The sequence below is a fragment of the Bombina bombina genome, chromosome 7 (genome assembly GCF_027579735.1).
Source record: "Bombina bombina isolate aBomBom1 chromosome 7, aBomBom1.pri, whole genome shotgun sequence".
NCBI lineage: Eukaryota > Metazoa > Chordata > Amphibia > Anura > Bombinatoridae > Bombina > Bombina bombina.
Genome location: NC_069505.1, coordinates 35966652 through 36038740, shown reverse-complemented (window position 1 = coordinate 36038740; position 72089 = coordinate 35966652). Strand labels below are relative to the sequence as shown.

Sequence of the window (72089 nt, the reverse complement as noted above, 5' to 3'; positions counted from 1 at the left end):
AGTTTGGAAACCATCTCCAATCTGGAATAAATCCAAGCCAGCCAGAAAGGCAAAGCCTGCTTCTAAGTCCACATGAAGGTGCGGCCCTCATTCCAGCTCAGCTGGTAGGGGGCAGGTTACGTTTTTTCAAAGAAATTTGGATCAATTCTGTTCACAATCTTTGGATTCAGAACATTGTTTCAGAAGGGTACAGAATTGGTTTCAAGATGAGACCTCCTGCAAAGAGATTTTTTCTTTCCCGTGTCCCAGTAAATCCAGTAAAAGCTCAAGCATTTCTGAATTGTGTTTCAGATCTAGAGTTAACTGGAGTAATTATGCCAGTTCCAGTTCAGGAACAGGGGATGGGGTTTTATTCAAATCTCTTCATTGTACCAAAGAAGGAGAATTCCTTCAGACCAGTTCTGGATCTAAAAATATTGAATCGTTATGTAAGGATACCAACGTTCAAGATGGTAACTGTAAGGACTATTTTGCCTTTTGTTCAGCAAGGGAATTATATGTCCACAATAGATTTACAGGATGCATATCTGCATATTCCGATTCATCCAGATCATTATCGGTTCCTGAGATTCTCTTTTCTGGACAAGCATTACCAGTTTGTGGCTCTGCCGTTTGGCCTTGCTACAGCTCCAAGAATTTTTACAAAGGTTCTCGGTGCCCTTCTGTCTGTAATCAGAGAACAGGGTATTGTGGTATTTCCTTATTTGGACGATATCTTGGTACTTGTTCAGTCTTTACATTTAGCAGAATTTCATACGAATCGACTTGTGTTGTTTCTTCAAGATCATGGTTGGAGGATCAATTTACCAAAAAGTTCATTGATTCCTCAGACAAGGGTAACCTTTCTGGGTTTCCAAATAGATTCAGTGTCCATGACTCTGTCTTTAACAGACAAGAGGCGTCTGAAACTGATGGCAGCTTGTCGAAACCTTCAGTCACAATCATTCCCTTCGGTAGCCTTATGCATGGAAATTCTAGGTCTTATGACTGCTGCATCGGACGCGATCCCCTTTGCTCGTTTTCAAATGCGACCTCTTCAGCTTTGTATGCTGAATCAATGGTGCAAGGATTACACAAAGATATCTCAATTAATATCTTTAAAACCGATTGTTCGACACTCTCTAACGTGGTGGACAGATCACCATCGTTTAATTCAGGGGGCTTCTTTTGTGCTTCCGACCTGGACTGTAATTTCAACAGATGCAAGTCTCACAGGTTGGGGAGCTGTGTGGGGATCTCTGACGGCACAAGGAGTTTGGGAATCTCAGGAGGTGAGATTACCGATCAATATTTTGGAACTCCGTGCAATTTTCAGAGCTCTTCAGTTTTGGCCTCTTCTGAAGAGAGAATCGTTCATTTGTTTTCAGACAGACAATGTCACAACTGTGGCATACATCAATCATCAAGGAGGAACTCACAGTCCTCTGGCTATGAAAGAAGTATCTCGAATTTTGGTTTGGGCGGAATCCAGCTCCTGTCTAATCTCTGCGGTTCATATCCCAGGTGTAGACAATTGGGAAGCGGATTATCTCAGTCGCCAAACGTTGCATCCGGGCGAATGGTCTCTTCACCCAGAGGTATTTCTTCAGATCGTTCAAATGTGGGAACTTCCAGAAATAGATTTGATGGCGTCCCATCTAAACAAGAAACTTCCCAGGTATCTGTCCAGATCCCGGGATCCTCAGGCGGAGGCAGTGGATGCATTATCACTTCCTTGGAAGTATCATCCTGCCTATATCTTTCCGCCCCTAGTTCTTCTTCCAAGAGTAATCTCCAAGATTCTGAAGGAATGCTCGTTTGTTCTGCTGGTAGCTCCGGCATGGCCTCACAGGTTTTGGTATGCGGATCTTGTCCGGATGGCCTCTTGCCAACCGTGGACTCTTCTGTTAAGACCAGACCTTCTGTCACAAGGTCCTTTTTTCCATCAGGATCTGAAATCCTTAAATTTAAAGGTATGGAGATTGAACGCTTGATTCTTCGTCAAAGAGGTTTCTCTGACGCTGTGATTAATACTATGTTACAGGCTCGTAAATCTGTATCTAGAGAGATATATTATAGAGTCTGGAAGACTTATATTTCTTGGTGTATTTCTCATCATTTTTCTTGGCATTCTTTCAGAATTCCGAGAATTTTACAGTTTCTTCAGGATGGTTTAGATAAAGGTTTGTCCGCAAGTTCCTTGAAAGGACAAATCTCTGCTCTTTCTGTTCTTTTTCACAGAAAGATTGCTATTCTTCCTGATATTCATTGTTTTGTACAAGCTTTGGTTCGTATAAAACCTGTCATTAAGTCAATTTCTCCTCCTTGGAGTTTGAATTTGGTTCTGGGGGCTCTTCAAGCTCCTCCGTTTGAACCTATGCATTCATTGGACATTAAATTACTTTCTTGGAAAGTTTTGTTCCTTTTGGCCATCTCTTCTGCCAGAAGAGTTTCTGAATTATCTGCTCTTTCTTGTGAGTCTCCTTTTCTGATTTTTCATCAGGATAAGGCGGTGTTGCGAACTTCTTTTGAATTTTTACCTAAAGTTGTGAATTCCAACAACATTAGTAGAGAAATTGTGGTTCCTTCATTATGTCCTAATCCTAAGAATTCTAAGGAGAAATCGTTGCATTCTTTGGATGTTGTTAGAGCTTTGAAATATTATGTTGAAGCTACTAAATCTTTCAGAAAGACTTCTAGTCTATTTGTTATCTTTTCCGGTTCTAGAAAAGGCCAGAAAGCTTCTGCCATTTCTTTGGCATCTTGGTTGAAATCTTTAATTCATCTTGCCTATGTTGAGTCGGGTAAAACTCCGCCTCAGAGAATTACAGCTCATTCTACTAGGTCAGTTTCTACTTCCTGGGCGTTTAGGAATGAAGCTTCGGTTGATCAGATTTGCAAAGCAGCAACTTGGTCCTCTTTGCATACTTTTACTAAATTCTACCATTTTGATGTATTTTCTTCTTCTGAAGCAGTTTTTGGTAGAAAAGTACTTCAGGCAGCGGTTTCAGTTTGAATCTTCTGCTTATGTTTTTCGTTAAACTTTATTTTGGGTGTGGATTATTTTCAGCAGGAATTGGCTGTCTTTATTTTATCCCTCCCTCTCTAGTGACTCTTGTGTGGAAAGATCCACATCTTGGGTAATCATTATCCCATACGTCACTAGCTCATGGACTCTTGCTAAATACATGAAAGAAAACATAATTTATGTAAGAACTTACCTGATAAATTCATTTCTTTCATATTAGCAAGAGTCCATGAGGCCCGCCCTTTTTTTGTGGTGGTTATGATTTTGTATAAAGCACAATTATTCCAATTCCTTATTTTATATGCTTTCGCACTTTTTTATCACCCCACTTCTTGGCTATTCGTTAAACTGAATTGTGGGTGTGGTGAGGGGTGTATTTATAGGCATTTTGAGGTTTGGGAAACTTTGCCCCTCCTGGTAGGAATGTATATCCCATACGTCACTAGCTCATGGACTCTTGCTAATATGAAAGAAATGAATTTATCAGGTAAGTTCTTACATAAATTATGTTTTTAATCAACTTTCCAATTTACTTCTGTTATAAAATTTGCTTTGTTCTCTTGGCATTGTTTATTGAAGAGTAAAACTAGGTAGGCTCATTAGAGCTCAGTAGTGTGCACGTGTCTTCAGTACTCTATAGCAGCAGTGTTTTGTAACATTATTTGTAGCTTTGTTATACAATGTTGCAAGACACTCTTGCCATATAGTACTAAAGAGACGTGAACACTCCTGAGCCTTCCTAGTTTTACTCTTCAGTAAAAGATACCAAGAAAATGAAGCAAATTTGATAACCTAAATTGGAAAGTTGTTTAAATTTGCTGCTCTATCTGTATCATTAAAGTTTAATTTTGTCCAAAAAAACTACCATGACTCAGATAGAGCATGTAATTTTAAACAACTTTCCAATTTACTTTAATCACCAATTTTGCTTTGTACTTTTGTTATTCTTAGTTGAAAGCTAAACCTTGAAGGCTGCCTCTAATCTAAATGCATTTTGACAGTTTTTCACCACTAGAGGGTGTTAGTTCATGTGTGTCATATGGATAACATTGAGTTCATGCACGTGAATTTACTAAGGAGTGAGCACTGACTGGCTAAAATGCAAGTCTGTCAAAAGAACTGAGATAAGGGGACAGTCTGTAGAGGCTTAGATACAAGGTAATCACAGAGGTAAAAAGTGCATTAATATAACTGTGCTAGTTGTGCAAAACTGAGGAATGGGTAATAAAGGGATTATCTATCTTTTCAAACAACAAAAATTCTGGTGTTGACTGTCCCTTTAAGGATCAGCGCAGTAGGCAGGAAAATAGTGGCATGTGAATCAGGTAAGTAACCGTTCTGGGGTAAAAATAAGGACTTGAAAAGGGGAAACTGCCCCGCTGCAATAGGAGCAGCGTAACATGTAGCGCTAAAGCTGAACTCTCCTATCCATATGAACAAGGCGTGAGCAGATGCAGTGGTAACAAACTTATCAGAAAAGGCTGCTTTATTTGTCTATGCATTGTGTGAACTGAGCAGACACACAGCCCCTCTCACTACATTATCTAGAGTGCACAAAAACCATTGTCTTCCTGTTTCTGTCTCAGACATGAGGCAAGTCTCAACGTTTATACAAACTGGTTGTCTGATTCATTGTAACTACTTTCAATGTTACTCCTTTATAATAATAATAATTCTGTAAGAGTGTATAATTTAGTTGCATAATAACAACCCCGTGGTTATTCATATGATTATCCTCAGATTGTGACATAAAGCTGCATAGTAAATACACACTCAACTAGCAAAATAGTTTTAACCTTATGGGCATTAGAGGTATGTTTTTATTAATGCTCAGTATATACTGTATCTGTAATTAAGTGCTGCCTTACAAAAGGTTTGGGGTGTCGCACAATAAATGTTTATATATGCACAGTATATATTAGTAATTAAGGGCCGCACATTACAAAAGTTCAGCATACACAATAAATGTTTATATATGCTCAGTATATATCAGTAATTAGGCGTCACGTTACAAAATTATATATGCACACTATTAATCAGCAATTATGTGCTGCAATACAAAAGGTCTGCACACTCTATAAATGTTTATATATGCACAGTATATATCAGTTACTAAGTGCTGCATTGTAAAAGGTCTGCACACTCTATAACTGTTTATATATATATATATATACAGTATATATCAGTAATTAAGTGCTGCAATACATAAGGTCTGCACACACAATAAATGTTTATATATGCACAGTATATATCAGTAATTAAGTGCTACATTACATACGGTCTGCACACACAATAAATATTTATATATGCACAGTATATATCAGTAATTAAGTGCTGTATTACAAAAGGTCTGCACCCAATAAATATTTATATATGCACAGTATATATCAGTAATTAAGTGCTGTATTACATAAGGTCTGCACACACAATAAATGTTTATATATGCACAGTATATATCAGTAATTAAGTGCTGTATTACATAAGGTCTGCACACACAATAAATGTTTATATATGCACAGTACATATCATTAATTAAGTGCTGCATTACAAAAAGTCTGCACACACAATAAATGTTTATATGTCCACAGTATATATCAATAATTAAGTGCTACATTACATAAGGTCTGTACACACAATAAATGTTTATATATGTAAAGTATATATCAGTAATTAAGTGCTGCATTACATAAGGTCTGCACACACAATAAATGTTTATATATGCACAGTATATATCAGAAATTAAGTGCAGCATTACATAAGGTCTGCACACACAATAAATGTTTATATATGCACAGTATATATCAGTAATTAAGTGCTGCATTACAAAGGGTCTGAACAGATAATATCTGCTTATATATGCACAGTATATATCAGTAATTAGTGCTGCATTACATACGGTCTGCACACACAATAAATGTTTATATATGCACAGTATATATCAGTAATTAAGTGCTGTATTACATAAGGTCTGTACACACAATAAATGTTTATATATGTAAAGTATATATCAGTAATTAAGTGCTGCATTACATAAGGTCTGCACACACAATAAATGTTTATATATGCACAGTATATATCAGAAATTAAGTGCAGCATTACATAAGGTCTGCACACACAATAAATGTTTACATATGCACAGTATATATAAGTAATTAGGCGTTACATTACAAAATGTCTGCACACACAATAAATGTTTATATATGCACAGTATATATCAGTAATTAAGTGCTGCATTACAAAGGGTCTGAACAGATAATAAGGGCCAGATCCCAAGTGGCGTGCTAACAGTTATGCTCAATCGAAAAGGGGTTTATCACAGGTGTTTTCGAGCATAAGATTTTCCGCTCATATTACAAGTTGAAAGTAAACGTGAACGCTTGAGTGCAATCACAATTTACACTAGAATGATTAACGCGTCCTCAGGGCTCTTGTTAACTTTTTTGGAAAAAACATTATCTAATAAAAATATTCAAAAACATATTGCAGAAAAAAAGATATGAGGTCTCAGGTGTTAGAAAATAAAAGGCAGCAAAAGGCTTTAACATAGAGATACATACAGATACCTGTCTAAATATATATATATAAATGTTTATATGTGTGTACTTATGTATATTTATGTTTATATATGTGTACTTATGTATATTTATGTTTATATATGTACATATGTATTTATATCTATATGTTTACATATAAATACATATCTACACATATAGACATACAGTATATAAAGTGCATTGGAGCCCTTTGCAGTTAAGTAGATTGAAAACATAAAAAAACATATTTATGCAATATTCATATTTAATAAAGTATTATGCTGTGTATTTACTGTAAATATTTCACATTCCAATGTTCTGCACATGGCAGAATATGTTCTAAGTATTTATAAATAGATATTTCTATATATAATCTGTATATATACCTATACTGTATATATATATATATATATATATATATATATATATATATATATATATATATATATACACACACACACACACATACATACTTATTAAATCACTCAGCCGCCCCCATTATGTCCGTCCTCACTAGACCGCTCAGCCCCCCTTCACGTACATCCTCACTAGACCGCTCTGCCCCCCTTACGTACATCCTCACTAGACCGCTCTGCCCCCTTATGTACATCCTCACTAGACCACTCTGCCCCCTTACGTACATCCTCACTAGACAGCTCTGCCCCCCTTACGTACATCCTCACTAGACCGCTCTGCCCCCCTTTAGGTACATCCTCACTAGACCGCTCTGCCCCCCTTTACATATGTGTTCACTAGACCGTTCAGTCCCCCTTTGCATACGTGTTCACTAGACCGCTCTGCCCCCCTTTACGTACGTGTTCACTAGACCGTTTATTCCCCCTTACGTACATCCTCACTAGACCGCTCAGTCCCCCTCACGTACGTCCCCACTAGACCGCTCAGTCCCCCTTACGTACGTCCCCACTAAACCGCTCAGTCCCCCTTACGTACATCCCCACTAGACCGCTCTGCCCCCCTTTACATACCTCCTCACTAGACCGCTCATTGCCACCTTATGTACATCCTCACTTGACCACTTGACCGCTGTGCCCCCCTTTACATACATCCTCACTAGACCACTGTGCCCCCCTTTACGTACATCCTCACTAGACCGCTCTGACCCCCTTTACGTGCATTCTCACTAGACCGCTCAGTCCCCCTTAGTACATCCTCACTAGACCGCTGTGCCCCCCTTAGTACATCCTCACTAGTCTGCTCACCCCCCCTACATACATCCTCACTAGACCGCTCTGCCCCCCTTACGTACATCTTCACTAGATCGCTCTGCCCCCCTTATGTACATCCTCACTAGACCGCTCTGCCCCCCTTACGTACATCCTCACTACAGGGCCGTCTTTAATATTGACTGGACCCTGGGCAACAATGTTCTTGCCCCGCCCCATGCAATTTCGCTCTCCACCCCAACATCCCGAAAAACAACTAAATCAATTTATTTTATTTTTTTTTAAAAATTATTAGCCCAGCAGTGGATCATCCACTGCTGGGCTAATCTTTTTGTAAAAAAATGAAATAAATTGCAATATGCGAAACTGGACCTAAGCAGTGTTAATAAGTAAATAAATATATAAATTCCTCCACTGTGGATTCATTTAATATGCTTTTGAATGTGATTCTGGTGTGAGGTTAGCTGGTTAAAGAGATTTAGGGCAGCCAACAGGATCAAAGCAAGGTAAAGACTAAGGAGGAAGCATGGAGGTGTAGACAAATATAAGATTACTGACTGGAACAGCAGAACTACTATGGGAAGCTGTAAAATCTGAGAGAGAAAACAAAAACTATAAAAATAAATCTTACATTAATGTGTGAAGTATCATTTATACATCAGCCACACACATGCCCCTTCTTTGCTAGAAACAAGTTCCCTCTTACCCTGTACTAGACAATGCTGCATGGGGAGGGGCATGTGTGCACTCACTTATTCTTCCCACTGACACCTTTCTACAAAGCACTGTTCCCCTAACAAACTTCAGTTAGTTAATCTTAGGGCCACAGCAGAAAGAGCAGGGCTAAGGGGACCAGCAGACTGGATGCTGTCTGCCCAAGGCTGCATGGATACAGTGTGAGACAAGTCACACAGCCTCAAGACTGAAGAGAACAGTGTTTGCAGCTGCACAGATGCTCAAATACTCACGTCCTTGCCGCTCCAGCTTTATGCTGCATGCGCCTACAGTCAGCCCTACCCAGAAACAATCCCCACCATCAGAGCAGTTACCTGGTAACAGTGGTAACCCCAGCAGGGCCTTTTCTGATGCAGTGGGAATGGCTGGATGCCGAGTTAGGGCTTAGCATTCAGTGCTGAACAGTGCACATCTAAAACAGCACATGGCAATAGCTTGACATGTCACATGATACCGGCACGGTCTGGCACAGTTTCTCACAAATAAATATAAGAAGAGAACTTTTGACTGTGACAGTATTAGGACTGACTGTGTGTGTTTCCCATGTCAAATCAGCAGTCTGGTATGAACCAAAAAAAAAAAAAAATTTTTTTAAAGAACTCTTGGGCCCCTCAACAAAGACTGGGCCCTGGGCAGATGCCCCTTTTGCCCTCTGTTAAAGATGGCCCTGCCTCACTAGACCGCTCTGCCCCCCTTTACGTATTTGTTCACTAGACCGTTCAGTCCCCTTTACATACGTGTTCACTAGACGGCTCTGCCCCCTTTACGTACGTGTTCACTAGACAGCTCTGCCCCCCTTTATGTACGTGTTCACTAGACGGCTCTGCCCCCCTTTATGTACATGTTCACTAGACCGTTCAGTCCCCCTTTACATACGCATTCACTAGACCGCTCTGCCCCCCTTTATGTACGTGTTCACTAGACCGTTCAGTCCCCCTTTACATACGCATTCACTAGACCGCTCTGCCCCCCTTTATGTTTGTGTTCACTAGACCGTTCAGTCCCCCTATACATACGTGTTCACTAGACCTCTCTGCCCCCCTTTACGTATGTGTTCACTAGACCGTTCAGTCCCCCTTACATATGTCCTCACTAGACCGCTCTGTCCCCCTTATGTATGTTCCCACTAGACCACTCAGTCCCCCTTACGTGCGTCCCCACTAAACCGCTCAGTCCCCCTTACGTACATCCCCACTAGACCGCTCTGCCCCCCTTTACGTACCTCCTCATTAGATTGCTCAGCCCCACCTTATGTACAGTCTCACTAGACCGCTGTGCCCCCTTTACATATGTCCTTACTAGACCGCTCTGATCCCCTTTACGTGCATCCTCACTAGACCGCTCAGCCCCCCTTAGTACATCCTCACTAGACTGCTGTGCCCCCCTTTACGTGCATCCTCACTAGACCGCTCTGACCTCCTTTACGTGCATCCTCACTAGACCGCTCTGCCCCCCTTAGTACATCCTCACTAGACCGCTTAGTCCCTCTTACGTGCATCTTCACTAGACTGTTCTGCCCCCCTTACATACAACCTCACTAGACCGCTCAGTCGCCCTTACGTACATCCCCACTATATATGTTTATATGTGTACTTATGTATATTTATGTTTATATATGTACATATGTATTTATATGTATATGTTTACATATAAATACATATCTACACATATAGACATACAGTATATAAAGTGCATTGGAGATTGAAAACATGAAAAAACATATTTATGCAATATTCATATTTAATAAAGTATTATGCTGTGTATTTACTGTAAATATTTCACATTCCAATGTTCTGCACATGGCAGAATATGTTCTAAGTATTTATAAATAGATATTTCTATATATAATCTGTATATACCTATAAATATATATATATATATATATACACACACATACATACATCTTTATTAAACCACTCAGCCTCCCCCATTATGTCCATCCTCACTAGACCGCTCAGCCCCCCTTTACGTACATCCTCACTAGACTGCTCACCCCCCCTTACATACATCCTCACTAGACCGCTCTGCCCCCTTTACGTACATCCTCACTAGACCGCTTTGCCCCCCTTATGTAATCCTCACTAGACCGCTCACCCCCCCCCTTACGTACATCCTCACTAGACCGCTCTGCCCCCCTTACGTACATCCTCACTAGACCGCTCTGCCCCCCTTACGTACATTCTCACTAGACCGCTCTGCCCCCCTTACCTACATCCTCACTAGACCGCTCTGCCCCCCTTACGTACATCCTCACTAGACCGCTCAGCCCCCCTTTACGTACATCCTCACTAGACCGCTTTGCCCCCCTTACGTATATCCTCACTAGACCGCTCAGCCCCCCTTTACGTACATCCTCACTAGACCGCTATGCCCCCCTTGGTACATCCTCACTAGACCGCTCAGTCCCCCTTTATGTACATCTTTACTAGACCGTTCTGCCCCCCTTACATACAACCTCACTAGACCGCTCAGTTGCCCTTACATACATCCCCACTAGACCGCTCAGCCGCCCCTTACGTACAACCTCACTAGACTGTTCTGCCCCCCCCTTACGTGCATCATAACTAGAACGCTCTGACCTCCTTTACGTGCATCCTCACTAGACCACTCTGCCCCCCTTAGTACATTCTCACTAGACCGCTCAGTCCCTCTTACGCGCATCCTCACTAGACCACTCAGCCCCCCCTTATGTACATCCTCACTAGACCGCTCAGTCCCCCCTTATGTACATCCTCACTAGACCGTTCTGCCCCCCTTACATACAACCTCACTAGACCGCTCAGTCGCCCTTACGTACATCCCCACTAGACTGCTCAGCCTCCCCTTACATACATCCTAACTAGACCACTCAGTCGCCCTTACGTACATCCCCACTAGACGGATCAGCCGCCCCTTACGTACATCCACACTAGACCACTCAGTCTAGTAAGCAGCGGTTTTCTCAATATCGTGTTGGATCCCTTTTGAATATATCACCACATTGCAGCAGTTTTGATCATCAGGGCCTCTGCACTTACCCCATGTTACTCCTTATTTCTTTACTTAGACTGTAAGCTCTGTATTGCCCTCCCCTCTGTCTCTAGCTCCCCACTCCTTTTCTCTGTCCCTCTCTGTCTCTATCCCTCTCTGTTCTCTTCTGTCTCTATCTCTCTCTGTTCCCTTCTGTCTCTATCTCTCTCTGTTCCCTTCTGTCTCTATCTCTCTCTGTTCCCCTCTTTCTCTATCTCTCTCTGTCCCCTTCTGTCTCCCTCTATCTCTGTCCCCATCTGTCTCTATCTCTCTCTGTTCCCCTCTTTCTCTATCCCTCTCTGTCCCCTTCTGACTCTATCCCTCTCTGTCCCCTTCTGTCTCTATCCCTCTCTGTCCCCTTCTGTCTCTATCCCTCTCTGTCCCCTTCTGTCTCTATCCCTCTCTGTTCCCTTCTGTCTCTATCCCGCTCTGCCCCTTCTGTCCCTATCCCTCTCTGTTCCCTTCTGTCTCTATCCCTCTCTGTTCCCTTCTGACTCTATCCCTCTCTGTCCCCTTCTGTCTCTATCCCTCTCTGTCCCCTTCTGTCTCTATCCCTCTCTGTCCCCTTCTGTCTCTATCCCTCTCTGTTCCCTTCTGTCTCTATCCCTCTCTGTTCCCTTCTGACTCTATCCCTCTCTGTCCCCTTCTGTCTCTATCCCTCTCTGTCCCCTTCTGTCTCTATCTCTCTCTGCCCCTTCTGTCTCTATCCCTCTCTGTCCCCTTCTGTCTCTATCCCTCTATGTCCCCTTCTGTCTCTATCCCTCTCTGTCCCCTTCTGTCTCTATCCCTCTATGTCCCCTTCTGTCTCTATCCCTCTCTGTCCCCTTCTGTCTCTATCTCTCTCTGTCCCCTTCTGTCTCTATCTCTTTCTGTCCCCTTCTGTCTCTATCCCTCTCTGTCCCCTTCTGTCTCTATCCCTCTCTGTTCCCTTCTGTCTCTATCCCGCTCTGCCCCTTCTGTCCCTATCCCTCTCTGTTCCCTTCTGTCTCTATCCCTCTCTGTTCCCTTCTGTCTCTATCCCTCTCTGTTCCCTTCTGACTCTATCCCTCTCTGTCCCCTTCTGTCTCTATCTCTCTCTGCCCCTTCTGTCTCTATCCCTCTCTGTCCCCTTCTGTCTCTATCCCTCTATGTCCCCTTCTGTCTCTATCCCTCTCTGTCCCCTTCTGTCTCTATCTCTCTCTGTCCCCTTCTGTCTCTATCTCTTTCTGTCCCCTTCTGTCTCTATCCCTCTCTGTCCCCTTCTTTCTCCATCCCTCTCTGTCTCTATCCCTCTCTGTCTCTATCCCTCTGTCTCCATCCCTCTCTGTCCCCTTCTTTCTCCATCCCTCTCTGTCCCCTTCTGTTTCTATCGCTCTCTGTCCCCTTCTGTCTCTATCCCTTTATGTCCCCTTCTGTCTCTATCACTTTCTGTCTCTATCCCTCTCTGTCCCTATCCCTCTCTGTACCCTTCTGTCTCTATCCCTCTCTGTCCCCTTCTGTCTCTATCCCTTTCTGTCTCTATCCCTCTCTGTGTCTATCCCTATCTGTCTCTATCCCTCTCTGTCCCCTTCTGTCTCTATCCCTCTCTGTTCCCTTCTGTCTCTATCCCGCTCTGCCCCTTCTGTCTCTATCCCTCTCCGTTCCCTTCTGTCTCTATCCCTCTCTGTTCCCTTCTGACTCTATCCCTCTCTGTCCCCTTCTGTCTCTATCCCTCTCTGTCCCCTTCTGTCTCTATCTCTCTCTGCCCCCTTCTGTCTCTATCCCTCTCTGTCCCCTTCTGTCTCTATCCCTCTCTGTCCCCTTCTGTCTCTATCCCTCTCTGTCTCTATCCCTCTCTGTCCCCTTCTGTCTCTATCTCTCTCTGTCCCCTTCTGTCTCTATCCCTTTCTGTCCCCTTCTGTCTCTATCCCTTTCTGTCCCCTTCTGTCTCTATCCCTCTCTGTCCCCTTCTTTCTCCATCCCTCTCTGTCTCTATCCCTCTCTGTCTCCATCCCTCTCTGTCCCCTTCTGTTTCTATCGCTCTCTGTCCCCTTCTGTCTCTATCACTTTCTGTCTCTATCCCTCTCTGTCCCCTTCTGTCTCTATCCCTATCTGTCTCTATCCCTCTCTGTCTCCTTCTGTCTCTATCCCTCTCTGTCTCCTTCTGTCTCTATCCCTCTCTGTCCCCTTCTTTCTCTATCCCTCTCTGTCCCCTTCTTTCTCTATCCCTCTCTGTCCCCTTCTGTCTCTATCCCTCTCTGTCCCCTTCTGTCTCTATCCCTCTCTGTCCCCTTCTGTCTCTATCCCTCTCTGTCCCCTTCTGTCTCTATCCCTCTCTGTCGCCCTCTGTCTCTCCCTCTCTGTCCCTATATCTCTGTCTACCTTTCTTTATTTCCTCCGACCTCACTTACTCTTTATCTCTCCCCCTCCCCTCATTACAAAAGTGGCCTCTACAGCTAGCACCGACTGTAGACAGAGGATGACATTTCATTTGGGGGGGACAACACGTGACTTTATTGTTCTAGTGACCTCACTGCTAGGGGAGGGACGACAGGCATCACGCGGTTGCCATGGAAACTGCAGCAGCAGCCATGAACTTGATAGAGGAGCAGTCGCATCCGCACGTGTCTCCATGACAACTGTCAGTCATTTGTCTGGAACACGCCCATTCGCGTGGAATCAGCTTATGAGTACAAACCTGGAGGTGAGTGGGCGGGGCACAGAGTCTATGTAAGGAGGGCGGCGGCTGAGCGGATCTCACTAAGTGCGTGACTAGTGGAAGCTGCGGATCTTGTGTGTTACTTACTGACCGAATCATGAAGACAAAGTTCCCGGTTGTGACCGAAGTGCCCGGCACACTGGGTCTGCTCCTCAGTACTGCCGGGGGCCTGGTCACCGCCCAGCGAGAGGAGGAGGCGGGGAGCTGCCGGGTGGTCCCGGAGGGAGAGCCGGATCCCCGCACCCGGCGCAAGGCTTATCGCTGGTGTAGGGAGTTCCTGCCCGGGGCCTGGCGGTCGCTGCCCGAGGAGCGCTTCTCTATCAGCATTATACGGTAGGTTACCCGTTATACTCTTCTGCCTTCAGGTGCCAGTGTCCATATACCCTGTGGCCTCGGGTGCCAGTGTCCATATACCCTGTGGCCTCGGGTGCCAGTGTCCATATACCCTGTGCCCTCGGGTGCCAGTGTCCATCTACCCTGTGGCCTCGGGTGCCAGTGTCCATCTACCCTGTGGCCTCGGGTGCCAGTGTCCATCTACCCTGTGGCCTCGGGTGCCAGTGTCCATCTACCCTGTGGCCTCGGGTGCCAGTGTCCATCTACCCTGTGGCCTCGGGTGCCAGTGTCCATCTACCCTGTGGCCTCGGGTGCCAGTGTCCATCTACCCTGTGGCCTCGGGTGCCAGTGTCCATCTACCCTGTGGCCTCGGGTGCCAGTGTCCATCTGCCCCGTGCCGGCGTCCTTGTGCCCCCAGGGGCCAACATTCTTCTACCCTGTGCTCACAGGGGCCAGCATCACTGTGCCAGTGTCCTTTTGCCCTCAGGGGCCAGCATCATTGTGCCCTCAGGGGCCAGTGCCCACAGGAGCCAGTATTCTTATGCCCTTTGCCCACGGGGGCCAATGTCATTATACCCTGTCTCCAGAGGTGCCAGCGTAACTGTGCCCACAGGGGCCAGCGCAGCCAATGTCATACCCTGTGCTAGTGTCATTATTCCCTGTGGCCAGTGGTGCCAGTGACATTATACGCTGTGCCAGTGTCATACCCTGTGCCAGTGTCATTATTCCCTGTGGCCAGTGGTGCCAGTGTCATTATACCCTGTTCCAGTGTCATTATATGCTGTGCCAGTGTCATGCCCTGTGGCCAGTGGTGCCAGTGTCATTCTACCCTGTGCCAGTGTCATGCCCTGTGGCCACGGGTGCCAGTGTCATGCCCTGTGGCCACGGGTGCCAGTGTCATGCCCTGTGGCCACGGGTGCCAGTGTCATGCCCTGTGGCCACGGGTGCCAGTGTCATGCCCTGTGGCCACGGGTGCCAGTGTCATGCCCTGTGGCCACGGGTGCCAGTGTCATGCCCTGTGGCCACGGGTGCCAGTGTCATGCCCTGTGGCCACGGGTGCCAGTGTCATGCCCTGTGGCCACGGGTGCCAGTGTCATGCCCTGTGGCCACGGGTGCCAGTGTCATGCCCTGTGGCCACGGGTGCCAGTGGCGTTATACCCTGAGCTCAGAGGTGCCAGTGTCACTAACCCCGGTGCCCAGAGTTGCTAGTAGCAGCGTACCCCATTCCCAGGGGTGCCAATGTTATTTTGTCCCTGTGCCTAGAGTTGTAAGTTACAGCATGCCTCTGCTCAGAGGTGTCTGGACAGAGTTATTAAAATGATGTAACAAATGAAACAGCGTTGCCTGTGACATTACTCTGACCCCTGTACCCAGAGGGACCAGTAACTTAATTTGCTCACTGACATACATGCATCCAGGTACAGCAATGCATATCTTTTTCATACACATAAGCTCACATTCATAAATAGGCACAAATTGCACCCATCGGGTATACTCAGTAGCTGCCATTACTGTCCTTGGCACCTATTTTGCCATTTCTCCTTTACAGAGTCAGTTTAGTGTGTCATATTTTCTGTCATCTGCAGTTGGGGGACATCAGGGCTGTCACATGTAGGTGACACACAGTTCCTTGGTTACATGAGGGTAGATAGCAAAGTGAGTGACTCGATTGTACAATGTGATTAGAAGCCACTTGCACAAGTCTGCCTGGTAACTGATTTTTCAAACTAATTAGCTCAGCTTCAAATTGAAACCATAGTTTAGCAAAAACAAAACGGTTCTCTAAATTCTTAGGACGTCTATATATGGGAAATTCCCCCATCTTGTCGCTCTGCAGTCACGTGACTCGGATCTCTGCCAGCAGGGACATAGTCATACCAGGCTGTAGCACCTGGATCATAGTGAAAACAGCTCCTCCTCTTACCTGATTGGCACACAGCTGGGACCTGATTAATGTGCCACGTCTGCAGGCTGAAGACTGAGGGACAGCTGGCACACTAGTATTGGTGTTCACAATCTTTGTGCCAATACATGTGCCCCACTGTAGCTGAGACTTAAGGGAGGGCTGGCACACCAGTGTTGGCTTCAGTGTCTGTGTCTCTGTGTAACTGAGCCTGAAGAGGGCCGGCACACAAGTATTGGCACAAGTATCTTAGTTCATACACGTGCCTCCTTGTGTAACAGATCTAAGGGTACCCTAGCACACCAGTATTGGCTTCATTGTGAAGCTGCAGTGTTAAGCTAATAACGTTGTTACTGTCTTTAGCAGTGTATTTATATCAACTCCTTTTCTACCAGAGCGCACTGCAGCTCATGACTTAAAGGGACATAAAACAAGTTGGGATAGAGACAAAATATATTATGTACTTTAATTACTTAAAGGGACAGTATACACTCTTTTTCATACAACTGCATGTAATAGACACTACTATTAAAGGGATAGTATACACTCATTTTCATATAACTGCATGTAATAGTCACTACTATGAAGAATAAGATGCACAGATACCGATATAAAAATCTAGTATTAAACTGTTTAAAAACTTACTTAGAAGCTGTCAGTTTGGCTCTGTTGAAAAGGTAGCTGGAAAGCCCACTGCAAGTGGGAAATAAAACACTCCCCCCCCCCTCCCCCTTCTTTTGCATATGAAAAGACCCTTAACACAAACAGGAGCAAGCTGGAGAAGGTAGCTGACGGTATTCACATAAAACTTTGGGGCTTGGTTAAGAGTCTGAAAGTCAGAGCAATGTTATTTAAAAATAAGCAAAAAAAGCTATTTATGTAGCTTTACACTTTTTTAGTGTTCAGTTTGTGACTTGCTTTTCTTTAGGGATTTACATTGATACCTAATGAACACAACTTAGCACTGTACAGGAGCTGTAGTTATACATGTGATCGGGTCCCGGGGGCCCCTGTAAGCTCTGCAGTATGTAACAGAACAGGCTTTATCTCCTAAAAACCTGAAGTTGTTTAACCCCTTTGCTACCGCACATTTTGCCAAAGTACTGGGGCATTTTCAGCATTTTGCTATTGCTCCGTTTAAGCAGAAATGAAGCTTTGGTTTATTTACCTATGAAATCTAGAACCCATGCTATTGATCTATACCCATTTTGGTTTATAAACTTTCCCACTGAAATTTACTCACAGCTACTACAGTCATATAGCAAATGTTTATAAAAGCTTCTCTGGCAAATATACATGGCTTTGGTTTTTGCTATTTAGATGACCGATAATTGCAGCTGTGCACCACACTTGAAATTCCTGGCAGTGAAGGGGTTAATCACGTACCTTGTAAGGTTAAATGGACAGTGTACACAGTTTTTTTTTTTGTTTTAAAATATAGATAATCCTTTTATTACCCCCCCCCCCAGTTTTGCATAACCAGCAGTTATATTAATACACTTTTTACCTCTGTGATTACCTTGTTTCTAAGCCTTTGCAGATTGCCCCCTTATTTCAGTTCTTTTGACAGACTTGCATTTAGCCAATCAGTGGCGTCTCATTTGTAACTCCACGGGCGTGGTCACAATGTTATCTGTATGGCACACATGAACTAACGCCCTCTAACTGTGAAAAACTGCCAAATGCATTGAAATAAGGGGCGGCCTCAAGGGCTTAGAAATTAGCATATGAGCCTGACTAGGTTTAGCTTTCAACAAAAAATACCAAGAGAACAAAGCAAATTTGATGATAAAAGTGAATTGGAAATATGTTTAAAATTGCATGTCCTATCTGAATCATGAAAGTTTAATTTTCACTAGACTGTCCCTTTAATTTTTGTAGCAGAGTAGAGAGATTACCCTTGCACCTGACACCTCCCACCCTGTAATCCCACCCCAACAGCTCTCTTCCCTCCCTCATTCTCCACTGGTTACCACTATCGTAGGGACTGTTACAGTCTGCCTCTAAGCAGTTTAAGGCTTTAATTTTTTTTCTGTAGTGTAGTGATCCCTCCCCAACCCTCTCACCTCCCTGGTTTCTCCCACTAGTGGTGGCCATCTTAGATACTGACAGCTGTTTGTGTATTTTTTCTGCAGTGTAGTGATCGCTCCCTAACCTACCATGATCCCTCCCACTAGTGGCGACCATCTTAGGTATTGGCAGCTGTGGATTTTTTCTGTAGTGTAGTGCTGCTTCCTATCTCCACCCTCCCTGTGATTGTAAGATAGGGCCCACCCTTTTCCTGTAGTATAGCTTCCCATCCCTCCCTGCTGCATAGGGCTCCTCCCACTCCCTTCCTGAGGTTGAGTGACCCCCCCCCCCACTGTAAATATAATGTGGTTTGATATATTAGACTTATGGGATTTCCATAACACTGACCTGACAGAAGCGATTACGGAATCAGTGCTCCTGTGTAGGATCCCGTTATTTTATGGTCCCAAGTATAGGCGTCCTCTCTTTTGCATTCAGTTCCAGACAGGACTTAATATTCTTCTATATTTCTGTTTTCTCCTGACAGAGGGGGGCTTAGCAATATGCTCTTCCATTGCTCCTTGCCAGAAGACATCAAATCTGTGGCCAATGAGCCGCGCAGTGTCCTGCTGCGTTTATACGGCGCCATATTGCAGGTGGGTGAACAGGCAAAGCCCCTGCTGTAGATGAGTGGTGGTAATTTAAAGTAGGTCGGCTTTATACAACTTAGGTTTTTGTCTAATAAACCCTTTCATTGCCACCATCCAGCAGCACATATGGTAATTGTCTAGAGTGTTAGCTGCAGGTATATAATAGATCAAGTCACGGATCAGCATAAGTCACCTTTAAAGTGCTAACTTGCTTTTTTATTATAATAATGACGCTCCTTATATTGGCTGCAACCAAGCAGCATAGTAACTTGTTATTGTGCAGGTCCTTACACCGTTCATGCTCCCTGTAACTCCTGCTATTGCACCATATAACCACTCCCTATTACTCCTCCTATTGCACCATATAACTGCTCCCTATAACTCCTCCTATTGCACCATATAACTGCTCCCTATTACTCCTCCTATTGCACCATATAACTGCTCCCTGTAACTCCTCCTATTGCACCATATAACTGCTCCCTATAACTCCTCCTATTGCACCATATAACTGCTCCCTATAACTCCTCCTATTGCACCATATAACTGCTCCCTATAACTCCTATTGCACCATATAACTGCTCCCTATAACTCCTCCTATTACACAATATAACTGCTCCCTATAACTCCTCCTATTGCACCATATAACTGCTCCCTATAACTCCTCCTATTGCACCATATAACTGCTCCCTATAACTCCTCCTATTGTACCATATAACTGCTCCTTATAACTCCTCCTATTGCACCATATAACTGCTCCCTATAACTCCTCCTATTGCACCATATAACTGCTCCCTATAACTCCTCCTATTACACCATATAACTGCTCCCTATAACTCCTCCTATTGCACCATATAACTGCTCCCTATAACTCCTCCTATTACACAATATAACTGCTCCCTATAACTCCTCCTATTGCACCATATAACTGCTCCCTATAACTCCTCCTATTGCACCATATAACTGCTCCCTATAACTCCTCCTATTGCACCATATAACTGCTCCCTATAACTCCTCCTATTGTACCATGTAACTGCTCCCTATAACTCCTCCTTTTGCACCATATAACTGCTCCCTATAACTCCTCCTATTGCACCATATAACTGCTCCCTATAACTCATCCTATTGCACCATCTAACTGATCTATAACTCCTCCTATTGTACCAAATAACTGCTCCCTATAACTCCTCCTATTGTACCAAATAACTGCTCCCTATAACTCCTCCTATTGTACCAAATAACTGCTCCCTATAACTCCTCCTATTGTACCAAATAACTGCTCCCTATAACTCCTCCTATTGCACCATATAACTGCTCCCTATAACTCCTCCTATTGTACCATATAACTGCTCCCTATAACTCCTCCTATTGCACCATATAACTGCTCCCTATAACTCCTCCTATTGTACCATATAACTGCTCCCTATAACTCCTCCTATTGTACCATATAACTGCTCCCTATAACTCCTCCTATTGTACCATATAACTGCACCCTATAACTCTCCTATTGTACCATATAACTGCTTCCTATAACTCCTCCTATTGCACAATATAACCGCTCCCTATAACTCCTCCTATTGCACCATATAACTGCTTCATATAACTCCTCCTATTGCACCATATAAATGCTCCCTATAACTCCTCCTATTGTACCATATAACTGCTCCCTATTACTCCTCCTATTGCACCATATAACCGCTCCCTATAACTCCTCCTATTGCACCATATAACCGCTCCCTATAACTCCTCCTATTGCACCATATAACCGCTCCCTATAACTCCTCCTATTGCACCATATAACCGCTCCCTATAACTCCTCCTATTGTACCATATAACTGCTCCCTATAACTCCTCCTATTGCACCATATAACCACTCCCTATAACTCCTCCTATTGCACCATATAACCACTCCCTATAACTCCTCCTACTGCACCATATAACCACTCCCTATAACTCCTCCTATTGCACCATATAACCGCTCCCTATAACTCCTCCTATTGTACCATATAACTGCTCCCTATAACTCCTCCTATTGCACCATATAACTGCTCCCTATAACTCCTCCTATTACACCATATAACTGCACCCTATAACTCTCCTATTACACCATATAACTGCACCCTATAACTCTCCTATTACACCATATAACTGCACCCTATAACTCTCCTATTGCACCATATAACTGCTCCCTATAACTCTCCTATTACACCATATAACTGCACCCTATAACTCCTCCTATTACACCATATAACTGCTCCCTATAACTCTACTATTACACCATATAACTGCACCCTATAACTCCTCCTATTACACCATATAACTGCACCCTATAACTCTCCTATTACACCATATAACTGCACCCTATAACTCTCCTATTACACCATATAACTGCACCCTATAACTCTCCTATTACACCATATAACTGCTCCCTATAACTCTACTATTACACCATATAACTGCTCCTTATAACTCCTCCTATTGCACCATATAACTGCTCCCTATAACTCCTCCTATTACACCATATAACTGCACCCTATAACTCTTCCTATTGCACCATAACTGCTCCCTATAACTCCTCCTATTGCACCATATAACTGCTCCCTATAACTCCTCCTATTGTACCATATAACTGCTCCCTATAACTCCTCCTATTGTACCATATAACTGCTCCCTATAACTCCTCCTATTACACCATATAACTGCACCCTATAACTCTTCCTATTGCACCATAACTGCTCCCTATAACTCCTCCTATTGCACCATATAACTGCTCCCTATAACTCCTCCTATTGCACCATATAACTGCTCCCTATAACTCCTCCTATTGCACCATATAACTGCTCCCTATAACTCCTCCTATTGCACCATATAACTGCCCCATATAACTCCTCCTATTGCACCATTTAACTGCTCCCTATAACTCCTCCTATTGCACCATATAACTGCTCCCTATAACTCCTCCTATTGCACCATATAACTGTTCCCTATAACTCCTCCTGTTGCACCATATAACTGCTCCCTATAACTCCTCCTATTGCACCATATAACTGCTCCCTATAACTCCTCCTATTGCACCATATAACTGCCCCATATAACTCCTCCTATTGCACCATTTAACTGCTCCCTATAACTCCTCCTATTGCACCATATAACTGCTCCCTATAACTCCTCCTATTGCACCATATAACTGCTCCCTATAACTCCTCCTATTGCACCATATAACTGCTCCCTATAAATCCTCCTATTGCACCATATAACCGCTCCCTATAACTCCTCCTATTGCACCATATAACTTCTCCCTATACATAAATATTGTCATTCTCTCAAACCAGGATGAGTGCAGTGCTGCACATTAATGTGTGCCGCACGATAGATAAATAACCATTTGTTGCATGGTTGCCTTTTTATCCATGAGCGGCTCAGTGTGTTGTGAATGTTGTATTACGGTTTATGACGCAGAGTGGATTGTGCAGACACCTCACTATGCTCCTCCCAGCAGCAGAAAGAAGCCGCATATCAGTCACACAGCTCAGTCAGGGACTTTGTACCTTGTCATGCCAGGGAAAGTACCCAACTGATAACACCAGATAATCTACTGTCAGCTACTGTAGCTTCTCACACTAGTGGCAGCCCAGCCTAGTGTACTATATATATTATATAACCCTAGGGCCGGTGGTAGAACGAGTGCACCACTAACTTGGCTGCTATTTAAAACACCCTGTTTGTGCCCTCAATACGTTGTGGCTCCTACAGTTTAGTAAAATATGAGGCTTTACCCTGAATTCTGAGCCATCTATAATGGTGAATAATGTATTGGGCATCTGATCTCCCCCCATGAATAGTGTGCAAGATTCACTTTAAAGGTAAAAGCGCATAGTTATTGCTGATCCGTCCGATTTAGACGTAGGGCTCTGCTTTCTTCATATAGATTTCTGTACAGATTTAGTTTTTTACTCTGTTGCTGTGATTACAGTGACGCTCATTTCAGGCTGTTATATATATTCTTTGTGTAATGTTAACCATGCACATTCAATTTTATTATGGCTTAAGAAAAAAGATTTTATATATATTCAGTATTTACAAAAACATGAATAATGATAATGAGCACTATGGCTGCCATCAATTTTGTGCTTGGAACATGACGGCCATATTGGCTATGGGGGACGAGACCTGGGGAAAATATGCCTGGTCTGTTAAATGTTAGAGGGCTATGGGCTCTGTAATTTGTTTAATCTCTAGTTTATAGTAGGTAAATATGTATTGAATGGGAGAAATGAGGTGTAGGGATGATTGGCAATCATTTTCAGTAATTTAGAGATGCTATTTTTAGTGAGTAGTTAATGTATTGATAAATCTAATTATAATCTTCCATTTTGATTTCCATAAGGGAGAACCAGGTCTGGCGGCCATTTTGTTTCATTGTCAATTTATGAGAGCCATTTTCTGGTTCTCTGCAAACCAAAAGTATTGATTATTTTTAATGTTAATGACTTATTTTCTATATCACTCCTAAAGTTAGTGGGTATTTATATACTATATATTCAGCATGTTACCATGTGTACAGTAACCTAATAAATATGTAGCATAATGTCTTCCTCAGGTCTCAGGGTGGGTGTACGTGGGAGGCGGTGGGTGGTCATGTACCTTTTTAGTTGTATATGCATGTGTTCTCTGCTGCAGGCGTTCCCATGCGATCGTGCCTTGCACACTCTGGTTTCCAGGTGACAGACACGATTTACGGTATAGTATACGACTTCCGAAGTTGAAGCATTCTGTAAAGCTTTAAATATCTTTATTCTCTAAAGTCTTTGTTTATTTTGCATGAATACAGAGTCTTATAATCTGTTTTATTGTCGGATGTTTCGGACAAAGGTGAACTAAAGAGGTTATAAGAACAAAGCAAATATTGAAACGACAAATAAGATACTGACAGGCTCCCAGAAAATAATCTTCAGATAAGATAAGAAATAAGTATAGTACATAGAAACGGTCTGCTGCAAGAGTTGATATACACCAAATTTAAAATAATAAAAAGCAATACAATCAAATATAATTAAACTTGATGTCCATTTATTCACATATAGTACAAACCCTAATGGATAATATATGTGCATACCAAAAAATGGGACAATGTCTAGTTGTTTAAAACTTTAAACTCCAAGGGGATGAAAGTGAGGCGATACGTTCCAAGTGAAAGACAAGTGCAGTGTATCCAATGGGATTAGGCTATTCAGTGCAGTGTATCCAATGGGATTAGGCTATTCAGTGCAGTGTATCCAATAGGATAATTAGGATATTCAGTGTAGTGTATACAATATATAGTAATTATCCTATTGGATAACTGCACCGAATATCCTAATCCCATTGGATACACTGCATTTGTCTTTCACTTGGAACGTATTGCCTCACTTTCATCCCCTTGGATTTTGAGATGTTGACTGTCATATATATTTCTGGACTTTTTCTTTTCTTTTTTCTTGGACTATTTTTTGGCCGATGTATTCAACTTTTATATGTGCATATATTATGGTTTATACTATGTTTTCTGTATGTGAATAAATGGACATTAAGTTTTATTATATTTGATTGTATTGCTGTTTGTTTGACTGGTGTATGCAAACTAAAGAGGTGGCATGATTATTATGGGGGCCTTAATCAGACCAATTTTTTTCTTTTTACATTTTGGATGCCCTTTTAAAGAATCATTCGATATCCTTCTCCCGTACTAGCCGGCACATGTAAAACAGCTAGCGAAGTAGATCACATGACAAATTAGTTATTTTCTTATGGACATTGTCTATAGGTCGCCAACAGTGTATGAGAAGAGTGCCGCTATAGATTCTGTTGAGATGACGCTTTGGCCACTTAGATAAGTCTACTTTGTATAATATATTTGTTTCCATACAGCCCTTTCCCTTTTTCATGACTCAATAACATTTGGTCTTCACCTCTTTTTAATTTACTGTGCCCTTAATTACATTTTGCATTCCTTAGTTCATTTTTGTCCATCTGACTTATATGGTAACAGGTATTGATGTAATCAGAAACCAGATTTTTCTCAAGCTTTGACATTATCCATTATACATGTTCACAATAACAGCTATTAATGTCTCATAGTGTGGGAGTAATCTCTGGCTAAGACACCAAAATATTTCAAGACAAAAAAATGTAATCCCCCTCAAAATAAATGCTACAGAATAGGTTTTACAGGGGAGCCATCAATCTTGTTTAATAAAGTAAATATAGGACAAAGTTGGATGTCTGGCCAATTTATAAGTGCCGCAAGTCAAAGTAAGTGCTGAGCTCAGTACTGTTACTCTTCAGACTCATATACAGAGTTTAATGATTGACCCTTGGTATAATTTGGGTGATGCTCGCAGTCCCTTTTAACAGGCTCTCTTGAATCTGGTTTCTGATCTATTATTGGTTGATTTAATGGTTTAGATAGTTGGGTATAAAGTGTTTTATGTTCATCAGTATTGTTCTCCTCACCTTCATATGTTCCCATACAGGGTATGTGGTAAGCTCATTAATGAAGGTATGTGGCCCCTGAAGGTACATTCTCATCTCAATAGGCTTCTGTTTAAAAGTATATTTTTGTACATGTTCACCACAATAAATGTTATTTGTGTATGGTTGTGAATATGTCCTTGAGGCTGTGATTTATAATAACAATTCTATAATAAGCAAAAGTAACTGATGGGAGTGGTTATTGGTTAGTTCTTTAAGGAAGTCATGATAACTCCTAGAATATTTGTCTGGAACCACATTTGGTATTTATCTCATATGTCTATGCATTCAATCTTACTAATCCCAGCAATTTGTATTTAGCCAAACCCCAACCAAATAATCCCACCTGCCATTGTGTATCCTAGGCAATTTTTATTTAGCCACACCCAAGCATATAGTCCCACCTGCCATTGTGTATCCTAGACAATTTGTATTTTGCCACACCCCAATCATATAGTCCCACCTGCCATTGTGTTTTCCCTGGCAATTTGTATTTTGCCACGCCCCAAGCATATAGTCCCATCTGCCATTGTGTATACCAGGCAATTTGTATTTTGCCACACCCCAAGCATATAGTCCCTCCTGCCATTGTGTATATCAGGCAATTTGTATTTTGCCACGCCCCAAGCATATAGTCCCTCCTGCCATTGTGTATACCAGGCAATTTGTATTTTTCCACGCCCCAAGCATATAGTCCCTCCTGCCATTGTGTAGCCTAGGCAATTTGTATTTAGCCACACCCCAAGCATATAGACCCTCCTGCCATTGTGTAGCCTAGGCAATTTGTATTTAGCCACACCCCAAGCATATAGTCCCTCCTGCCATTGTGTAGCCTAGGCAATATGTATTTAGCCACACCCCAAGCATATAGTCCCTCCTGCCATTGTGTATCCTAGGCAATTTGTATTTAGCCACACCCCAAGCATATAGTCCCTCCTGCCATTGTGTATCCTAGGCAATTTGTATTTAGCCACACCCCAAGCATATAGTCCCTCCTGCCATTGTGTATCCTAGGCATTTTGTATTTAGCCACACCCCAAACATATAGTCCCACCTGTCATTGTGTATACCAGGCAATTTGTATAATCCCATGTGTTTTTGTGTATCCCAGAAAACTTGTATTTAGGGGTGCCCAAAGTGTAAAATCCAATGTGACGTGTATGCCAGGTAACTTGTATTTAGTCACGCCCTAGTATGTAATACCACGTGGCACAGTGTGTCCCAGGCAACTTGTATGTAACCACGCCGTAGTATATAATACCATGTGGCACAGTGTGTCCCAGGCAACTTGTATGTAGCCACGCCGTAGTATATAATACCATGTGGCACAGTGTCCCAGGCAACTAGTATGTAGCCACGCCCATGTAATATAATAACACGTGACACTGCATTCCCAGGTGTGTTTGTCCCATGCATACAGATCTGTGTAAAACTTCCACTATTTGTAAAAACATGTCTGTAAACGTTCTCTGGCTTGTCTGCCTTAGCCAATAATGTGTTTAGTACAACATAATATACAGAATATTAGATTAACTGAATGTGAGTTTGGTTTATTTGTTATACACTGCTAATTACTGCTGCTCGTTAAGCTGTATCAGGATACAAACCCGTTTAATAAAGCCTCTTTGCTCTCAATAGATGTCGTGTAACAAAGGAGACACACAGGAGACGCAGAGAGAGAGTTTCTTTCAGGTAAGTTTCATTTGATCGACCATTAATGCCCCAGCGCTTAGTAAATTATTCATTTGTTTTCTTCCCACAGTATTTCTAATCTTGTAGATTTCTGCAGCTGATGTTAGTGCTCCGGGCGTGTGGGTTGTGGCCAGGATGCAGTTTTGCGCGTAACAAAGGCTGAGATTACGGACTATTTAGCTTGCTGCTCTTGTGTTGTGGGGGACGTGCTGATGCCTGCTTAGGGCGCAAGTGCAGAGATGCATAAGCCACAGCTCACACCGTTGTGACAATTGGTTCCGCTGGCTGCAATAAAGGGACATCTCAACCAGAATGTTTGCCATAGTTGTAATTAAAATGTGCTATATACAGGTAATTAATGTTAGTGTTTATAGGAACACGTGCACACGGCTACTGTCAGGTGTGAGTAAGCAGGGGCTCTTGTGTTCTCTCCTATGTGCACATTCGCTTATTTGTGATGGCACAAGATCAGCATAGTGCAGGCAGCGTACAGGCGGTCTTATGAGCCATGTGAGGAGCTTAAAGGGACAGTCTAGTATAAATTAAACTTTCATTATTCAGATAGGACTTTTAATTTCAATTGACTTTCCAATTTACTTTTATCATCAAATTTGCTTTTTTCTCTTGGTATTTTTAGTTTAAACTAAACATAGGTAGGCTCATATGCTAATTTCTAAGCCTTTGAGGGCTGCCTCTTATCACATGCTTTTTAAATCTCTTTTCAACACAAAGAGACAGAAAGTAAATGTGGGCCATATAGATAACACTGTGTTCAGGCACAGGGGGTTATTTAAGATCTAGCACAAAACAATGCTAAATTTAAGACAATAAATAATAAACAGTCAGTCATGTGATCAGGGGGCTGGAAGAAGGTTCCTAGATACAAGGTAATCACAAAGGTAAAAAGTACATTAATATAACAGTGTTGGTTGTGCAAAACTGGGAAATGGGTAATAAAGGGATTATATCTATCTTTTAAAACAATAACAATTCTATGGTTGACTGTCCCTTTAAAGGGACATAAAACCCCAAAATGTTCTTTCATGATTTAGATAGAACATACAATTTTAAACAACTTTCCAGTTTACTTCCATTATCAAATTTGCTTCATTCTTTTGGTATCATTTGTTGAAGGAGCAGCAATTCACGACTGGTTTTTAACTGAACACATGGGTGAGCCAATGTGTGTGTGTGTGTGTATATATGCTGCCACCAATCAGCAGCTAGAACCTAGGTTCTTTGATGTTCCTGAGCTTCTCTAGATAAACCTTTCAGCAAAGGATAAGAGAAGGAAGAAAATTAAATAGAAGTATATTGGAACGTTGTTTACAATCACAGGCTTTCTGAATCATGAAAGAGAAAATTTGGGTTTCATGTACCTTTAAGGGGGCACTATATGATCTGCTACCCCAACGTCTTCCTCATATGCTGACCTGCAGTTTTATAGGTAAAGGGATAAGAATGTGCTAATGTATTAGCCATTCAAACCTGCGTTTAATCCCAACAAATGGTTAAAAGTAAAACCCCTAAAATCCTGCTCTGGACATGAGTAGGACACGGCTGGATGAATTATGGATACGTGCGTATGCTGTTCCTCATTGGCTCACGGGCTGTAATGTGCTGCTCTAATTCATTCGCTTTCTGCCCTACATTGTCCCATCCACTTGATCTGCCCACAAGACCCGCTCCTATCTCACCCAGATGCCCATTCAGCGCTTGCCCTGCTCCTGGTGTATTGGCTGTCCGAGGTCAGCTCTGTATCTCATCTAGTGACTGAGATGGAAATCCCAGCAAACTAATGCAAGACTAACATGAGCTGCCCTATTAATGGATTTTATTTTACCCTATACTGTCTCAGGTTGCCAGACTTATCTAGGTGTGACACATTGGCACTTCTCTTATTGGCTGATACTGTGCCAGTAATTTAGTACATGCCCACAGACTGGCATCTCCCTGTGTAATTGCGGTGGGGGTCTGATATTTAGGGTCCCCCTGTGCACCTTGTAACTTAGTGCTTTATTGCTGGCTGCTTTTCCTACACTACATGCTGATCATTTTAATAGTTAATCTTTTCTGAGGCAGCTGCCACTGAGAACTAATGTCTCTCCTTTGGGAACGGTTTTCTGCAGGGCGCAGAAGCAATGGTTATGGAGGGTGTCATGTTTGCCATTCTTGCTGAGAGATCGCTCGGTCCCAAGCTGTACGGGATCTTCCCACAAGGTCGTCTAGAGCAATTTGTTCCGGTAAGTGCTGCCCTGAGCTGGAGTGTGGGTGGAAATGGCTTGAGCTGTAGGAATGGGCAGAATGTCTGATTATGTAACGGCTACTTATTCACAGGGTTGGCACCCAGCCCTGGTATAGCTGCCAACAGTAATAGAAAAAACGGGCAAGTTATTTCTGTGCAGGGTAAATGGGAAGTAATAACAGTGACATATAACTGACATATATCTGGTAGGTATGCTGGCCCTGGGGCCCAGTTGCTGACCTTATTGCATTTAAAGCCAGATATAATTTAAAACCCTCCCTTTTCTCAAACCTCAGTCATATTAACAGGCAGGGTTATGTGCCAGGGTGATGCTCATTATCATTCCGGAGTAAATGAACTCTGTACCCAGATCTGTCAGCTGCTGTAGCCACACTGCACTGTACTCCGGTTTAACTGACCCACATACAATTAGCAATAAAATTTAAAAAAAACTTAATTTTAATTCTGTATTTTTTGGTTGGTTCTCAATGCCAGAGAAGATGTCGTCATTGGTCCATCAGTGTAGTAGTCTCTCATACACAGAAGTGACCTCATTATACCAGAAATAGTTACTCAGTGAGTTAGGTCTCTTGTACACAGAAGTGACCTCATTGCACCAGATATAAAAGGTTACTCGGTGAGTTAGGTCTCTTGTACATAGAAGTGACCTCATTGCACCAGATATAAAAGGTTACTCAGTGAGTTGGGTCTCTTGTACACAGAAGTGACCTCATTGCACCAGATATAAAGGGTTACTCAGTGAGTTAGGTCTCTCATACAGAAGTGACCTCATTACACCAGATGTAAAGGGTTACTCAGTGAGTTAGGTCTCTTGTACACAGAAGTGACCTCATTGCACCAGATATAAAGGGTTACTCAGTGAGTTAGGTCTCTCATACAGAAGTGACCTCATTACACCAGATGTAAAGGGTTACTCAGTGAGTTAGGTCTCTTGTACACAGAAGTGACCTCATTGCACCAGATATAAAGGGTTACTCGGTGAGTTAGGTCTCTTGTACACAGAAGTCGCCTCATTACACCAGATATAAAGTGTTACTCAGTGAGTTAGGTCTCTTGTACACAGAAGTGGCCTCATTACACCATATATAAAGTGTTACTCAGTGAGTTAGGTCTCTTGTACACAGAAGTGACCTCATTGCACCAGATATAAAGGGTTACTCAGTGAGTTAGGTCTCTCATACAGAAGTGACCTCATTACACCAGATGTAAAGGGTTACTCAGTGAGTTAGGTCTCTTGTACAAAGAAGTGACCTCATTGCACCAGATATAAAGGGTTACTCGGTGAGTTAGGTCTCTTGTACACAGAAGTCACCTCATTACACCAGATATAAAGTGTTACTCAGTGAGTTAGGTCTCTTGTACACAGAAGTGGCCTCATTACACCATATATAAAGTGTTACTCAGTGAGTTAGGTTTGTTGTACACAGAAGTGACCTCATTACACCAGATGTGTACAAGAGACCTAAATCACTGAGTAACCCTTTATAAGTGACCTTATCTGGAATGCTTGTGGCTTTTATAGGAAAGCAAATTAATCTTTCCTGTTCCTCAGAGCCGTAAGCTGGAGACAGAGGAGCTGAGTTTGCCAGACATGTCTGCTGAGATAGCTGAGAAGATGGCGCGCTTCCATGGCATGGTCATGCCATTCAATAAGGAACCCAAATGGCTCTTTGGCACCATGGAGAAGTATGTAGCTCCCTCTTCCTCATATTTGTAGTTGCGGCTCTAGCAGCTCTCTGTTACAGATGTTTGTGAGGTTTTATCTGCAGCTGCCTGCAGGGGTGGTAGTTACATAGAGCTATAGAACTATAATATGTAGCTCAGGTAAGGTTTAGCGAGCAGCTGCCTGGGGGGCATATAGAACTATAATATATCTCAGGTAAGGTTTAGTGAGCAGCTGCCTGGGGGGCATATAGAACTATAATATATCTCAGGTAAGGTTTAGTGAGCAGCTGCCTGGGGGGCATATAGAACTATAATATATCTCGGGTAAGGTTTAGTGAGCATCAGCTTGGGGTGTAGTTATATAGAACTATAATATATCTCAGGTAAGGTTTAGTGAGCATCAGCTTGGGGTGTAGTTATATAGAACTATAATATATCTCAGGTAAGGTTTAGTGAGCATCAGCCTGGGGTGTAGTTATATAGAACTATAATATATCTCAGGTAAGGTTTAGTGAGCATCAGCCTGGGGTGTAGTTATATAGAACTATAATATATCTCAGGTAAGGTTTAGTGAGCATCAGCTTGGGGTGTAGTTATATAGAACTATAATATATCTCAGGTAAGGTTTAGTGAGGATCAGCGTGGGGTGTAGTTATATAGAACTATAATATATCTCAGGTAAGGTTTAGTAAGCATCAGCCTGGGGTGTAGTTATATAGAACTATAATATATCTCAGGTAAGGTTTAGTGAGCATCAGCCTGGGGTGTAGTTGTATAGAACTATAATATATCTCAGGTAAGGTTTAGTAAGCATCAGCCTGGGGTGTAGTTATATAGAACTATAATATATCTCAGGTAAGGTTTAGTGAGCATCAGCCTGGGGTGTAGTTATGTAGAACTATAATATATCTCAGGTAAGGTTTAGTGAGGATCAGCCTGGGGTGTAGTTATATAGAACTATAATATATCTCAGGTAAGGTTTAGTGAGGATCAGCCTGGGGTGTAGTTATATAGAACTATAATATATCTCAGGTAAGGTTTAGCGAGCAGCTGCCTGGGGTGTAGTTATGTAGAACTATAATATATCTCAGGTAAGGTTTAGTGAGGATCAGCCTGGGTGTAGTTATATAGAACTATAATATATCTCGGGTAAGGTTTAGTGAGCATCAGCTTGGGGTGTAGTTATATAGAACTATAATATATCTCAGGTAAGGTTTAGTAAGCATCAGCCTGGGGTGTAGTTATATAGAACTATAATATATCTCAGGTAAGGTTTAGTGAGGATCAGCCTGGGGTGTAGTTATGTAGAACTATAATATATCTCAGGTAAGGTTTAGTGAGGATCAGCCTGGGTGTAGTTATATAGAACTATAATATATCTCGGGTAAGGTTTAGTGAGCATCAGCTTGGGGTGTAGTTATATAGAACTATAATATATCTCGGGTAAGGTTTAGTGAGGATCAGCCTGGGGTGTAGTTATATAGAACTATAATATATCTCAGGTAAGGTTTAGTGAGGATCAGCCTGGGGTGTAGTTATATAGAACTATAATATATCTCAGGTAAGGTTTAGTGAGCATCAGCCTGGGGTGTAGTTATATAGAACTATAATATATCTCAGGTAAGGTTTAGTGAGCATCAGCTTGGGGTGTAGTTATATAGAACTATAATATATCTTGGGTAAGGTTTAGTGAGCATCAGCCTGGGGTGTAGTTATATAGAATTATAATATATCTTGGGTAAGGTTTAGTGAGCATCAGCTTGGGGTGTAGTTATATAGAATTATAATATATCTTGGGTAAGGTTTAGTGAGCATCAGCTTGGGGTGTAGTTATATAGAACTATAATATATCTCAGGTAAGGTTTAGTGAGCATCAGCCTGAGGTGTAGTTATATAGAACTATAATATATCTCAGGTAAGGTTTAGTGAGCATCAGCCTGGGGTGTAGTTATATAGAACTATAATATATCTCAGGTAAGGTTTAGTGAGCATCAGCCTGAGGTGTAGTTATATAGAACTATAATATATCTCAGGTAAGGTTTAGTGAGGATCAGCCTGGGGTGTAGTTATATAGAACTATAATATATCTCAGGTAAGGTTTTAATAAGTTGCTGCCTGTGGGTATATAGAACTATTGTATATCTCGGGTAAGGTTTAGTGAGCATCAGCCTGGGGGGTATATAGAACTATAATATATCACAGGTAAGGTTTAGTGAGCATCAGCTTGGGGTGTAGTTATATAGAACTATAATATATCTCGGGTAAGGTTTAGTGAGCATCAGCTTGGGGTGTAGTTATATAGAACTATAATATATCTCAGGTAAGGTTTTAATAAGTTGCTGCCTGTGGGTATATAGAACTATTGTATATCTCGGGTAAGGTTTAGTGAGCATCAGCCTGGGGGGTATATAGAACTATAATATATCACAGGTAAGGTTTAGTGAGCATCAGCTTGGGGTGTAGTTATATAGAACTATAATATATCTTGGGTAAGGTTTAGTGAGCATCAGCTTGGGGTGTAGTTATATAGAACTATAATATATCTCAGGTAAGGTTTAGTGAGCATCAGCTTGGGGTGTAGTTATATAGAACTATAATATATCTCAGGTAAGGTTTAGTGAGCATCAGCCTGGGGGGGCATATAGAACTATAATATATCTCAGGTAAGGTTTAGTGAGCATCAGCCTGGGGTGTAGTTATATAGAACTATAATATATCTCAGGTAAGGTTTAGTGAGCATCAGCCTGGGGTGTAGTTATATAGAACTATAATATATCTCAGGTAAGGTTTAGTGAGGATCAGCCTGGGGTGTAGTTATATAGAACTATAATATATCTCAGGCAAGGTTTAGTGAGCATCAGCCTGGGGTGTAGTTATATAGAACTATAATATATCTCAGGTAAGGTTTAGTGAGGATCAGCCTGGGGTGTAGTTATATAGAACTATAATATATCTCAGGTAAGGTTTAGTGAGGATCAGCCTGGGGTGTAGTTATATAGAACTATAATATATCTCAGGTAAGGTTTACTGAGCATCAGCCTGGGGAGCATATAGAACTATAATTTATCTCAGGTAAGGTTTAGTGAGTATCAGCCTGGGGTGTAGTTATATAGAACTATAATATATCTCAGGTAAGGTTTACTGAGCATCAGCCTGGGGAGCATATAGAACTATAATATATCTCAGGTAAGGTTTAGTGAGGATCAGCCTGGGGTGTAGTTATATAGAACTATAATATATCTCAGGTAAGGTTTAGTGAGCATCAGCCTGGGGTGTAGTTATATAGAACTATAATATATCTCAGGTAAGGTTTAGTGAGCATCAGCCTGGGGTGTAGTTATATAGAACTATAATATATCTCAGGTAAGGTTTAGCGAGCAGCTGCCTGGGGTGTAGTTATGTAGAACTATAATATATCTCAGGTAAGGTTTAGTGAGGATCAGCCTGGGTATAGTTATATAGAACTATAATATATCTCGGGTAAGGTTTAGTGAGCATCAGCTTGGGGTGTAGTTATATAGAACTATAATATATCTCAGGTAAGGTTTAGCGAGCAGCTGCCTGGGGTGTAGTTATATAGAACTATAATATATCTCAGGTAAGGTTTAGTGAGGATCAGCCTGGGGTGTAGTTATGTAGAACTATAATATATCTCAGGTAAGGTTTAGTGAGGATCAGCCTGGGTGTAGTTATATAGAACTATAATATATCTCGGGTAAGGTTTAGTGAGCATCAGCTTGGGGTGTAGTTATATAGAACTATAATATATCTCAGGTAAGGTTTAGTGAGGATCAGCCTGGGGTGTAGTTATATAGAACTATAATATATCTCAGGTAAGGTTTAGTGAGGATCAGCCTGGGGTGTAGTTATATAGAACTATAATATATCTCAGGTAAGGTTTAGTGAGCATCAGCCTGGGGTGTAGTTATATAGAACTATAATATATCTCAGGTAAGGTTTAGTGAGCATCAGCCTGGGGTGTAGTTATATAGAACTATAATATATCTCAGGTAAGGTTTAGTGAGCATCAGCTTGGGGTGTAGTTATATAGAACTATAATATATCTCAGGTAAGGTTTAGTGAGCATCAGCTTGGGGTGTAGTTATATAGAACTATAATATATCTTGGGTAAGGTTTAGTGAGCATCAGCCTGGGGTGTAGTTATATAGAATTATAATATATCTTGGGTAAGGTTTAGTGAGCATCAGCTTGGGGTGTAGTTATATAGAACTATAATATATCTCAGGTAAGGTTTAGTGAGCATCAGCTTGGGGTGTAGTTATATAGAACTATAATATATCTCAGGTAAGGTTTAGTGAGCATCAGCCTGGGGTGTAGTTATATAGAACTATAATATATCTCAGGTAAGGTTTAGTGAGCATCAGCTTGGGGTGTAGTTATATAGAACTATAATATATCTCAGGTAAGGTTTAGTGAGCATCAGCCTGGGGTGTAGTTATATAGAACTATAATATATCTCAGGTAAGGTTTAGTAAGCATCAGCCTGGGGTGTAGTTATATAGAACTATAATATATCTCAGGTAAGGTTTAGTGAGGTTCAGCCTGGGGTGTAGTTATATAGAACTATAATATATCTCAGGTAAGGTTTAGTGAGGATCAGCCTGGGGTGTAGTTATATAGAACTATAATATATCTCAGGTAAGGTTTAGTGAGCATCAGCCTGGGGTGTAGTTATATAGAACTATAATATATCTCAGGTAAGGTTTAGTGAGCATCAGCCTGGGGTGTAGTTATATAGAACTATAATATATCTCGGGTAAGGTTTAGTGAGCATCAGCCTGGGGTGTAGTTATATAGAACTATAATATATCTCAGGTAAGGTTTAGTGAGCATCAGCCTGAGGTGTAGTTATATAGAACTATAATATATCTCAGGTAAGGTTTAGTGAGCATCAGCCTGAGGTGTAGTTATATAGAACTATAATATATCTCAGGTAAGGTTTAGTGAGGATCAGCCTGGGGTGTAGTTATATAGAACTATAATATATCTCAGGTAAGGTTTTAATAAGTTGCTGCCTGTGGGTATATAGAACTATTGTATATCTCGGGTAAGGTTTAGTGAGCATCAGCCTGGGGGGTATATAGAACTATAATATATCACAGGTAAGGTTTAGTGAGCATCAGCTTGGGGTGTAGTTATATAGAACTATAATATATCTCGGGTAAGGTTTAGTGAGCATCAGCTTGGGGTGTAGTTATATAGAACTATAATATATCTCAGGTAAGGTTTTAATAAGTTGCTGCCTGTGGGTATATAGAACTATTGTATATCTCGGGTAAGGTTTAGTGAGCATCAGCCTGGGGGATATATAGAACTATAATATATCACAGGTAAGGTTTAGTGAGCATCAGCTTGGGGTGTAGTTATATAGAACTATAATATATCTTGGGTAAGGTTTAGTGAGCATCAGCTTGGGGTGTAGTTATATAGAACTATAATATATCTCAGGTAAGGTTTAGTGAGCATCAGCTTGGGGTGTAGTTATATAGAACTATAATATATCTCAGGTAAGGTTTAGTGAGCATCAGCCTGGGGGGCATATAGAACTATAATATATCTCAGGTAAGGTTTAGTAAGCATCAGCCTGGGGTGTAGTTATATAGAACTATAATATATCTCAGGTAAGGTTTAGTGAGCATCAGCCTGGGGTGTAGTTATATAGAACTATAATATATCTCAGGCAAGGTTTAGTGAGCATCAGCCTGGGGTGTAGTTATATAGAACTATAATATATCTCAGGTAAGGTTTAGTGAGCATCAGCCTGGGGTGTAGTTGTATAGAACTATAATATATCTCAGGTAAGGTTTAGTGAGGATCAGCTTGGGGTGTAGTTATATAGAACTATAATATATCACAGGTAAGGTTTAGTGAGGATCAGCCTGGGGTGTAGTTATATAGAACTATAATATATCTCAGGTAAGGTTTACTGAGCATCAGCCTGGGGAGCATATAGAACTATAATTTATCTCAGGTAAGGTTTAGTGAGTATCAGCCTGGGGTGTAGTTATATAGAACTATAATATATCTCAGGTAAGGTTTACTGAGCATCAGCCTGGGGAGCATATAGAACTATAATATATCTCAGGTAAGGTTTAGTGAGTATCAGCCTGGGGTGTAGTTATATAGAACTATAATATATCTCAGGTAAGGTTTAGTGAGGATCAGCCTGGGGTGTAGTTATATAGAACTATAATATATCTCAGGTAAGGTTTACTGAGCATCAGCCTGGGGAGCATATAGAACTATAATATATCTCAGGTAAGGTTTAGTAAGCATCAGCCTGGGGTGTAGTTATATAGAACTATAATATATCTCAGGTAAGGTTTAGTGAGCATCAGCCTGGGGTGTAGTTATATAGAACTATAATATATCTCAGGTAAGGTTTAGTGAGAATCAGCCTGGGGTGTAGTTATATAGAACTATAATATATCTCAGGTAAGGTTTAGTGAGCATCAGCTTGGGGTGTAGATATATAGAACTATAATATATCTCAGGTAAGGTTTAGTGAGCATCAGCTTGGGGTGTAGTTATATAGAACTATAATATATCTTGGGTAAGGTTTAGTGAGCATCAGCCTGGGGTGTAGTTATATAGAATTATAATATATCTTGGGTAAGGTTTAGTGAGCATCAGCTTGGGGTGTAGTTATATAGAACTATAATATATCTCAGGTAAGGTTTAGTGAGCATCAGCTTGGGGTGTAATTATATAGAACTATAATATATCTCAGGTAAGGTTTAGTGAGCATCAGCCTGGGGTGTAGTTATATAGAACTATAATATATCTCAGGCAAGGTTTAGTGAGCATCAGCCTGGGGTGTAGTTATATAGAACTATAATATATCTCAGGTAAGGTTTAGTGAGCATCAGCCTGGGGTGTAGTTGTATAGAACTATAATATATCTCAGGTAAGGTTTAGTGAGGATCAGCTTGGGGTGTAGTTATATAGAACTATAATATATCACAGGTAAGGTTTAGTGAGGATCAGCCTGGGGTGTAGTTATATAGAACTATAATATATCTCAGGTAAGGTTTACTGAGCATCAGCCTGGGGAGCATATAGAACTATAATTTATCTCAGGTAAGGTTTAGTGAGTATCAGCCTGGGGTGTAGTTATATAGAACTATAATATATCTCAGGTAAGGTTTACTGAGCATCAGCCTGGGGAGCATATAGAACTATAATATATCTCAGGTAAGGTTTAGTGAGTATCAGCCTGGGGTGTAGTTATATAGAACTATAATATATCTCAGGTAAGGTTTAGTGAGGATCAGCCTGGGGTGTAGTTATATAGAACTATAATATATCTCAGGTAAGGTTTACTGAGCATCAGCCTGGGGAGCATATAGAACTATAATATATCTCAGGTAAGGTTTAGTAAGCATCAGCCTGGGGTGTAGTTATATAGAACTATAATATATCTTGGGTAAGGTTTAGTGAGGATCAGCTTGGGGTGTAGTTATATAGAACTATAATATATCTCAGGTAAGGTTTAGTGAGCATCAGCCTCAGGGATAGGCAAGGTGTCCGTACACGGACACTGGTGTCCGTGACTGGCCCTTGCAGTGTACGCTGCCCATTTTGCTGTGGGGAGGGAGGAGTAAGACAGTTGAATACTGGTCCTGACTCCTCCTTATCACACGTGGCACCACGTTTTGCAGGGTTGTGGCCACTCACAAATGATGCCGCTTAGTACCAGAAAATGACTCTGAGTGAGACAGAGAGAGAGGGAAGATTCAAGAAGCAAGCTGCCACTGTGTCCCTGGAGCTTTATATGCAAAGGTAAAGCACTTTAACCAGCACCTGAGGTTTATTATAAGTAGTATTTAAATAGAAAGAAAAGATATAGTAAGGTTGTGAATCATAACCTTTGAATATCTTTTCTTTCTGATTAAATAATAGGAAAGGGAAAATATTTAGTGAGAATAAAATTAGTGGCTTGTCAAGAGACTGCTAGCAATATTGGGTGATAAGTTATGGAATAAATAAACCCTGGGTGAAATACTGGATGTGTATCTTCTGCATCTGTATAATAACACCCAGCTCTATACAAAGACACAGAAGTGACACTGGCACATGTGTATAGCCAGACAAGGGCTGGTTATAGGATCAGTGGTATCTGCATCAGTATAATAAAATTCAGCACAATAAAATAATAGTTTTAATTGTAAATGTACCTTGGTGTCCTTCACTAAAGGTCTTTACTTTAGAAAATGTCCGCCACAGCCTTGGCTCGTGCCTATCCCTGATCAGCCTGGGGTGTAGTTATATAGAACTATAATATATCTCAGGTAAGGTTTAGTCAGCATCAGCCTGGGGTGTAGTTATATAGAACTATAATATATCTCAGGTAAGGTTTAGTGAGCATCAGCCTGGGGTGTAGTTATATAGAACTATAATATATCTCAGGTAAGGTTTAGTGAGCATCAGCCTGGGGTGTAGTTATATAGAACTATAATATATCTCAGGTAAGGTTTAGTGAGCATCAGCTTGGGGTGTAGTTATATAGAACTATAATATATCTCAGGTAAGGTTTAGTGAGCATCAGCTTGGGGTGTAGTTATATAGAACTATAATATATCTCAGGTAAGGTTTAGTGAGCATCAGCTTGGGGTGTAGTTATATAGAACTATAATATATCTCAGGTAAGGTTTAGTGAGCATCAGCTTGGGGTGTAGTTATATAGAACTCTAATATATCTCAGGTAAGGTTTAGTGAGCATCAGCCTGGGGTGTAGTTATATAGAACTATAATATATCTCAGGTAAGGTTTAGTGAGCATCAGCCTGGGTGTAGTTATATAGAACTATAATATATCTCAGGTAAGGTTTAGTGAGCATCAGCCTGGGGTGTAGTTATATAGAACTATAATATATCTCAGGTAAGGTTTAGTGAGCATCAGCCTGGGGTGTAGTTATATAGAACTATAATATATCTCAGGTAAGGTTTAGTGAGCATCAGCCTGGGTGTAGTTATATAGAACTATAATATATCTCAGGTAAGGTTTACTGAGCATCAGCCTGGGGTGTAGTTATATAGAACTATAATATATCTCAGGTAAGGTTTAGTCAGCATCAGCCTGGGGTGTAGTTATATAGAACTATAATATATCTCAGGTAAGGTTTAGTGAGCATCAGCTTGGGGTGTAGTTATATAGAACTATAATATATCTCAGGTAAGGTTTAGTCAGCATCAGCCTGGGGTGTAGTTATATAGAACTATAATATATCTCAGGTAAGGTTTAGTGAGCATCAGCCTGGGGTGTAGTTATATAGAACTATAATATATCTCAGGTAAGGTTTAGTCAGCATCAGCCTGGGGTGTAGTTATATAGAACTATAATATATCTCAGGTAAGGTTTAGTGAGCATCAGCCTGGGGTGTAGTTATATAGAACTATAATATATCTCAGGTAAGGTTTAGTGAGCATCAGCCTGGGGTGTAGTTATATAGAACTATAATATATCTCAGGTAAGGTTTAGTGAGCATCAGCCTGGGGTGTAGTTATATAGAACTATAATATATCTCAGGTAAGGTTTAGTGAGCATCAGCCTGGGGTGTAGTTATATAGAACTATAATATATCTCAGGTAAGGTTTAGTGAGCATCAGCCTGGGGTGTAGTTATATAGAACTATAATATATCTCAGGTAAGGTTTAGTGAGCATCAGCCTGGGGTGTAGTCATATAGAACTATAATATATCTCAGGTAAGGTTTAGTGAGCATCAGCCTGGGGTGTAGTTATATAGAACTATAATATATCTCAGGTAAGGTTTAGTGAGCATCAGCCTGGGGTGTAGTTATATAGAACTATAATATATCTCAGGTAAGGTTTAGTGAGCATCAGCCTGGGGTGTAGTTATATAGAACTATAATATATCTCAGGTAAGGTTTAGTGAGGATCAGCCTGGGGTGTAGTTATATAGAACTATAATATATCTCAGGTAAGGTTTAGTGAGGATCAGCCTGGGGTGTAGTTATATAGAACTATAATATATCTCAGGTAAGGTTTAGTAAGCATCAGCCTGGGGTGTAGTTATATAGAACTATAATATATCTCAGGTAAGGTTTAGTGAGCATCAGCTTGGGGTGTAGTTATATAGAACTATAATATATCTCAGGTAAGGTTTAGTGAGGATCAGCCTGGGGTGTAGTTATATAGAACTATAATATATCTCAGGTAAGGTTTAGTAAGCATCAGCCTGGGGTGTAGTTATATAGAACTATAATATATCTCAGGTAAGGTTTAGTGAGCATCAGCCTGGGGTGTAGTTATATAGAACTATAATATATCTCGGGTAAGGTTTAGTGAGGATCAGCCTGGGGTGTAGTTATATAGAACTATAATATATCTCGGGTAAGGTTTAGTGAGGATCAGCGTGGGGTGTAGTTATATAGAACTATAATATATCTCAGGTAAGGTTAAGTGAGCATCAGCCTGGGGTGTAGTTATATAGAACTATAATATATCTCGGGTAAGGTTTAGTAAGCATCAGCCTGGGGTGTAGTTATATAGAACTATAATATATCTCAGGTAAGGTTTAGTGAGGATCAGCCTGGGGTGTAGTTATATAGAACTATAATATATCTCAGGTAAGGTTTAGTGAGCATCAGCCTGGGGTGTAGTTATATAGAACTATAATATATCTCAGGTAAGGTTTAGTGAGCATCAGCTTGGGGTGTAGTTATATAGAACTATAATATATCTCAGGTAAGGTTTAGTGAGCATCAGCCTGTGGTGTAGTTATATAGAACTATAATATATCTCAGGTAAGGTTTAGCGAGCATCTGCCTGGGGAGTACTTATATAGACCTTTAATACAAGATATAAAAAGTCTACACACCCCTGTTAAAATGTCAGGTTTCTGATGTAAAAAAAGTCAGATAAATAATTTCAGAACTTTTTCCACCTTTAATGTGACCTATAAACTGTACAACTCAATTGCAAAACAAACTGAAATATTTTAGGTGCAGGGAAGTAAACAAAAAACTAAAATGTGGTTGCATAAGTGGGGATGTAGCTGTTTTTAGAATTAAAGTGAAAGTAAATCCTAGCGTTGTACAAACGCTAGGATTTACTATTGAAACAAAGGGCACTTTCATTCATGAAGTATAAGATACTTAATGTAGAAAGCTCCATTATTTTATTTAATCGATCGCCGCTCTTAGCTCCTACAGCAGCCCACGCTAAAAAAAAATTTTGCTCAAGAGGTGACATAGCCAATTAGCGATGCGGTAAATCCGGCTTGGCGCCCATGGGAGCCGAATTTACCGCACGGCTATTGGCTAAGAGGTGAAAACGTCACCTCTTAGCCAATTTTTTTTTTTTTTAGCCATGTGCTGCTGTAGGAGCTAAGAGCGGCAATCGGTTGAATAAAATAAAGGAGCTTTCTACATGAAGTTCCTTATACCTCACGAATGAAAGTGCCCTTTGTTTCAATAGTAAATCCTAGCGTTTGTAAAACGCTAGGATTTACTTTCACTTTAAGCAATCACATTCAAAATCATGTTAAATAGGAGTCGGTACACACCTGTCATCATTTTAAAGTGCCTCTGATTAATCCCAAATAAAGTTCAGCTGTTCTAGTCGGTCTTTCCTGACATTTTGTTAGTCGCATCATACAGCAAAAGCCATGGTCTGCAGAGAGCATCTAAAGCATCAGAGGGATCTCATTGTTAAAAGGTATCAGTCAGGAGAACGGTACAAAAGAATTTCCAAGGCATTAGATATACCATGGAACACAGTGAAGACAGTCATCAAGTGAAGAAAATATGGTGCAACAGTGACATTACCAAGAACTGGATGTCCCTCCAAAATTAAAGACGAGAAGAAAATTGGGCTGCCAAGAGGCCTACAGAAACATTAAAGAAGCTGCAGGAATATCTGGCAAGTACTGGCTGTGTGGTACATGTGACAACAATCTCCCGTATTCTTCATATGTCTGGGATATGGGGTAGAGTGGCAAGACGAAAGCCTTTTCTTACAAAAAAATCCAAGCCCGGCTAAATTTTGCTAAAACACATCTGAAGTCCCCCAAAAGCATGTGAGAAAAGGTGTTATGGTCTGATGAAACCAAGGTTGAGCGTTTTGGCCATAATTCCAAAAGATATGTTTGGCGCAAAAACACTGCACATCACCAAAAGAACACCATACCCACAGTGAAGCATGGTGGTGGCAGCATCATGCTTTGGGGCTGTTTTTCTTCAGCTGGAACTGGGGTCTTAGTTAAGCTAGAGGGAATTATGAACGGTTCCAAATACCAGTCAATATTGGCACAACCTTCAGACTTCTGCAAGAAAGCTGAACATGAAGAGGAACTTCATCTTTCAGCATGACAACGACCCAAAGCATACATCCAAATCAACAAAGGAATGGCTTCACCAGAAGAAGATTAAAGTTTTTGAATAACCCAGCCAGAGCCCAGACCTGAATCCGATCGAAAATCTGTGGGGAGATCTGAAGAGGGCTGTGCACAGGAGATGCCCTCTCAATCTGACAGATTTAGAGTGTTTTTGCAAAGAAGAGTGGGCAAATCTTGCCACGTCAAGGTGTTCCATGCTGATAGACTCATACCCAAAAAGACTGAGTGCTGTAATCAAATCAAAAGATGCTTCAACAAAGTATTTGCAACCATATTTTATTTTTACTTCCCTCCACCTAAAAGATTTGTTTGTTTTTCAATTGAGTTGTACAGTTTATAGGTCACATTAAAGGTGGAAAAAGTTCTGAAAGTTCTTTAGTAAGCAGCTTCCAGGGGGGGGGGGGGGGGGTAGTTAAATAGAACTATAATATCTCGGGTAAGGTTTAGTAAACAGTTGCCTACGGGTAGTGACATAGAACTAGAATATGTAGTTCAGGTAAGGTTTAGTAAGCAGCTGCCTAGGGGTGGGTAGTTGCATAGAACTATAATATGTAGCTCAGGTAAGGTTTAGTAAGCAGCTGCCTAGGGGCAGTTATATAGAACTATAATATGTAGCTCAGGTAAGGTTTAGTAAGCAGCTGCCTAGGGGTAGTTGCATAGAACTATAATATGTAGCTCAGGTAAGGTTTAGTAAGCAGCTGCCTAGGGGTGGGTAGTTGCATAGAACTATAATATGTAGCTCAGGTAAGGTTTAGTAAGCAGCTGCCTAGGGGTAGTTGCATAGAACTATAATATGTAGCTCAGGTAAGGTTTAGTAAGCAGCTGCCTAGGGGTAGTTATATAGAACTATAATATGTAGCTCAGGTAAGATTTAGTAAGCAGCTGCCTAGGGGTAGTTGCATAGAACTATAATATGTAGCTCAGATAAGGTTTAGTAAGCAGCTGCCTGGGGGTAGTTATATAGAACTATAATATGTAGCTCAGGTAAGGTTTAGTAAGCAGCTGCCTAGGGGTAGTTGCATAGAACTATACTATGTAGCTCAGGTAAGGTTTAATAAGCAGCTGCCTGGGGGGTAGTTATATAGAACTATATGTAGCTCAGGTGAGGTTTAGTAAGCAGCTGCCTGGGGTTAGTTATATAGCACTATAATATGTAGCTCAGGTAAGATTTAGTAAGCAGCTGCCTAGGGGTAGTTGCATAGAAATATAATATGTAGCTCAGGTAAGGTTTAGTAAGCGGCTGCCTGGGGGGTAATTATATAGAACTATATGTAGCTCAGGTGAGGTTTAGTAAGCAGCTGCCTGGGGGGAGTAGTTGCGTAGAACTATAAAATGGAGCTCAGATAAGAACTGTTAACATGTAAATGTGCAATGATTCCTTAGACTGCTGTGTTTCTAAGCCAAATAGACTCTGCTCATGGGACCATGGCCTTTATCTGTTGGTGTGACTGTTAGCGGGGGGGGGGGGGCGTGACTGTTAGCGGGGGGGGGGGCGTGACTGTTAGCGGGGGGGGGGCGTGACTGTTAGCGGGGGGGCGTGACTGTTAGCGGGGGGGTTTGACTGTTAGCGGGGGGGGCCGTGACTGTTAGCGGGGGGGGGCACCCGTGACTGCCGAGGCGACAAATGGCTAACTGCTTGTTTGCTGTGCAGGTACTTGAAGCAAGTAATGAAGATCAAGTTTACAAGGGAGTCTCACAGCCATAAGCTGAACAAGCTTTTAGGCTACAATCTTCCCAGGGAGATGGCAGCTCTCAGGTGAGTGCAGTCACTGCCTTAATCCTCAGTAAGTCCTTGTACGTAGTGTGAGTAGCTAACATCGTTGCCTCTTCTCTCATTTCAGGGCTTTGCTGGAGGCCACTCCCTCTCCTGTTGTCTTCTGCCACAATGATTGTCAGGAAGGTGAGAAGCCATGTTAGTTGTGCAACAAAGAAAACACCCTCACTAGGATATGCCCACAGTCTGCGCAGACACGCACCTTATTAATGGGGAATGGGTAGAGGGAGAAGCTTGTGAGGTGTATGGGGCTCCTTGCAGGAATGTGGCACTCCAAACTGACAGGATCAGTTTGTGGTCTGGGGGGGGGCAGTTTGCAATCTTTGGGGCATGAAGAGGGCATTTTGTGGACTTTGGGGATTGCTGGGAGAGGCAGTTTGTATGCTGGGGGGGGGGGGCGCAGGGCACATGTAGGAAATGCCTATGGTGTAGACTCCTTACTATAAGCCTAGGGTATGTGATCATGCATTGATAGGCTGGAGGTTGCTATAAATTTGACCTGATGCTTGCAGGTAACATCCTTCTGTTAGAGGGCCGAGAGCAGTGTGACAAACAGCGACTCATGCTCATAGACTTTGAGTACAGCAGCTACAATTACAGGTGAGTTCTCACTGGCCCAGGCATGGCGCATTATGGGTATTGTTACTAGCTTATATTTATCAGTTTCACACTTGGTTCCAGGTTTAATTATTAGTTTGTGCATTTACCTTGATGTTCGTGACCTCAATAACCATCAGCAGATAACTGATAACATGAAATGCAGATCTGAGCACCAGACACTCATCTAATTATAGCGCTGTTCGTTTACCTGAGGACAATCCGTGTCTTTAACCCTTGCTATAGTCAGCTCTTGTACGTCCATAACCCTCTTTCTTTATTAAGACACGAGTCCACGGATCATCTTAATTACTAATGGGATATTCACCTCCTGGTCAGCAGGAGGAGGCAAAGAGCACCACAGCAAAGCTGTTAAATAGCTCCTCCCTTCCCTCCCACCCCAGTCATTCTCTTTGCCTATGTTAGTGATAGGAAGAGGTAAAGTGAGGTGTTAGAAAAGATTCTTCAATCAAGTGTTTATTATTAAGTAGTGCAAGATTGTGCTGCTTTGTTCTAGGTTGTAGCCGTAGTCCATATCAGTCTCTACAGTAGAGCTTTTGGTGGCTTTAGAGCAATGGGAACTTGTGGGACATAATTCTCACTGCGCCTCCCATATATTTATGCTGCCGTTATCCTGATGGCCTAAGCAAACTTAACTCAGGCTTTATCATTTTCCACAGGGCTATGGGAGGGAGAGGACCTCCTAAACCTGCTGAGCTGCCCTGCTGTCGGGCATATTTTAAAGGTAAGTGACGACTTTTTATTCTGGGTCTGGGAAGTGGATCTCAGAAGAAGTAGAGCACTTTATTTTACAAAGTGGGATCATAACGCCTATTAAGGGAGCGGACCCTGTGACTGCAAGTTGGAAGCAGGCACTGGGGCTAGAAGGGCTTAATCACTAGGGCTAGGTAAGGTGCTTAGTTGGAGGTGATGACTAGATTTTCTGTTAGTCTCAAATGTCTGGTGGACATATTTGGGCTAACTGATTCTGTCTGCAGAGCATCTGTCATGCGGTGGCAATATTTTACCTGAGGCTGGGCAAGAGGTTAAGTTAACTACCGGTTGCTTAATGTTTTCATACTGTAATAATGGCGACCGGGAGTTTGGTACTTGTCACGCCCACAATGGGCAGAGCTTGTTTCGTGCCGTTTTGAGCTGCGCGCACTGTTTTTCTGAGGGAGAAAGGTTAAATGCCGACCAATAGTTTGATGCTATTATGTCCTAGAGGGGCGCCGTCTTTGGGCTGCACTATCCATATTAATTTCGGCAAGCAAGCTTAGTCTTACTCTTGTCTCAGGGACCGGACAGCGTCGGTTGCGTTCCAGATCCATTTATAAATAAAAGTGCAACTATTAAATTTTTCTTTGTGTAGCTACGTTTTAACAAAAAGTAAAGTTGAAGAGGTACTTGGTTTCTGTGAGATGGTCACCTCAGCAGGATTAGTTAACTTTCTTCTGCACATTAAAATATTGAGTTACATTTTAAAATTTAAAGACACAGGACCGTTTTTTATATGTTCATTTTTTCTTTACAAAATGTAACCTGTTTTTGTGTTTAACTCTTCCCTTGTGAATCAGAAGGAACCAAGGGGTCCTACTAGTGTCTATTTGGTTCTATGTGTTGATGTCAATGTGCTTATACAGAGTTTTTTCTGAATTACTCTCTCTAAGGCGAATGCTGTTTAAGAGTTTATTGAAGATGGTCAAATTATGCCATTAATTTCTCTTAATGTGTCCTAAATATTTTATAGCCCACATGCAGTGCCCTGCACTTCCTTTCATACTCCACCTGGAGTTACCTTGCATTTCATGCATTGTCTGTTTGTCCATACTGTAAAAAGAAGTACAAAAGTACATATATTCATTCAATATTCTCCCTGTATATGAAAGAGGATACTTCGGTAGTATATGAGGGGGAATTTTCAAACTTAGATGGGGTAATACCTTTATCTGATCCTGAGGTTGCCTTTCATTTAATTTTAGCTTGACTTCCTCCATTTGTAACTTAGAGGTTTTTTAGCTACCCTGGAAGACTCCGACACTACCGGCGTAGTGTATCCTAGAGAGCCCAGTTAATTATACTAAATGTGCCCTTCATGGTGAAGTTTTTTTCTTATACAATATAGGGTTATACCAGGGCTTGCTATGGCAGGCAGCGGTGTGCATTACTACCATAACTAGTGCGGTTGCATATTGATTTGATGTGTTGTCTGATGCTTTCAGGAAAGAAACTTCTTTGAATGAAACCCAGGATAGGATAACAGCTCTTATACTGGCTAATTCTTTTTTTTACAGATGCTTCCCTTCTAGTTATCAATCAGGGAGCAGAGATTTCGGGTTCATCTATTGTAGCTTGCAGAGCCTTATGGTTAAAGCCATGGTCTGCGGAGGTTTCTAAGTCTAAGCTTTTAAGTATTCCTTACATGGGGCAGACCTTGTTTGGACCTGGCCTGTCGGAAATTCTCTCCAATATCACGGGAGGTAAAGATCTGCTTCTCCTGCAGGATATGAGTATCAAGCAAGGACAAAGCAGTTTTAGTTCCTTTCGGAATAAAAAAAGTTTCCTTTTCTGCCTCCGAACAGGATCAGATTAGACCCAATCAATTTTGGAATAAGGGAAAACAATCCAAGAAGCCGCCTGTTGAATGAAGGGCATGCCTCCGATCCGGATCTTGTAGAGGGCAGAGTTTCCTGCTTCGTTCAAGTTTGGTTTCGAGATGTTCAGTATCCCTGGATAATAGAAAGTGTTCCAGGGATACAAGTTAGAATTCAAGATTTTTCCTCCCTGAGGCAGGTTTCTGTTTCAAGATTGTCTGCAGACCAGACAAAAGAGGCGTTCTTACAATGCGTAAAAGACCTTTCCAACCTGGGAGTGATTGTTCCGGTTCAGAAACAGGGTCTGGGACTTTATTACAATCTATTCGTTGTTTCCCAAAGAAAGAGGGGAACCTTCAGGCCAATCTTAGATCTCAAGAATCGGAACACGTTTTTGTTCCATTCTCCCTTTAAATCCACTTTTGTCATAAATTGACCCTTTGGATTAAAGGACGCGTACCTACATGTTCTCCCATTCACAGGGATCATTACAAGTTTCTTTGCTTTTCTAGACAAACCCTTCCAATTTGTGGCTCTTCCCTTCGGTCTTGCCACAGCTCCTAGAATTTTCTCAAAGGTTATGGGATCGCTGTTGGCGGTGCTTTGGTTTTGGGGGGCATTGCAGTGGCGCCCTATCTGGAACTTACTGGTACAGGCGCCATCCTTTACAACAAGCATGATTCTACACGACAATGTCTTTTTCCTTCCTGCAATCTCACGGTGGGAAGGTAAATTTGGATAAGAGTTCCCAAATATAAGGGTAACTTTCTTGGGAACCATAATAGATTCCCTATCAAAGATTTTTCTTTCAGATGTCAGGAAATTAAAGATTTTCAATACTTGTCTAGCTCTTCAGTCCACTCCTAGACCATCAGTACATGGAAGTAATCGGGCTGTTGGTAGCGGCAATGGACATCATCCAGTTCGGTTTCATCTCTGACCTCTGCAGTTAAAAATGCTTAGGTAATGGAACAGAGATTATGCGGATTTGTCTCCTCTAATACATTTGTAGCAGGAGACAAGGGATTCTCTTCAATGGTGGTTGTCTCTGGATCATCTTTTCCAGGGAACCTGCTTTTGCAGACCATTTTGGGTGATTGTGACAAGACGCCAGCCTTCTAGGGTTCCTTTATAGGCTTAGGGAGTGTGGACTCAGTCAGTCTGTTCTTCCTATAAACATCCTGGAGCTGAGAGTTCTTCAATGCTCTTCTGGCCTGGCCTCAGTTAACCTCGGTCCAGTTTATCAGATTCTAGTTGGACAACATACCTTCAGTGGCTTACATCAATCATCAGGGAGGAACTAGGAGTTCCTTAGCGATGACAGAGGTAACCAAGATAATTCAGTGGGCGGAGGCCCATTCTTGTTGTCTGTCGACGATCCACATCCCAAGGTTGGACAACTGGGAGGCAGATTTTCTGAACAGGCAGACCTTTCATCCAGGTGAGTGGGAACTCCATCCGGAAGTGTTCTCCAGCCTGATTCTCAGGTGGGGTCAGCCGAAATTAGACCTCTTGGCATCTCGACAGAGTGCCAAGCTCCCGAGATTCGGGTCAAGGTCCATGGACTCCCAGGCGGAACTGCTAGATGCTGTGGCGGTTTTCTTGGACCTTCAGTCTAGCATACCAAATTCCTCCGTTTGCGCTTCTTCCTCAGGTCATTACTCGGATTAAGCAGGAGAGGACATCAGTAATCCTCATTGCTCCTGCTTGGCCTCGCGGTATTTGGTATACGGATCTTTTGGATGTCATTTCTGCCACTGTGGAGACTTCAGTTAAAGTACTTTCTAATTCAAGGGTCCTTCTTTCACCCAAATTTAGTTTCTCTGAGGCTGACTACTTGGAGATTGAACGCTTAATTTTGTCTAAGCAGGGTTTTTCTGACTCTGTCATAGTGACCATGATTCAGGCTAGCAAGCCTGTAATTAAAAGGAATTTACCATAAGATAGGACGTAAATATCTATTTGGTGTGAATCCAAGGGCTACTCATGGATTAGTTAGTATTCCTAGAATTTTGTCTTTTCTCCAAGAAGGTTTGGACAAAGGCTTATAGACTAGTTCCCTAAAGGGTCAAATCTCGGCATTATCTATTTTGTTACACAATTGTCTTGCAGAGGTTCTGGATGTACCATCATTTTGTCAGGCCTTGGTCAGGAACAGGCCTGTGTTTAAACCAGGTACTCCTCCATGGAGTCTGAATTTAGTTCTGAAACGTCTTCGGGGGCTCCGTTTAAGCCTATGCATTCCTTTGATATTAAGTTGTTATCTTGGGAAGTTTTATTTTTTGTTGCTATTTCCTCTGCTTGTATAGTGTCAGAGCTCTCGGCTTTTCAGTATGAGTCTCCTTACCTCATTACCTCTCCTTTTTCATCGTCTTTTATTTGTGGTTTTCTCAGGAAAACAGAAGGGACAGAAGGCTACGGCTACTTTCTTTTTGACTGAAGAGTATCATACGTTTTGCATATGAGACTGTTGGACAGCAGCTTCCAGAGAGAGTTACGGCTCATTCCACGAGGGCTGTTGCTTCCTCTTGGTCATTCACGAATGAAGCTTCTGTAGAACAGATTTGCAAGGCTGTAACTTGGTCCTCTCCACACTTTCCAAAGTTCTTCAAATTTGATACTTTTATTTCGGATGAGGCCGCTTTTGGGAGACAGGTTCTTCAAGCAGTGGTGCCTTCCGTTTAGGTTCCCTGTCTTGTCCCTCCCGTATCATCTGTGTACTCTAGCTTGGGTATTGAATCCCATTAGTAATTAAGATGATCCGTGGACTCATTGTGTCTTAAAGAAAAGAAAATTTATGCTTACCTGATAAATTTATTTATTTTTTGATACGATGAGTCCACAGCCCACCCTGTTCTTTTAGACAGGTTAAGGGTTATTGTAAACTTCAGACACCTCTGCACCTTGGCTTTTCCTTTCTCTTCCTAACTTCGGTCGAATGACTGGGTTGGGAGGGAAGGAAGGAGCTATTTAACAGCTCTGCTGTGGTGCTCTTTGCCGCCACCTGCTCACCAGGAGGTGAATATCCCATTAGTAATTAAGATGATCCGTGGACTCATCGTGTCAAAAAAGAAATAAATTTCAGGTAAGCATAAATTTACTTTTTTTGCGCAGGGAGTGGTAACTTGCGTTACTGCAGCTAACATGATCCTGGTGTGTTTTTCAGGGGGTTTGACATCGGAAATCATTTCTGTGAGTGGATGTATGATTACACCTATGAACAATTCCCATTCTTCAAAGACAACTTCTCCAAATATCCCACTCGGAAACAGCAGGTACCTTGTGGGCTGGGAATTTGGGGGAGGGAGATTTACTTCAGGCAGAATGGGGGGGATTGATTATTATCTGGGGGAGGGAGATTTACTCCAGGCAGACTGGGGGGGGGGATTATTATCTGGGGGAGGGAGATTTTCTCCAGGCAGACTTGGGGGGGGGGGGGGGGGGGATTATCTGTGGGAGGGAGATTTACTCCAGGCAGAATGGGGGGGGGGGGGGGATTATCTGGGGGTGGGAGATTTTCTCCAGGCAGAATGGGGGGGGGGGTGTTACACCAGGCAGAATGGGGGGGGATTATGGGTATCTGGGGTTTTAGATTTACTCCAGGCAGAATTGGGGACTTATGAAAGATTCTGGAGGAGGGAGACAGAATGGGACGGGGGGGGGAAATTATGTGAATCTAGGGGAGATTAACTCCAGGCAGTATTGGATGTCTCAGCTGTTATGGGAGTCTGGAAAAAAAGTTTTTGTTGTAGGTCATCTTGGGGCTGTACGGGACTGTGAGTTTAGGAGGTGACCAGCTGCCACATAGGGGAGACTGGAGGGCAGAAGTGGTCAAACAATTTGATTTTCATTATCAAATGAATAACCCCTTGCCTGCCACAAAGGGCTTTAGTACATTGTGTAGCACAGATGATGGATTTAGTCCCTCTCTGGCAGTGAAGGGGTTAAGGCCATTTCAGGTCCCTGATGGTGTTGCTTCCACTTAGTCTAACCTGTCTTTTTGTGGGATCCCCGCTCAGCGCAGACACCTAAATCTGACATAAGTGTTTTGTTTTGCAGCTTCACTTTATCGCCAGCTACATGGCAGAGTTTCAGCCGGGGTATGAGAACATCAGTAACGAGGAGCAAAGCAAAATAGAGAATGAGATGATCTCAGAAATAAACAGGTAGGGACTAATGTGCATATACCTGACAACAAAGGGCCAGATTACAAGTGTCACGTTCATTTTGTTCCCCACGTATTACAAGTTTTAAATAAATGGTTTGCACATGAGCGCTGACATTCTTCCCCTATGTGAAGAACAAAGAAATGTAAAATATTTACAGTAAAATACATCAAATATTAAAATTGTTAAAAGAAAAAATCTACTTTTAAGGTATTTGAGTGGAAAGGGCTCCAGAGTCAGTATGTGTATCTACATACACACACACACTTTAATGTTACAGAGAGGTGAAAAGTGAGATTAAAATCCTACACTAAAATCAAAATGTAGAGAGAATAACTCATGGTGTACTAGCCCATTAACAAATCTAGACATATCAGAAGACTTGTTTTCTCTTGTTAAGTGTATTCAGTCCACGGGTCATCCATTACTTATGGGATTATATCTCCTTCCCAACAGGAAGTTGCAAGAGGATCACCCAAGCAGAGCTGCTATATAGCTCCTCCCCTCACATGTCATATCCAATCATTCTCTTGCAACTCAACTAGATAGGTCGTTGTGAGAGGTCTGTGGTGTTTTTATACTTAGTTTATTTCTTCAATCAAAAGTTTGTTATTTTAAATGGCACCGGAGTGTGCTGTTTGTTCTCAGGCAGTATTTAGAAGAAGAATCTGCCTGCGTTTTCTATGATCTTAGCAGAAGTAACTAAGATCCACTGGCTGTTCTCGCACATTCTGAGGAGTGGGGTAACTTTCAGAAAGGGAATAGCATGCGGGGTCCCCTGCAGATGAGGTATGTGCAGTAAATTATTTTTCTAAGGAATGGAATTGACTAAGAAAATACTGCTGATACCGATGTAATGTAAGTACAGCCTTAAATGCAGCAGCGACTGGTATCAGGCTGATGAATGTATGTACAATAAGTAATTTTCTAAGGAATGGAATTTGACTAAGAAAATACTGTTAATACCGAAGTATTGTATAAGCCTTAACTGCAGTGGAAGCGACTGGTAGCAGGCTTATTAATAACACTATCTAAGTGTATGTTTAAAACGTTTACTGGCATGTTATTAGTTTTTTTGTGAGCTACTTTGGTGATAAATCTTCTGGGGCATGAAATTTTCCACATGGCTGTTTATTTCTATATAGAAACGATTAACTGAGGTTTCCCACTGTTGTAATAGGAGTGGGAGGAGCCTATTTTTTAGCGCTTTTTTGCGCAGTAAAAATTCAGTTTCAGTCTTCCTGCTTCTTCCTCCTTGATCCAGGACGTCTCTAGAGAGCTCAGGGGTCTTCAAAAGTCTTTTGAGGGAGGTAATCAGTCACAGCAGACCTGTGACAGTATGTTTGACTGTGATAAAAACGTTAATTGTTAAATTGATTATCCGTTTTTGGGTATTAAGGGGTTAATCATCCATTTGCTAGTGGGTGCAATACTCTTCTAACTTAATACATTTACTGTGAAAATTTGGTTGCTATAACTGATTTGGTTCATTGTTATTTCAACTGTGACGTTTTTTTGTGCTTCTTAAAGGCGCAGTAGCGTTTTTTATATTGCTTGTAAATTTATTTGAAAGGTTTTTCCAAGCTTGCTAGTCTCATTGCGAGTCTGTTTAAACATGTCTGACACAGATGAATCTGTTTGTTTACTATGTTCAAAGGCCAATGTGGAGCCCCACAGAAATGTGTACTAAATGTATTGATGTCACATTGAATAAAAGTCAATCTATATCTGTAAAGAAATTATCACCAGACAACGAGGGGGAAGTTATGCCGACTAACTCTCCTCACGTGTCAGTACCTTCGCCTCCCGCTCAGGGGGTGCGTGATATTGTGGCGCCAAGTGCATCAGAGAGGCCCATACAAATCACTTTGCAAGACATGGCTGCTGTTATGACAGAGGTATTATCTAAATTGCCTGAATTAAGAGGCAAGCGCGATAGCTCTGGGTTAAGGACAGAGCGCGCTGATGATGTGAGAGCCATGTCTGATACTGCGTCACAATTTGCAGAACATGAGGACGGAGAGCTTCATTCTGTGGGTGACGGATCTGATCCAGGGAGACCGGATTCAGAGATTTCTAATTTTAAATTTAAGCTTGAGAACCCCCGCGTATTGCTAGGGGAGGTATTAGCGGCTCTGAATGATTGTAACACGGTTGCAATTCCAGAGAAAGTATGTAGGTTGGATAGATACTTTGCGGTACCGGTGTGTACTGACTTTTTTCCTATACCTAAAAGGCTTACAGAAATTATTAGCAAGGAGTGGGATAGACCCGGTGTGCCCTTTTCCCCACCTCCGATATTTAGAAAAATGTTCCCGATAGACGCCACCACACGAGACTTATGGCAGACGGTCCCTAAGGTGGAGGGAGCAGTTTCTACTTTAGCTAAGCATACCACTATCCCGGTGGAGGATAGTTGTGCTTTTTCGGATCCAATGGATAAAAAATTAGGTTACCTTAAGAAAATGTTTGTTCAACAAGGTTTTATCTTACAGCCCCTTGCATGCATTGCGCCTGTCGCTGCAGCATTCTGGTTTGAGTCTCTGGAAGAGGCCATTCGCACAGCTCCATTGGATGAGATTATGGCCAAGCTTAAATCACTTAAGCTAGCTAATGCATTTGTTTCTGATGCCGTTGTACATTTAACCAAACTAACGGCTAAGAACTCCGGATTCGCCATCCAGGCGCGCAGAGCGCTATGGCTTAAATCCTGGTCAGCTGACGTGACTTCTAAATTGCTTAATATTCCTTTCAAAGGGCAGACCTTATTCGGGCCCGGCTTGAAAGAAATTATTGCTGACATTACTGGGGGTAAGGGTCATACTCTTCCTCAGGACAGGGCCAAGTCAAAGGCCAAACAGTCTAATTTTCGTGCCTTTCGTAATTTCAAGGCAGGAGCAGCATCAACTTCCTCCGCTCCAAAACAGGAAGGACCTGTTGCTCGTTACAGACAGGGCTGGAAAACTAACCAGTCCTGGAACAAGGGCAAGCAGGCCAGAAAGCCTTCTTCTGCCCCTAAGACAGCATGAAGAGAGGGCCCCCTATCCGGAAACGGATCTAGTGGGGGGCAGACTATCTCTCTTTGCCCAGGCTTGGGCAAGAGATGTCCAGGTTCCCTGGGCGTTGGAGATCATATCTCAGGGATATCTTCTGGACTTCAAAGCATCTCCTCCACAAGGGAGATTTCATCTTTCAAGGTTATCAGCAAACCAAATAAAGAAAGAGGCATTTCTACGCTGTGTGCAAGACCTCTTAGTATTGGGGGTGATCCACCCAGTTCCGCGGACGGAACAAGGGCAAGGGTTTTACTCGAATCTGTTTGTGGTTCCCAAGAAAGAGGGAACCTTCAGACCAATCTTGGACCTAAAAATCTTAAACAAATTCCTAAGAGTTCCATCATTCAAAATGGAAACTATTCGAACCATCCTACCCATGATCCAAGAGGGTCAATAAATGACCACGGTAGACTTAAAGGATGCCTACCTTCATATACCGATTCACAAAGATCATTATCGGTACCTAAGATTTGCCTTTCTAGACAGGCATTACCAGTTTGTAGCTCCTCCCTTCGGGTTGGCTACGGCCCCGAGAATCTTTACAAAGGTTCTGGGCTCACTTCTGGCGGTTCTAAGACCGCGAGGCATAGCGGTGGCTCCGTATCTAGACGACATCCTGATACAGGCGTCAAGCTTTCAAGCTAAGTCTCATACAGAGATAGTTCTGGCATTTCTGAGGTCGCATGGGTGGAAAGTGAACGTGGAAAAGAGTTCTCTATCACCACTCACAAGTCTCCTTCCTAGGTACTCTTATAGATTCTGTAGAGATGAAAATTTACCTGACTGAGTCCAGGTTATCAAAACTTCTAAATGCTTGCCGTGTCCTTCATTCCATTCCACGCCCGTCAGTGGCTCAGTGCATGGAAGTAATCGGCTTAATGGTAGCGGCAATGGACATAGTGACATTTGCGCGCCTGCATCTCAGACCGCTGCAATTATGCATGCTAAGTCAGTGGAATGGGGATTACTCAGATTTGTCCCCTCTACTAAATCTGGATCAAGAGACCAGAGATTCTTTTCTCTGGTGGCTTTCTCTGGTCCATCTGTCCAAGGGTATGACCTTTCGCAGGCCAGATTGGACGATTGTAACAGATGCCAGCCTTCTAGGTTGGGGCGCAGTCTGGAACTCCCTGAAGGCTCAGGGATTATGGACTCAGGAGGAGAAACTCCTCCCAATAAATATTCTGGAGTTGAGAGCAATACTCAATGCTCTTCTGGCTTGGCCTCAGTTAGCAACTCTGAGGTTCATCAGATTTCAGTCGGACAACATCACGACTGTGGCTTACATCAACCATCAAGGGGGAACCAGGAGTTCCCTAGCAATGTTGGAAGTCTCAAAGATAATTCACTGGGCAGTCTCTCACTCTTGCCATCTGTCAGCGATCTACATCCCAGGCGTGGAGAACTGGGAGGCGGATTTTCTAAGTCGCCAGACTTTTCATCCGGGGGAGTGGGAACTTCATCCGGAGGTCTTCACTCAACTGATTCATCGTTGGGGCAAACCAGATCTGGATCTCATGGCATCTCGCCAGAACGCCAAGCTTTCCTTGTTACGGATCCAGGTCCAGGGACCCGGGAGCGGTGCTGATAGATGCTCTGACAGCCCCTTGGGTCTTCAACATGGCTTATGTGTTTCCACCATTCCCGATGCTTCCTCGACTGATTGCCAGGATCAAACAGGAAAGAGCATCGGTGATTCTGATAGCGCCTGCGTGGCCACGCAGGACCTGGTATGCAGACCTAGTGGACATGTCGTCCTGTCCACCATGGTCTCTGCCTCTGAGGCAAGACCTTCTAATTTAGGGTCCTTTCAATCATCCAAATCTAATTTCTCTGAGACTGACTGCATGGAGATTGAACGCTTGATTCTATCAAAGCGTGGCTTCTCGGAGTCTGTTATTGATACCTTAATACAGGCTCGGAAACCTGTTACCAGAAAAATTTACCATAAGATATGGCGTAAATATTTATTCTGGTGCGAATCCAAGAGGTACTCATGGAGTAAGGTTAGGATTCCTAGGATATTGTCTTTTCTACAAGAGGGTTTAGAAAAGGGCTTATCTGCTAGTTCGTTAAAGGGACAGATTTCTGCTCTGTCTCTTCTTCTACCCAAACGTCTGGCAGAAGTTCCAGACATTCAGGCTTTTTGTCAGGCTTTGGCTAGGATTAGGCCTGTGTTTAAGACTGTTGCTCCGCCGTGGAGTTTAAACTTAGTTCTTAAAGTTCTTCAAGGTGTCCCGTTTGAACCCCTTCATTCCATTGATATTAAGCTGTTATCTTGGAAAGTTCTGTTTTTGATGGCTATTTCCTCGGCTCGAAGAGTCTCTGAGTTATCTGCCTTACATTGTGATTCTCCTTATCTGATTTTCCATTCAGACAAGGTAGTTCTGCGTACTAAACCTGGGTTCTTACCTAAGGTAGTTTCTAACAGGAATATCAATCAAGAGATTGTTGTTCCATCACTGTGTCCTAACCCTTCTTCAAAGAAGGAACGACTCTTGCATAATCTGGATGTAGTCCGTGCCCTGAAGTTCTATTTGCAGGCAACTAAAGATTTTCGTCAAACTTCTTCCCTGTTTGTCGTTTACTCTGGACAGAGGAGAGGTCAAAAAGCTTTGGCTACCTCTCTCTCCTTTTGGCTTCGTAGCATAATACGCTTAGCCTATGAGACTGCTGGACAGCAGCCTCCTGAAAAAGTTACAGCTCATTCCACTAGAGCTGTGGCTTCCACCTGGGCCTTTAAGAATGAGGCCTCTGTTGAACAGATTTGCAAGGCTGCAACTTGGTCTTCACTTCACTTTTTCAAAATTTTACAAATTTTACACACTTGCTTCTTCGGAGGCTGTTTTTGTGAGAAAGGTTCTACAGGCAGTGGTTCCTTCCGTTTAAAGTTCCTGCCTTGTCCCTCCCATCATCTGTGTACTTTAGCTTTGGTATTGGTATCCCATAAGTAATGGATGACCCGTGGACTGAATACACTTAACAAGAGAAAACATAATTTATTCTTACCTGATAAATTTATTTCTCTTGTAGTGTAGTCAGTCCACGGCCCGCCCTGTCTTTTCAGGCAGATCTAAATTTTTAATTCAAACTACAGTCACCACTGCACCCTATGGTTTCTCCTTTCTTGTCTTGTTTCGGTCGAATGACTGGATATGGCAGTGAGGGGAGGAGCTATATAGCAGCTCTGCTTGGGTGATCCTCTTGCAACTTCCTGTTGGGAAGGAGATATAATCCCATAAGTAATGGATGACCCGTGGACTGAACACACTACAAGAGAAATAAATTTATCAGGTAAGCATAAATTATGTTTTTCCCACAGAAAACGTCTCGATACATTGTTTCACATGCAGCAAAGGAGTCTGTGTAATATATGCAAATGAGGTCCACAGTGTCTCGGCTTTATACTTCCGTCTGCTTATAGGCAAGGTTCCATTTTAGCCATATCATTACTGTATACAAAGTTGTCAGTACAGTGATTCGGAACCATCTCGGTACAGCTGTTTAGTAAATCTAGACAAGTCAGAGGACTGGTTTTTCCACAAATTTGCCACACCGTTATTCTCTCTGCATTTTGTGCGTAGTGGTGGATTTTTATCTCATTTTTTTACTTCCTGTAATTTTATTAATAGGAAGTAACTCCCCTAAGGGGAGTTAGGAGGGGGAACAAAACGAATTTCCTATTGGAACAAGCCTTTGTGTAACAATGGGCAGTGCCTTGATACCAAAAGTAAATTGTTATACAAAAATGAGGACAGGACGTATCTTGGGGCACACTGGAGTGAGTCTTAGAGAATCAAATAGAGGATAGGCATGAGAGACATAAATTAAAACAACTTTTATTAATATAAAATATTAAAAAGAAAAATTATTAAAATTAAGTACCACCCTATTACTGTATCAATTTTATTTGGCAACATAAATTAGTGCAGGTAGCGCAGGTCCCATTTATAGCAATATTAATTGGAAAACAGTATTCCAAAATGGTAGTGCTAGAAAATAGTACTCATTCTATTACAAAAATAACACCGTATATATGTATACTACTTGCCACTAAACGATAAGGGTATAGCTTAAATACATTAGGATAATAGGGTGTGCTTAACATGACAGATGTCACTCATAAAATCTAAGTTTCATAAAATATATCAAGTCAGGGAAAAAATGTATCGAGAACTAGACACATTTTGCCTGCTCAATACACGCATATGCTTCACTTACAAGTATGGGAAGGCACAAGGCGTTCTCAAACAGAATCATAAAGAGTTACTTTCTATAGATCTATTGGTAAGGGGGAGGAGATGGAGCGTGGGTTAATTATCAAATATGTGAGACCATGTGAGTCAGGGATGACAATAACTGTAACATCAATTTATTAGGTGAATATAGCTTTAAGTCAGATATATCAGTTGTTTGTTTGCAACTTGTAAAACACTCACGGATTGAGTCGGATAACTGTGTCCACTGATTCACTGTGACCATAAGCAGAGATTGTATACTTAGCCCCTATTTGTACGTAATATAATGTAGAATATGATACAGCGCTCTTAGTAGTTTGGAATACTGTTTTCCAATTAATATGATATAAATAAATAAAATTGATACAGTAATAGGGTGGTACTTTTATTAATATAAAATATTAAAAAGAGAATCAAATAGAGGATAGGCATGAGAGAGACAAATTAAAACATAACTTAATTTTTCTAAGACTCTCACTCCAGTGGGCCCCAAGATACCTCCTGTCCTCTTCTTTTTTGTATACCTGTAATTTTACTCCCAGTTTATAAGTGGCAAAAACCACTAAACGGCTGTCTTGGGATGGTTCTGCTTTTTGTTTAAACACACAAGCAAACTGTGTCCCGTGTAATAATGGCATGCCGCTTGTAATCTAGTCCAAAATGTGCTGCAAGAATCAGTGTTTATTACTACCCACAATTCCTGCAGAGCATGGTTCAGTACGGATTTCATGTTCAGTGACTCTAGGGGACTCAGTGCACAGAACTGATAGTGATATATATTAAAGCTGTGGGAGATTTGTCAGAATAATATCACCTGTATTGGTTTTACAACTCTTGGTGAGTCATAATTCTCTCCCAACTGTCAGGGCAGACAGTGATTAAACTGCTATGTCGTCATTATATTTGCCTACCTAGACAATCAGTCGTGCTCTTTGTATTTTTAGATTTGCTCTTGCATCTCACTTTTTCTGGGGTCTGTGGTCTATAGTGCAGGCGAAGATCTCGTCCATCGAGTTTGGATACATGGTGAGTGTTGTGCACGTCACAGGGGTGTCAGAATGTAACACTGCAGTGGCCGGTGCACACGACATTGTGGCTAGATTGACGTTTATAGTGGGTTCTTCAAAAATTTACATTTACATTTTTCCACATACAGGAATACGCAATGGCGCGATTTGATGCTTATTTCCTCCAAAAACGAAAACTGGGACTGTAATCTTCCAAAAAAAACATCCTGCCTGGTTTTTATGCAGCCTTAAATTTATTTTTGGATCACTGGAAATAACGGTGAAAGGAAATGTGAAGTTCTGTCTCCTCAAGAGCCAGGTTATACACTAAATAGTGTATTTTATAGCTGTGATATTTTGTATTGTACATAGAGTGGTTTCGGAAATGTAAATATTGTATTATTTAACTGACAGGTCACATTTTTCAGACCATTTCATGTGTTAATACCTTTTAAACTCCCAGTAAACCTTTTTGAACGTTGCAATATTTAATTTAAACACTTGTCATAAAACTACCAGATAGTTTCTCTGGTAACTGACACTTATACCGTGCAATACGGCAGCTCAATTCGGACAAAGCTTTATTTTGCCCTCAGGAAGGCAGCACCATAAAATCATGCAAAGGATGCTGGTAATGCAAATGAATGACAGTTTATCTAATTATAGCTTTGTTCCTCCACCGCTAGCTAAATATAATGCAACAAAACCAACAGGCAGTTATTTTGCTGCTGATATGTTATGCAATTTTCAATCATTGCGAAACAAGGGACTTTTAGTCTGGCAGGGTGAGCCAGCATGGTTATTTCCATAACAGTGTCCGTATGGTTTCTTTTTGGAAGTTGCTTTGAGATTGTGTCCAACAAGGTGAAATTCATAACCTTTGTGTCACTTATTTCAGATCTGCGCATCTGAGCCATTTTAATCTAATAAATCCTAAGTTTAGGGGTTAATGTTTGTTTATATAACTAAATATGTTTAGTGTTAACTCCTGTTCTAGTATCATTTGAGAAATTCATTTTTTATAATTATGCATGGATTTAAATCTGTTAATTTTATTTGGTTTTTATTTTATCGCACACCATTCACGGAAGCAATGCTATAACCTCCAGCTGCCAGTTCATTCAGCGTCACTAAAGCTGGTTATCGCTAAAACAGAACGCTGGCATTAGTTTTGGGTTTACTTGATCTAGGGCTATTTTTGCTACTTTAAAGGGACAGTTTACCCCAAAATTTTTCTCTTCTTTAATTTGTTCCCAATGACCATTTTTCCTGCTGGAGTGTATTTAGTTATTTACAAGTAGCTCATTTACCATTATTTTGGAAGTTGAAATAGCTGCTTAAGTTTGTGGCTTCCCCACCTATACTGACAGTTTCTGGACCTGCGTCCAGGCTATTGACAGGCAATATAAACACAGCCAGCAGACGAAATAACTAATAAAAGAGAACTAATAAAATTAAAATTTTCCATTGTTATCTCTAATTTTGGGCTTTGGTTTACAGACAAATATAAGATAAGGAAGGAAGCTTGTGTACACAAAGTGATAACATGAGATCTCATTTTACCTGCAAGCTCAACCCATTTCAATAAGTTGTGGTTTCAAAGCACAAAACCAGCTATTTCATATACACAAATAAACCTGAAAATGCAATTTCTCATACATTCTTATCTCAGCAGCTGGTATAATCAGTCATTGTAAATACATTATGGGAAAAAATAAATTACAGTATACTGTCCCTTTTACTAGTATTAATTTGCCAGATAGACCGTAAATTTGCTACGTATTTATTTAGTCAGACTGCGTATGCACTGGGTGCTTTGTACGGTCTTCTAGGAACATTTGCTGTACTTGAAGACCCCATGTCTGTGTAATAAGTAATGCTGCCAGCATCCAAAGTATTAAGGAGAAACTTACAATTGATTCCCTCTTTTTGCTTTCCTCCTGTTCGTGAGTTTCTCATATGAGATTGTTAAAAGTAAAATGTGTTCGGGATTTTGTGTAAACACTGTATATACCTTCTGATTACTGTAAAATGAAAAGAAGCACTTAATTCCATTCCAGTGTTTGTATAAGCTATGTAATTACCTTACAATTATGTATTAATGCAGCTGTATGTTAATGGAACCATTTTGTTTACTGTAACATGTTTGTATATGAACTGTGAAGTTTGCCGATTACTTCTGCCATTTTGACTTGCTAACTTGTGACTTATGTTCCTGTTTTTTTGTGGGGTTTTTTCCTGTTTGCTGCTGGAGAAGAATGAAACTAACGAGACAGTTAAAGCAAATGCTTGTGATAATCTTGCACATATATATACTTCTGATTGTGCTATCACTTTATGTAAATGCAATATTTCTTGGCCTCCTTTATTTTACATGACCATGTACATAGCTGTATTTTTATATTAAAGTGAATAATAGTCCTGTGTGTTTGTCACTAGTATTTTACGTTTAATTCCGTATCCCCCTAAAGGTTATGATATGCATCAGTAGCACAAATCTGGAGTGGATTTTGCCTGTTCTAATGTGTTCTAAAATTACAACTGTTACTGTATTTCCTGAAGTGTACATATTACAGATGAGGCCGAATGGTAATGTATCTGTATAATGGTTTATGGTCTTTAGATCTGTAGTCACATCTCTACAAGGATATTAATACACTAGAAACTGTACAAAGGAGGCTACTCAAATGGTACACTCTCTAAAATATAAAATATACAAAGTGACTCTGATCTAAATATGTATAGTTTAGACCCGACTCAGAGACCTAAGGTGGATGACCCCTTAGGGGATAGAAGGGAAAGAGGCAATGTGATAGAAACCTTCAAATATATGAAGGAACTTAATAAAATAAAAGCTGAAAGCATTTTCCACAAAAAATAAATGCCAAAACAAGGGGTCACAATCTAAAGTTAGAGGGTAGCAGATTCAGGAGAAATGTGAGGACGCTTTTTTTTTTTTATTATAGAAAGTGTGGTGGATTCATGGAATAAACATCCAATTGAGGTGGTAAACACAGGAACTATCCTAAGTAATAAGTAACGTGTAGACTTGAAGGGACATAGGGTTAACCTAAGAAACTAGTAACATGTAATAGGATAGCCTTATGTATGTCCCATCAAGTCTACACAAGAAAACAGTGAAATGTAATATGGGTAGACTTGATGGGACATTCATAAAGCTATCCTATAAAATCAGTAATGTGTAGACTTGATGGGATATGCATAGGGCTATTCTAAGAAAACTGTAACATTTAATATGGGTAGACTTGATGGGACATACATAAGGCTATCCTAAGAAAACAGTGAAATGTAATATGGGTAGACTTGATGGGACATGCATAAGGCTATCCTAAGAAAACAGTGAAATGTAATATGGGTAGACTTGATGTGACATTCATAAAGCTATCCTATCAAAACAGTAATGTGTAGACTTGATGGGATATGCATATGGTTTTCTTAGAATAGCCCTAACATGTAATATGGGTAGACTTGATGGGACATGTATAAGGCTATCCTAAGAAAACAGTAACATGTAATATGGGTAGACTTGATGGGACATGCCTAAGGAAACGGTAACATGTAATATGGGTAGACTTGATGGGACATGCCTAAGGAAACAGTAACATGTAATATGTGTAGACTTGATGGGACATGCATAAGGTTATCCTAAGAAAACAGTAACATGTAATATGGGTAGACTTGATGGGACATGCCTAAGGAAACGGTAACATGTAATATGGGTAGACTTGATGGGACATGCCTAAGGAAACGGTAACATGTAATATGGGTAGACTTGATGGGACATGCATAAGGCTATACTAAGAAAACAGTAACATGTAATATGGGTAGACTTGATGGGACATGCATAAGGCTATCCTAAGGAAACGGTAACATGTAATATGGGTAGACTTGATGGGACATGCATAAGGCTATCCTAAGGAAACAGTAACATGTAATATGGGTAGACTTGATGGGACATGCATAAGGATATCCTAAGGAAACAGTAACATGTAATATGCGTAGACTTGATGGGACATGCATAAGGCTATCCTAAGGAAACAGTAACATGTAATATGTGTAGACTTGATGGGACATGCATAAGACTATCCTAAGAAAACAGTAACATGTAGTATGGGTAGTCTTGATGGGACATGCATAAGGTTATCCTAAGAAAACAGCAACATAATGTTTATACTTGATGGGACATGCATAAGGCTATCCTAAGGAAACACTAACATGTAATAGGGGTAGACTTTATGGTACATGCATAAGGATATTCTAAGGAAACAGTAACATATAATATGTGTAGACTTGATGGGACATGCATAAGGTTATCCTAAGAACACAGTAACATGTAATATGGGTAGACTTGATGGGACATGCTTATGGCTATCCTAAGGAAACAGTAACATGTAATATGGGTAGACTTGATGGGACATACAAAAGGCTATCCTAAGGAAACAGTAACATGTAATATGGGTAGACTTGATGGGACATGCATAAGGCTATCCTAAGGAAACAGTAACATGTAATATGGGTAGACTTGATGGGACATGCATAAGGCTATCCTAAGAAAACAGTGAAATGTAATATGGGTAGACTTGATGTGACATTCATAAAGCTATCCTATCAAAACAGTAATGTGTAGACTTGATGGGATATGCATATGGTTTTCTTAGAATAGCCCTAACATGTAATATGGGTAGACTTGATGGGACATGTATAAGGCTATCCTAAGAAAACAGTAACATGTAATATGGGTAGACTTGATGGGACATGCCTAAGGAAACGGTAACATGTAATATGGGTAGACTTGATGGGACATGCCTAAGGAAACAGTAACATGTAATATGTGTAGACTTGATGGGACATGCATAAGGTTATCCTAAGAAAACAGTAACATGTAATATGGGTAGACTTGATGGGACATGCCTAAGGAAACGGTAACATGTAATATGGGTAGACTTGATGGGACATGCCTAAGGAAACGGTAACATGTAATATGGGTAGACTTGATGGGACATGCATAAGGCTATCCTAAGGAAACGGTAACATGTAATATGGGTAGACTTGATGGGACATGCATAAGGATATCCTAAGGAAACAGTAACATGTAATATGGGTAGACTTGATGGGACATGCATAAGGATATCCTAAGGAAACAGTAACATGTAATATGCGTAGACTTGATGGGACATGCATAAGGTTATCCTAAGAAAACAGTAACATGTAATATGGGTAGACTTGATGGGACATGCCTAAGGAAACGGTAACATGTAATATGGGTAGACTTGATGGGACATGCCTAAGGAAACGGTAACATGTAATATGGGTAGACTTGATGGGACATGCATAAGGCTATACTAAGAAAACAGTAACATGTAATATGGGTAGACTTGATGGGACATGCATAAGGCTATCCTAAGGAAACGGTAACATGTAATATGGGTAGACTTGATGGGACATGCATAAGGCTATCCTAAGGAAACAGTAACATGTAATATGGGTAGACTTGATGGGACATGCATAAGGTTATCCTAAGAAAACAGCAACATAATGTTTATACTTGATGGGACATGCATAAGGCTATCCTAAGGAAACACTAACATGTAATAGGGGTAGACTTTATGGTACATGCATAAGGATATTCTAAGGAAACAGTAACATATAATATGTGTAGACTTGATGGGACATGCATAAGGTTATCCTAAGAACACAGTAACATGTAATATGGGTAGACTTGATGGGACATGCTTATGGCTATCCTAAGGAAACAGTAACATGTAGTATGGGAAGACTTGATGGGACATGCATAAGGTTATCCTAAGAAAACAGTAATATGTGTAAACTTGATGGGAAATGCTTAACCCCTTCTTGTCGGTACTAATTTGTTACATCGGAACAAAGTTCCGATGTAAACAAATTCGTAAAAAATTAAAATCATGCGATCGGGTCAGAGGGGAGTGCGTATGACGCTAGGAACTCCCTCAGTCTGTGATCCCGGTTAGGAAGCTGTAGCTGCTTCATTCAGTAGAGCAAAACCGCTAGGATGTTCCATGCTGTCCTAAATGCGCTAAAGCCCAGCGCAGTTAGGATGCCATGGAACGGCGTTAAGGCTATCCTAAGTAAACTGCAACATGGGTAGACTTAATGGGGCATGCATAAGGCTATCCTAGGGAAACCGTAATATGGGTAGACTTGATGGGACATGCATAAGGCTATCCTAAGAAAACAGTAACCTGAAATGTGTAGACTTGATGGGACGTGCATAAGGCTATCCTAAGGAAACAGTAACATGGGTAGACTTAATGGGACATGCATAAGGCTATCCTAGGGAAACCGTAATATGGGTAGTCTCAATGGGACATGCATAAGGCTATACTTAGAAGACAGTAATGTAATATGGGTAGACTTGATGGCATATGCATAAGGTTATCCTAAGAAAACAGTAACATGTAATATGGGTAGACTTGATGGGACAATCCTAGGGTTATCCTAAGGAAACAGTAACATGGGTACACTTGATGGGACATGCATAAGGCTATTCTAAGGAAACAGTAACATGTAATATGGGTAGACTTGATGGGACATGCATAAGGTTATCCAAAGAACACAGTAACATGTAATATGGGTAGACTTGATGGGACATGCTTATGGCTATCCTAAGAAAACAGTAACATGTAATATGGGTAGACTTGATGGGACATGCATAAGGTTATCCAAAGAACACAGTAACATGTAATATGGGTAGACTTGATGGGACATGCTTATGGCTATCCTAAGAAAACAGTAACATGTAATATGGGTAGACTTGATGGGACATGCTTAAGGCTATCCTAAGGAAACAGTAACATGTAATAGGGGTAGACTTGATGGGACATACATAAAGCTATCCTAAGGAAACAGTAGCATGTAATATGGGTAGACTTGATGGGACATGCATAAGACTCCTAAGAAAACAGTAACATGTAGTATGGGTAGACTTGATGGGACATGCATAAGGCTATCCTAAGAAAACAGTAACATGTAATAGGGGTAGACTTGATGGGACATGCTTAAGGCTATCCTAAGGAAACAGTAACATGTAATAGTAGACTTGATGGGACATGCATAAGGCTATCCTAAGGAAACGGTAACATGTAATATGGATAGACTTGATGGGACATGCATAAGGCTATCCTAAGGAAACAGTAACATAATATGTGTAGATTTGATGGGACATGCATAAGGTTATCCTAAGAAAACAGTAACATGTAATAGGGGTAGACTTGATGGGACATGCCTAAGGAAACGGTAACATGTAATATGGGTAGACTTGATGGGACATGCCTAAGGAAACAGTAACATGTAATATGTGTAGACTTGATGGGACATGCATAAGGTTATCCTAAGAAAACAGTAACATGTAATATGGGTAGACTTGATGGGACATGCCTAAGGAAACGGTAACATGTAATATGGGTAGACTTGATGGGACATGCCTAAGGAAACGGTAACATGTAATATGGGTAGACTTGATGGGACATGCATAAGGCTATACTAAGAAAACAGTAACATGTAATATGGGTAGACTTGATGGGACATGCATAAGGCTATCCTAAGGAAACGGTAACATGTAATATGGGTAGACTTGATGGGACATGCATAAGGCTATCCTAAGGAAACAGTAACATGTAATATGGGTAGACTTGATGGGACATGCATAAGGATATCCTAAGGAAACAGTAACATGTAATATGCGTAGACTTGATGGGACATGCATAAGGCTATCCTAAGGAAACAGTAACATGTAATATGTGTAGACTTGATGGGACATGCATAAGACTATCCTAAGAAAACAGTAACATGTAGTATGGGTAGACTTGATGGGACATGCATAAGGTTATCCTAAGAAAACAGCAACATAATGTTTATACTTGATGGGACATGCATAAGGCTATCCTAAGGAAACACTAACATGTAATAGGGGTAGACTTTATGGTACATGCATAAGGATATTCTAAGGAAACAGTAACATATAATATGTGTAGACTTGATGGGACATGCATAAGGTTATCCTAAGAACACAGTAACATGTAATATGGGTAGACTTGATGGGACATGCTTATGGCTATCCTAAGGAAACAGTAACATGTAATATGGGTAGACTTGATGGGACATACAAAAGGCTATCCTAAGGAAACAGTAACATGTAATATGGGTAGACTTGATGGGACATGCATAAGGCTATCCTAAGGAAACAGTAACATGTAATATGGGTAGACTTGATGGGACATGCATAAGGTTATACTAAGTAACATGTAATATGGTTAGTCTTGATGGAACATGCATAAGGTTTTCCTAAGGAAACAGTAACATGTAATATGGGTAGACTTGATGGGACATGACTAAGGAAACAGTAACATGTAATATGGGTAGACTTGATGGGACATACATAAGGCTCTCTTGAAAACAGTAACATGTAATATGGGTAGACTTCATGAGATATGCATAAGGCTATCCTAAGAAAACAGTAATATGGGTAGACTTGATGGGACATACATACGTCTATCCTAAGGAAACAGTAATATGTGTAGATTTGATGGGACATGCTTAAGGCTATCCTAAGGAAACGGTAACATGTAGTATGGGAAGACTTGATGGGACATGCATAAGGTTATCCTAAGAAAACAGTAATATGTGTAAACTTGATGGGAAATGCTTAACCCCTTCTTGTCGGTACTAATTTGTTACATCGGAACAAAGTTCCGATGTAAACAAATTCGTAAAAAATTAAAATCATGCGATCGGGTCAGAGGGGAGTGCGTATGACGCTAGGAACTCCCTCAGTCTGTGATCCCGGTTAGGAAGCTGTAGCTGCTTCATTCAGTAGAGCAAAACCGCTAGGATGTTCCATGCTGTCCTAAATGCGCTAAAGCCCAGCGCAGTTAGGATGCCATGGAACGGCGTTAAGGCTATCCTAAGTAAACTGCAACATGGGTAGACTTAATGGGGCATGCATAAGGCTATCCTAGGGAAACCGTAATATGGGTAGACTTGATGGGACATGCATAAGGCTATCCTAAGAAAACAGTAACCTGAAATGTGTAGACTTGATGGGACGTGCATAAGGCTATCCTAAGGAAACAGTAACATGGGTAGACTTAATGGGACATGCATAAGGCTATCCTAGGGAAACCGTAATATGGGTAGTCTCAATGGGACATGCATAAGGCTATACTTAGAAGACAGTAATGTAATATGGGTAGACTTGATGGCATATGCATAAGGTTATCCTAAGAAAACAGTAACATGTAATATGGGTAGACTTGATGGGACAATCCTAGGGTTATCCTAAGGAAACAGTAACATGGGTACACTTGATGGGACATGCATAAGGCTATCCTAAGAAAACAGTAACCTGAAATGTGTACACTTGATGGGACATGCATAAGGCTATTCTAAGGAAACAGTAACATGTAATATGGGTAGACTTGATGGGACATGCATAAGGTTATCCAAAGAACACAGTAACATGTAATATGGGTAGACTTGATGGGACATGCTTATGGCTATCCTAAGAAAACAGTAACATGTAATATGGGTAGACTTGATGGGACATGCATAAGGTTATCCAAAGAACACAGTAACATGTAATATGGGTAGACTTGATGGGACATGCTTATGGCTATCCTAAGAAAACAGTAACATGTAATATGGGTAGACTTGATGGGACATGCTTAAGGCTATCCTAAGGAAACAGTAACATGTAATAGGGGTAGACTTGATGGGACATACATAAAGCTATCCTAAGGAAACAGTAGCATGTAATATGGGTAGACTTGATGGGACATGCATAAGACTCCTAAGAAAACAGTAACATGTAGTATGGGTAGACTTGATGGGACATGCATAAGGCTATCCTAAGAAAACAGTAACATGTAATAGGGGTAGACTTGATGGGACATGCTTAAGGCTATCCTAAGGAAACAGTAACATGTAATAGTAGACTTGATGGGACATGCATAAGGCTATCCTAAGGAAACGGTAACATGTAATATGGATAGACTTGATGGGACATGCATAAGGCTATCCTAAGGAAACAGTAACATAATATGTGTAGATTTGATGGGACATGCATAAGGTTATCCTAAGAAAACAGTAACATGTAATAGGGGTAGACTTGATGGGACATGCTTAAGGCTATCCTAAGAAAACAGTAACATGTAATATGGGTAGACTTGATGGGACATACATAAGGCTATCCTAAGGAAACAGTAACATGTAATAATATGGGTAGACTTGATGGGGCATGCATAAGGCTATCCTAAGAAAACAGTAACATGTAATATGGGTAGACTTGATGGGACATGCATAAGGTTATCCTAAGGAAACAGTAACACGGGTAGACTTGATGGGACATGCATAGAGCTATCCTAAGAAAACAGTAACATGTAATATGGGTAGACTTGATGGGACATGCATAGAGCTATCCTAAGAAAACAGTAACATGTAATATGGGTAGATTTGATGGGACATGCATAAGACTATCCTAAGAAAACAGTATCATGTAGTATGGGTAGACTTGATGGGACATGCATAAGGCTATCCTAAGGAAACAGTAACATGTAATATGGGTAGACTTGATGGGACATACATAAGGTTATCCTAAGGAAACAGTAACATGTAATATGGGTAGACTTGATGGGACATGCATAAGGCTATCCTAAGGAAACAGTAACATGTAATATGGTTAGTCTTGATGGGATATGCATAAGGTTATCCTAAGGAAACAGTAACATGTAATATGGGTAGATTTGATGGGACATACATAAGGCTATCCTAAGAAAACAGTAACATGTAATATGTGTAGACTTGATGGGACATGCATAAGACTATCCTAAGATAACAGTAACATGTAATATGGGTAGACTTGATTGGACATACATAAGGTTATCCTAAGGAAACGGTAACATGTAATATGGGTAGACTTGATGGGAGATACATAAGGCTATCCTAAGAAAACAGTAACATGTAATATGGGTAGACTTGATGGGACATGCTTATGGCTATCCTAAGGAAACAGTAACATGTAATATGGGTAGACTTGATGGGACAATCCTAGGG

At 41.3% G+C, this 72089-nt stretch overlaps 1 protein-coding gene across 1 annotated transcript; it reads left to right on the top strand.

The window, feature by feature from the left end:
• The first annotated feature begins 14182 nt into the window (after positions 1-14182).
• On the top strand, positions 14183-63407 carry LOC128665815 (choline kinase alpha). Its single transcript, XM_053720033.1, has 12 exons — positions 14183-14478; positions 18939-19047; positions 27187-27240; positions 29370-29483; positions 31059-31192; positions 45203-45307; positions 45393-45451; positions 45838-45925; positions 51683-51791; positions 52576-52682; positions 60921-61002; positions 61133-63407. Exons 1-12 carry the CDS (start codon positions 14243-14245, stop codon positions 61190-61192), a joined length of 1257 nt encoding a protein of 418 aa, XP_053576008.1. The 5' UTR covers positions 14183-14242; the 3' UTR covers positions 61193-63407.
• The last annotated feature ends 8682 nt before the right edge of the window (positions 63408-72089 follow it).

Bases quoted from the DNA above. Each gene is read 5' to 3' on its own strand.
- LOC128665815 (XM_053720033.1), top strand. From the start codon at position 14,243: ATGAAGACAAAGTTCCCGGTTGTGACCGAAGTGCCCGGCACACTGGGT. The intron at 45,926-51,682 runs GTGAGTTCTCAC...TGTGTTTTTCAG, and splicing joins TACAGCAGCTACAATTACAG to GGGGTTTGACATCGGAAATC. The intron at 51,792-52,575 runs GTACCTTGTGGG...TTTGTTTTGCAG, and splicing joins ATCCCACTCGGAAACAGCAG to CTTCACTTTATCGCCAGCTA.